Source organism: Apteryx mantelli, chromosome 5 (assembly GCF_036417845.1).
Source record: "Apteryx mantelli isolate bAptMan1 chromosome 5, bAptMan1.hap1, whole genome shotgun sequence".
NCBI lineage: Eukaryota > Metazoa > Chordata > Aves > Apterygiformes > Apterygidae > Apteryx > Apteryx mantelli.
Window position 1 is genome coordinate 52,490,166 of NC_089982.1, and position 72,089 is coordinate 52,562,254.

The window sequence follows — 72,089 nt, forward strand, 5'->3', positions numbered from 1 at the left end:
TGATCTTTCAGTACTCTTGCAGTTTGCACAAGCTCCTACATGCCACAACTGAATAACATGATCATTTTTATTGGATCCTCACTGAAGATAATCTGACCACAGTTATATAAAGCAAAGTCCACATATGTACTGCTCCTGCTCCAGAGAGCTCATAATCTTGGCTTTTCATATTGTAAAAAGGGGACTATATAGTCAAACCATGTATGGAGAAACAGAGAGCAGAAATGACTAGTAATAAAAATAGATATATTTGAATGAGGTATGAAATCCATACTGTAGTTTTTAATTAATTAGAATATGTTGCACAATTGCTGTATAGCACTTACCTCTTACTTGGCTTCCTTCATTTGATTACTAAGAGTAATTTTTTGGCCCTGCTTATGTCAAATTTTACTGTGCTAATTCCAGATTCCCTCTCTAGTTTATTGAGATTTTGTGGCATTGTTAACCTGTTTTCCAGAGTTATTCCACCACGCTTATTGTTACCTAAAAATTTTATGAGGAAGCTCACTTCTTTATCTTTGAAGCTGCTAATGAGACAAAAAATAGAGCCCTACATGAAACTACTGACAATGTCTTTAGCTGCGATTATAAACCAAATGCTAGCTTTTCTTTGAATATGTTTGTTCATAGATTAGTGGTTTGTTCAAGCCTCATTTGCCTAGGTTTTGGGGTTTCCTTTTTCTTTCTATTTTTTTTAAGGAATGTTTTCTGAGGCCACATCTAATATCTCACTACTGTGAAGATAAAATGCCAAATGTTTTTCTCTTTCCACAAAGCCAGTTATTCCGTGAAAGCTTGACATGTTTTTCGGTGAATTCATGTGACCTATTTATCACCTGATCTCCTAAATAATTATAGCTTCCTTTTTTAAAAAAAAAAAATTTTTTAGCTTCAAAGTCATGCTGACTAGTCTATAATTCCCCAGATTCTGCTTTTTAAAAATAGGTAGAGTGTGTGCTCTTTTTTCGGTCTGTTAGGATTTCACCTCTCATTGAGTTATCAAAGATAATCACTAACATCTGGAATTGCTTTGACCGGTTTCTTAAGTTCTGCAGGGAAATTTAATACACCCTGTTGACTTGACTTTCAACTTATCTAAATCACTTTTCTCCTTTCTCCATGCGACATCCCTAGTCCTTGCACTATACCCTAATTCTTGTACATAACTTAATTGTCCACTTATGTTTGGATTTTTTTTTGAAAATTGATGCAAAAATATTGCAGTATTTTTTGCATCATTCATATTTTATTTTAAAGAACAAATATGTGGGAAATTGTCAACTAATGTGTGTAGTCATCCACCTATTTGAAGAAAGAAATATTTTCAAACTCTGAAAGTTTCATGTAATGTCAACATTTCAAATTTTGAGAAAAAATATCTTTTTTAGATAAATTTCCTTTAGTCTATTCAATTACACTTATTGCCAAGGTTAGAAGAAGGTAAAATGTAAGATGAAAGGTTTGAAGATAAAAAGAATGTAAAGAGGGCTTGAACATCGCTCTCCCAAGTTGACCGAAAAGAACACCTCCTAGAATCACCATTAAGACTGTTCTCATTTGGGGACTGCTGATTACAAGCGGTGGGATGAAACAAGCAAGCAGGGTCTGTGGCTCTGACAAGCTAATTCTGCTATGGAAGCTGCAGCTGAAGCGTGTAAATCTCATACTGCACTCTAGGTCTACATAGGGCTAACTCTACTCAAAACTCTTGTAGCCATTTCCCAGTGGCATAATTAGCCTAGCTCTGTTTGCTAAAATAAATTGATAAACCCATGTAATCATTGCCATCAATGAACTGGCTTCAGAGTTCTGCCTCTCTTCAGCTTTCTAAGGAATGTCTCCAATGGCCTTTTTCCCCCCAAAATTGTTTACTTGCAGCATATAGGATTGAGAAGTTTTGCTATCCCTTGCATAGAATTCTCATCATATATGTTAGTATTGACTTTTGAGTTCACTACAAATAACCCAGTTTTGTAAGCTGAATTTGTTTGAAATTCAAGCCCACAGAATTTTAATGGAGTTCAACAGCTCCAATGGAGGCCCATTAATAGATATAAAGCTATTTCCTTCAGCCCAAAGTAAGGTGCTAGTCATCAGCACTGAGTTAAAATTGTAATTTAATTTATGAAGTATCACCCTACCCATTCTAGGAATTCAGCTATTGTAATTTAGTACATTTTAATACATCATCTAATTTCAAGGTGTTCTAGTGATTCAAATGTAGTAATTTACTTCATTTGATGTATCTATTTGATCAAGAAAGCATTTTAGAAACCTCAAACATCTTTCCTGTGTGTAATTAGTGACTTTATCTCTGTCTTATTGTGAAATACGGTTCAACCTCTTGTTGAGAGATGTTTTAAGATGATTACCTTCTCATTGGTACTTTTGTTTTAGTTATAACATTCTATAAGGAGGAATTAACTGCTTAGTGTACTAAAGTACTTTTGCACGTTTTTTATGTATAGGATGCCTTTATATGACCATAAGCTCTGAAATGGAAGTCTGAATGTCCTCCTAAATTTGAAGCACATGTTCATTTCTTAAAAAGTGTAGAGTTGTTAAATAAAACTGATAATTACTAAGGAACCAGGTTTTTTTTTTGTTGTTGTTTTTTGCTTCTAGTGATATATATTCAGTGCCAAGATCACAATGAAACAATTTTATGCTTTTGTTCCCATTTGTCTAGACAAAAAATACCATGAATAAATATGTATATTTTATTAGTCTCAGTAAGTTCTCAAATGTGTCCCAAGAGTACAATAATAGTGGTATGGCAGGTCAGTCTAAAGATGGAACCAAATAAAAGAGTTCTCATGGCATTGGACTGAACTGTAGCTCAGATCAGTATTTCATTTTCATTAACATGAAACCCTTCCCATATATGAAGCAGCAAGAAAAACAAGTTACAGACTTTGTTATGAATAGCATAACATTAGTTATATACTGAACCATTAAAAATGTATCATGCTTATTACATATTACATGCATTTTTGTGCTCAGCTTAGTGAAATATGAGTTTATAATCCTTTACCACATAGCTGAGCATAGTTTAGGTGCATTTTTGGTTAACTTTTATTGTCCTCTAAGTTAAGATACTTTTTAGATTGCAGATGTGCTGTACATGCTGAGATGTCTTAGGAGCACGCAAACACCACCTAATGTGGAGAATATAGCATAAAGACCCACTCTAGGAATAGCTTGTGACTGGTGGTCAGGCTAGGAAAGAAAAGAAAAGGGCAAGTGATACATCCCCCGAATAATCTTTTAGCCTCCTGGAATTGGCAGGTGAAGGACTTCCTGTGGGATCTCTGTATTTGAGACTCCTTGATGGATTATTTTCTCATATCCTTCTCTTTTCAGTCCTCTCCATCCCCTGACTTGGTTCCCAGTTTTTTGACTCATACTAATTTTAGGTGTATTATTCACAAAAATGTATTGAACGATGATTCAGTTTTCAAAAGGCTGTTCAGTTTTCAAAGTCAATCTCAGAATTTTGGATATATCAAAACCACTATTGCACATGCAGCCTTCTTTTCATCCCTTTGCTTGGAACGGCTTGCTGTCATTGGAACAGCTCTGACTGGGATATGCTGGGTTGTGCTCTGTGCATGCTCCAATGATATCTCCTTGTGAGCAAGACTAAGAAATGCTTAATATAGACAGAATCTTTGTCTAGTTTGGATAATTATCTCTGATATGTTTCTACTGAAGATTTTGAACAGTATGTTTTTCAAGGATGTAAATGGGCACTAGTTTGACAAATCGTCATGGGAATAAATTAAAGCATAGCACTGACAGTGAGCTGACTGCCATGTCAGATGTGAAATCATCTCCACCACTGAGTCACTTTAGCTTCTTATTAGCATAGTTCTAGTTTTAAGATTATTTTCTTCTCAGTTTGGCAAAATATTTTGTTTTTCTCTTCTTTGAAATCCCACATTGGGAATTTAATGTAGGGTGCTACAAAAGGAAGGTTCAAGCATCCAGACATATATAACCTGTTCTGTTAAAATTAGCTACTTTGTGTGGAATATTACTGTTATAATCACTTGTGCTCATTTTTATATTGACATTTCTAAACTTTATGTATTAGATGATTTAACTGTCTTTTGTTGTGTGCATAAGAATATGAAGTTTTATGGGAAGAGATTTTTGGCTCATTTTCTCAGTGTCAAAATCAAAAAATATCACAATTTGGTTAAGTTCCAGTTCAGAGAAAGTGATGTTTACATATGGAAAATAACTGTTTGTTATCTTAGGAAAAATGTCTGCTGTAAGAGATGGTTGATGTTCAAGGTGAAAAGTTGTATGCAAGTAGAAGCGAAAACTTTCAAACGGTTTCCAAGTAAAAGGAATAAAAAAAATCCTTAACATATAGCTATATTTCAGTCATTGTACTAGGAAGCCTGTTGTTATAATTGGCTATGCCTTTAGGCAGCAGGAATAGAAGTTGAACCAGAATGGCAGGAAACAAATCTGCTAGAGAACACCACTAACAACATCTGCACTTGTCCCAAGTTCATAATCTAACTAGATTATTGATTTTAATATTTAAATAGTAGATGCGTCTACTCAGTTCATTTACATCAGGTTAGCTACTGCTATTGCTTAGCAACTAAATAGCTAAGATGCTGAATATTTAAAACATGCAATCAGAATCCTGGATTCTGATTTTTTCTGCCTATGTGTATGCTGCTTTCACAGGCTTACTATCCCACTTATATTATAATTCTGCATTTCCTATAGTACAGGTTATAAGGATGTCTAAGAGAAAAACATACCTAGTCCAAGCTTGCCACCTCATAAGTGGAAGTAATGTAGAAACACAACATAAGAACGGGAGTAGTGGGTTACAATAACAGTCCAGTCCATTTGTTGTCTAGAGGTATTAAGAATAACGTCTTCCACAATAGTTCTTTCTCCCCAGCTTCTAAGACATCATGTGTACTCGCTTGGCCTTGGATACAGATTATCTGCACAGCCCATCACACTAGCCTAATCATAAGTCAGCTTGCCTTCTGGCTTCAGAAAGCCTACCAGTGATATGAATAAGCAAAAGAACACAAAACATTAACAAATTACTATGAAAGGACTGTAGAATTTTTTCTTTATAAAAAGTCCTCCTTGGGTTATGGTCTTGTTAATCTTTCAGTCAAATACCTCTTAATAGTCCCAAAGTACTAGTCCAGGAGATGAAGAAACTACTAAGATGTTCAGATGGTCCTTCTCTGATACAGGTGTTGTATAGCTGAGCTGATTGTATGTTTATACTATAATGCAGAAGTGGCCTCAGGGTCATGTCCAAGACTAGATGTGATGCCTTTACACACCATTCACTTGCTTCAGCATCTTCTTGCTCTGGGTTGACCCACTACATATACTCAAGGGGAAAGTCTCAGGTGGCTCAATGTTCAGGCAACACACAGAGTAATCTGGATGCCCAGGTTTGTCTGGATGTCCAGGTTTGGATAACCTTTTGATTCGTCTTGTGTCTTCATGTGTCAGAAAAGAAGGTTGCCTGTGGCATTCCCTGAAAGAACTGAGTTCAGACTGCCTATGAGAGAAATATGAACTGATGAACCCAGACCTACAGCGTGCTCTGACTGCTACTGAACTCTCATCCTCAGATACCCTCAGTTTTGCGATTAAGGCCATGACAGTTTGAACTGAATTCACTGGTCTGAGCTCAGTTCTTTTATCACAGCCCATAAGGGACTACTTAACATGAGCCTGAAATGGAGATTTAGAGGACTTTCATACTTGCTTCCAGTTGTGCATTCTACCTCTAAAATGGTAGCCACAGCAAGCTCCGCATACTAAAAAAGCAGTCAGTTGGAATGATATGTTGTATGAAATAAGTGTTCTTTTCTCACTGTCAGGAAAAAAAAGATGGAGCAGTACAATTTGTTTCATGTACTACTCTTTATGTTTCAAATAGTAGCAATGATCAAAATTTTTTTCTGACAAAACAAAGTTTAATTTAAAAATGCCAGTTTCATTGAACCTCAGGTGTTCTGTATGAAACTATTTGGGTTTGACAAACTTTGTCTGGACTGGGGGAGGTCTGTTGAACACCCTAGGGAGCACTGGATCTCTTTGGCCAAGATAATCAGAAAAGCTGCTGTGTCAGGCCTCTTTAACCTTGATTCTTTATGAATACTTGTCTTCAACAAAGGTAAATTTATACATGTTTTGAAATAGACCTCCTTTCAGCATTATTTAACATAGAGCAATTACCTGAGATCATTTATTTAATAGAGAATTCTCATAAGTTAGTCACATTATTAGAAACATTTTATTCTATTGGAGGATAAAATCCATTCTTAAAAATTCTTCTTTTTAATCAAAATACTTCATTCTAAAACAATCTTTAGCTGAAACACTGACCACTGTTTCTTCTCCCAGTTCTATTCTAAGATGTAATCTGGCAATATAATTAAATTTATTTCTCCTGTGATATGGGAGGAAGTAACTAGATCTGAAAGAAAGTCATCTTGAACTCTCCAGAATACTTTTATATCTTTGACAGTCCAGTGAGCTAAATCACTCATTCTAGCAATGCTAAAACATCAACATTTCTAAAAATTATCATTCAATTACAGCAGTACATTACTCCTTGGACAAGTACACTTAATAAATGGAAACACACCCACTTTCTTTCTAGATATCTAGAAGCCAAATTCTTTTTATTTTTATATATATTATCAAGACTACTGCACTATTTGATGAGAGAAATCTCTTTTCCATTTTCCATTGGCTACAATCTTCTTCTGGCTCAACTGTAAGAGTTGTGGCATCGTGCCAAGGAAACTGTCAGGTTCAGTGTGATCCCTGTGTTCCGTATAAAAACTACGCTTTCCATTTCACAAAAGAAGGTTTCTGATTTTTTTTTCCCCTAGAAGTGATTCAGTCCAAGAACAGGGAACAAACCAAAGTTCTACAGTGCAGAGAAACTTCACTTTAGGGCTGCCAAATAACAGCTAAAATATTACGACTTGTTCCACTATATATACTTTTAGCATTAAGGCAAGTAACTTGCAGTAGAGATATAAAAATATGTACCTTAATACTAGTCAAAATAAACCCTTTTTCTCTTATAATGTTTATCACTGGCACTTAAAGTAGTGAGTTTCATGTGCTTCATTTCCAGAGTGCTGGAAGTGTTCCTTCTGAATATGCATCTGCTAAAACGTTTTCTATCAAGAAGAAAGGAAAAGGTCTGTTCCAGCCAATTATTTCACCATCCCTCTTATTTTGATCATCTCCAGCATCATATGGAAACCATCACTGTTATAAAGTTAAAATCATATTTATACCAGACAAGCTGACTCCGAATATGGATTTTATTTTGGACATCACTACATTTGACATGCTCATTATAATAACCCATTTCTTATATTTAAATTGCAAACATTTCAGTGATATTTAGAATACAACATAATCCTAATCAGATATCTGCCTGACTTTGGTAGTTGTCAGGATAATGATTGTCCAAAAGGCTTGAGTGAAGTGTCAAAAAGTCAGAGGGTGAAGGGTTTTTTTATTTTAGTGTATTTGAAAGCTTTATTCAGCTAAAGCACAGAGCAACATACAGTCTCGTAACAACAACATATAACTCATTTAAACACCTGGTGTGGTAATATACACACAATGTTGTGGTAACATATGCAGCATCAACAGGAATGAAGAAGGATGTTAATATTGGTCTTTTTAGAAAAGACTAAAGCCTCTTCCAAATCTTCTACTGGCAAATGCATGAAACAATGGAAATGAAAGCTTTTAAGAGACTACTTGTTTAACATCTCTTTAGAGTAAGTATATGAATAGTATAAAGTTTGGATAATTTTGCGTTTATATCTATGAATGTTTGATTTTTCCCAAGCTTGTGGAGTTGAGTTTACTGCAATCCCAGCATGGTAATAACATCTCATAGTTCACTTTTGTTCCATGGGTATTCCAAGATTTTCTTCTTCTACAGGAAACAATAGAAACCTATGAGCTAGCTAGTCACTAAGACTATTTTGGGTTTAATTCAGGATCCATCACTGACTCATTGTCTGAGTTTAGTGAATGTGAAGTTAATATTTCAAACAGTTCAAATAGTAACAAAATAAAAAGCAGGGTCAATCAATTAAAACAAAAAAAAATCAGCTGGACTCAACGAGCTCTAACTTGCATCTATAAATAGCAGCAAAATTATTAGAACTTTCTAAAATAAGACTTCGGGATGAGAGAGAATATTTTTGACAGAATTACTAAAGCCAATGATTTATAAATAAAGCAACAACAAAAATATGGTAATTGTGTCTTAAGTGTTTGAAAAATAATTTTTCTTCACTTAAAACTGAATTACATGACTGATATGGAAATGTTATGGTTAAACACTGCATGATTTTGACAAAAGTAGAAACTGAGTACAGACTACAATAAAAATGCTGCTTCTGTTGACCAAAAGGCATTTAAGATAGTTTGAAGGTTTGGGAGCAGTTAGGAAAATATATGAGAAATGAAAGAGCTAAGTGAGATCTAAAGAGGCAAAAGGCACTTTGAGAAGGCTACAGTAAAATATCTTAATATAATTTACTCCTGGAGAAACTAGAGGTATGAAACAAATTGTTCAGTCTTCAGTTGTTAGACGAAAATATATGAGTAGCATACATAAATGCTGCTAAATAGTATTATAAATGGTATGATATTGTAAATTTTATTATATTGCAATTAGTAACATGCTATTGAATGAAATTTAATCCAAAATGGTGAAGTAGATGAAATGATTGTTCATGTATTTTCCTGTTTTGGAATTGTATTATGTGAAAGGAAAAAAGGGGACTGGGTAAGTGAAGGAAAAGCCTGCAAGCAAAACAACCCTTCATTGTGAATAATTTTAACAGTGCTTTGTAGGGAGTAATTAAAAATGGGCCTAATTACTGCACTTTTTAACTAAGTTAGGGTAAGGCTAATACACTGCTTGATTAGCATTAGCAAGGCCAAATTTTTGGCCATGTTTATAATAGTTTTCTGAACATGAAGGGAACGCAAGCGGTAAAGTCTAGCATTTCTCCTAAACAGCTGGATGGGAAGTAAGGGACGGGGAAGTGAATATAGGAAATGAATTAGGTTGGTGGGCTCTCAGGGGATAATCTCTTTACAGTGCATGAGGTATTTTGTGGCCTGGTAGTGTTTTCCATCTGTTTGTTCATTGTACCTACATTTGGGTAGTGAAGCTTTTTAAGATTTTTTTTGCAGATATATATATGTATGTAATTGGAAGGGAGATTAATTTTGCAGATGGTTTACAGAAGATCTTAAGTGTAGTTTAACTATGCTAATAACCAGGTTTATTCCTTTTGTGAATCCAGTCTCCAGATAATAAAAACCAATAAACCTTGGAGCCTTGTTAGGATCTTGGAGGAAAAAAGTCTTGCCTACCTTTTCCCATTTCTTACAACTAATTCAGGGCTATGGCCTGGCTCACAGTTTCTTACATATAGGAGGGGCAAAGTGTCCATAACGAACAGGCCAAATTATTACTTATTATCATTCAGTAGAAACCTCTAGTGGCTTCTGTTTCAGAAGGTGATGCTTTAGTTCTTTAACTGACTCCAGGGCTCCAACTAGAAAGTGAAAACGATGATAGTGTTACTTCTAGTTGCTGAAACTATATTAACTACCTCTTTAAAATATGATATTTTGAACCATAGCTACATTTTGCAAATGGACTTGTTGAAAATTTTAGATTTGTATTCATTTCACACAGAATAAAATTTAAAGGCAAAAACTAGACTAAGCCGATGGGGGGGGGGTAGGGAGGAATCAGTCTAAACAAGAAATATTCATTACAACATACTTCAGAAACATTAGCTAATTCTTTTGTATCCTGACACCAGATTATAGGTTAAAGGTTTCCTTCCCACTTCACAAAACAACAATGAGGCATAGAAAAGGATCGTTTTACCTAAGAATACATAAAGCTGAAAAGACAATTCAGAAAATATAATTCAGAATCACATGCTACAACCACGGTATGGAAAGGGGAAGCCATGCAAACATTTACACAGAGAAGAGTTTCAAACAAATTTTACTGGGAACAAGAATACAAACAAAATTAGAAACAGAAATATTATGCATTCACGTGACTGCATGGGACACATTATTCACTCTTGAGACCTTACAGCCTTTGCTTTTAGAGCACATTTGCAATAGGCTTTTCTTAAATTTGGGTATCCATGAGAGCTGGAATAATTTTGAAAGAACCCACAAACATAAATCAAAGTACTTTCTACATTATTATCTTTTCATGTTTTCTGTCTCTCAATTCAGTTCAAATTAAGTTTTATTGCAGCTTTTGTTAGTGCTCAGAAGTACCAGCCAAATTATGCCAAATGTTTTCCAAAGATAATTTTGCTCCCTTCTTATATGGTGAACTACATGATCTTAATTGTAACTACTGCAGGGCCCAAGTATTACTTTGATCTCAAATTGTTGAGGATTATGTGATCCTGAAGTGCAAAAACCCCTGTGATGACTGCTAATTGCAACTTCTAATTTCATCTAGACCAAGAATGAAAACAACAGGTTTGCCATAATATATTGAATTAATAAGCTTATTTTACCCATTTGTATATTCCACTGATTTAAACTGCTAAAATATGTTCTCAGTAATCTAATTAATTTCAAATGCATAGATAGCATTGTTGTCAAACCATGCTGACTTAATTTGCAGCTTGCTTTTAAAAGACAGAAGTACATGAAACCCAAGCTGAAAACTATTATTTTTCAAGAACTCTGCATAATGACATATTTCTTTCAGTAAAGATATGGACATTTTCTGTTTTATGTATGTGACAAATAGATCTGCATCCAACTCATGTATGGCTTTGTTTAAAAGAAGGAGAGATTTTGTAGAACAGAAAAGTGTAAATAGAATTAGTCCTCCTGGATATTATCAAAATAAAAATAAACGTGGTTGAAAAATGAATTTAAATGTCAGTTTCAAATTTTCCATTCCATTCAAAAAAAGAAAATCACAACTGAGAATTTCATGCACATACAGCACATTTTAATTATTTTGCTTTACAAAACGTGACATTTAATTTCATTTTACCCATTGATCTATTTATAGAAAAATTTCCAGGACAGAAATCTGTTCTGGCAGGCTAGCATTAAAAAGTATTCTAGCAATATTTTTGGAATGACATCTTTACATCAGATGGTCAAGTACATATTATACATGTCCATAACTAATTAAAATAGCCTGGAAAATATAGATTCTCATCAAATAAATGCAGCTGTGTGCCAAAGTTTCAAGTATCTGTCACATCCTCAAGTAGATAGAAACATTTAGAGCAGTAAATATCGTTTCATATTTGTAGCTGTATAACCAGTCCTTTAGAATAGTACTAAACTTCATTTAAGCAGACACCCTTAAATTCTGTAGGACAGATTCAAATCTCAATTATAGCACTACAAATACAACATAACTCCATTGTCTTCTGTTGGATTTCTTCCAAAGAAACTGAGATCAGAGTCTGTCTGGCTGGTTTTGTATGATAGTCCTGGCAGTGTTAACCTCCCCTGATGTTTACTGCTGGCTCCTCCAGAGTTTCAGAAATTCTTACTGTGTCTTAAAGAGCATGGTAAATAAAAAAGACCAGCACTGAAGTTTTGTAGAGAGTGGGTACACTATGGAAAACTGGGTTTCTGGTATCTTCTAGCCCCTAGATATGATTGTATTTCTCAAATAAGTACTGCACTTTGGTCAAGCACCATTGAAGAATAATACATAAGCGACATTTGGAGTTATCCATCCCAGATGATGGTGTGCTGGTAAAAGCATTCTCTCGGAAGATGAGCTAGAAACTCTTCAGACTGAAGAAGTTAAAGAAAGTAGGCTTCTTACTCCAAAGTAGTCTAACCAGTGGTTTTTTTAAAATTTCTGTTTAAAGACAATTAGTGTGCCCTAACATAGGAGAGAACAGAATGCAAAACCACTGTAGAAAGTATAAAGTCTTAAAAGGAGAAAGAAAAACGCACACATTCCAACACAAGCAAGCAAACAAAATTGGGTTAAGTAGTAAGTGACCACTTAAAATTTAATCTTATTTTGACTGTAAAATGAAAACTGCTGTGGCAATACAAAATGATCTCAGGTTTTTTTTTTCAAAAGATCAGATGACTCATTAGTTACAAAAGTTGAGAAGCACTGTTTTGACAACTAAACTACTATATAGAGAGGAAGAAGGTCCTCCTCATCTTATTAGCATATGAACAGTATTGCACTAATGTAGTTAAATAAATCAGAGTCATTTGGCTTCTAACATATGTTTATTGAACAGGCAGTTGTCTGTATCTATCCAGGTGGACGTACTCAGCAGGGAGTGAGGTATCCTGGATTCTGTATTCAGGAAATAACTTTGAATTAATTTTGCTATGTTCCTGATCTTGTCAGAATGCGTTAAGCATCTTTGGAGTATGCTGACTGCATTAGACCTCACAGGGGACTTATGTGCCTATTTTTCTAATCTGTATCACACTTCAGGTTGAGACTGTTCTGGACATACACAAATACTGTGCTTGAGCAGCTTGCTGTATTGCCAGCACTGAGGAGTTTGGTGGTCAGTGAGGGAATTACCTAATCAGTTTAGGCATGCCCTGGAGGAGACGGTATGTTTGGTTAAAACTCAAGAAAGAAATAGGAAGTCTGTCCAAGTCCCTCTCTTGGATTTTTCTCAGGGTTTTGGTTTCTATGACCATGGGACCCTGTTTGAAGATCAACAACTGATGGCAAGAGATGGGATCCGCCTCACTAAGCGGGGCACACGTGTCTTTGCCAACAGGTTGGCCAACCTGGTAAGGAGGGCTTTAAACTAGGAAAGATGGGGGAAGGGGAGAGGTATAGTGCCAGGGTAGTTGGCAAAAGACAGCTCAAGTCAGGACGCCTCCAGCAGGTGAATGCAGCCAGGGAAGTGCGCATGGGATGTGGCTATGGAGGATCCTCTTGTATCCCTCCTGGGAAACCTGCATGCTCGATCACCTCGCTGAAATGCCTGTACACCAATGCACACAGCATGGGGAACAAACAGGAAGAACTAGAGATGTGTGTGCGGTCGCAGGGCCGTGATCTCATTGCCATTACAGAGACATGGTGGGATAGCTCGCATGACTGGAGTGCTGTCATGGATGGCTACATGCTTTTTAGGAAAGACAGGCCAGGAAAGAGAGGTGGGGGAATCGCCCTTTATGTGAGAGAGCAGCTGGAATGTATTGAATTCTGCCTAGGGGTGGATGATGAGCAGGTCGAGGGCATATGGGTAAGGATTAAGGGACAGGCTGACATGGGTGACACTGTTGTGGGTGTTTACTACAGGCCACCTGATCAGGAAGAGGAAGTTGATGAGGCCTTCTACAGACAACTGGAAGTAGCCTCACGATCCCAGGCCCTGGTTCTCATGGGGAACTTCAACCACCCTGATATCTGCTGGAAAGACAACACAGCTAGGCACAAGCAGTCCCGGAGGTTCCTGCAGAGCACTGATGATAACTTTTTGACACAGGTGGTGGAGGAGCCAACAAGGAGAGGTGTGCTGCTGGACCTCGTACTAACAAACAAAGAAGGACTGGTTGCAGACGTGAAGGCTGGGAGCAACCTTGGCTGCAGTGACCATGAGATGGTGGAGTTCAGGATCCTGTGAGGAGGAGGCAGGGCACTAAGTAGGATTGCAACCCTGGAGTTTAGGAGAGCAAACTTTGGTCTCTTCAGGGACCTACTTGGAGGAATCCCATGGGTTAGGGCCCTAGAAGGAAGGGGTGTTCAAGAGAGCTGGTTAATATTCAAACATCACTTCCTCCAGGCTCAAGAGCGGTGCATCCCTATGAGCAGGAAGTCAAGCAAAGGAGGTAGGAGACCTGCATGGATGAGCAAAGAGCTCCTGGCAAAACTCAGCCAGAAGAAGGAAGTATACAGAAAGTGGAAAGGGGGACAGGCCACTTGGGAGGAATATAGGAACATTGTCAGAGTATGCAGGGATGGGACGAGGAAGGCCAAGGCCCGTCTGGAATTAAATCTGGCGAGAGATGTCAAGGACAGCAAGAAGGGCTTCTTCAAATACATCAGTAGCAAGAGGAAGACTAGGGAAAATGTGGGCCCTTTGCTGAATGGGGTGGGTGCCCTGGTGACGAGGGATGCAGAGAAGGCAGAGTTACTGAATGCCGCCTTTGCTTCAGTCTTTACTGCTCAGGCCAGCCCTCAGGAACCCCAGACCCTGGAGGCAAGACAGAAAGTCTGGAGAAAGGAAGACTTTTCCTTGGTCAAGGAGGATGGGGTTAGAGATCATTTAAGCAAACCTGACACCCACAAATCCATGGGCCCTGATGGGATGCACCCACGAGTGCTGAGGGAGCTGGCAGACGTTATTGCTAAGCCACTCTCCATCATCTTTGAAAGGTCATGGAGAACAGGAGAGGTGCCTGAAGACTGGAAGAAAGCCAATGTCACCCCAGTCTTCAAAAAGGGCAAGAAGGAGGACCCAGGGAACTAACGGCCAGTCAGCCTCACCTGCATCCCTGCAAAGGTGATGGAGCAGCTTGTCCTGGAGGCCATCTCCAAGCATGTGGAGGAAAAGGTGGTGATCAGGAGTAGTCAGCATGGCTTCACCAAGGGGAAATCATGCTTAACCAATCTGATAGCCTTCTATGATGGAATGACTGGCTGGGTAGATGAGGGGAGAGCAGTGGATGTTGTCTCCCTTGACTTCAGCAAGGCTTTTGACACTGTCTCCCATAACATCCTCATAGACAAGCTCAGGAAGTGTGGGCTGGATGAGTGGACAGTGAGGTGGATTGAGAACTGGCTGAATGGCAGAGCTCAGAGAGTTGTGATCAGCGGCACAGAGTCTAGTTGGAGGCCTGTAGCTAGCAGTGTCCCCCAGGGGTCAGTACTGGGTCCAGTCTTGTTCAACTTCTTCATCAATGACCTGGATGAAGGGACAGAGTGCACCCTCTGCAAGTTTGCCGACAATACAAAACTGGGAGGAGTGGCCGATACCCCAGAGGGCTGTGCTGCCATTCAGAGAGACCTGGACAGGCTGGAGAGGTGGGTGGAGAGGAACCTCATGAAGTTCAACAAAGGCAAGTGCAGGGTCCTGCACCTGGGGAGGAATAACCCCATGCACCAGTACAGGTTGGGGGTTGACCTGCTGGAAAGCAGCTCTGTGCAGAAGGACCTGGGAGTGCTGGTGGACACCAAGTTAAGCATGAGGCAGCAATGTGCCCTTGTGGCCAAGAAGGCCAATGGTATCCTGGGGTGCATCAGGAAGAGTGTTGCCAGCAGGTCGAGGGAGGTGATTCTCCCCCTCTACTCAGCCCTGGGGAGGCCACATCTGGAGTACTGCGTCCAGTTCTGGGCTCCCCAGTACAAGAGGGATGTGGCACTACTGGAACAAGTCCAGTGAAGGGCTACAAAGGTGATTAGGGGACTGGAGCATCTCTCTTATGAGGAAAGGCTGAGAGAGCTGGGCCTGTTTAGCCTGGAGAAGAGAAGGCTGAGAGGAGATCTTATCAACATGTACAAGTATCTGAAGGGAGGGTGTCGAGAGGATGGAGCCAGACTCTTTTCAGTGGTGCCCAGCGACAGGACGCAAGGCAACGGGCACAATCTGAAACACAGACAATTCCATCTGAACATGAGGAAATACTTTTTCACTGTGAGTGTGACAGAGCCCTGGAACAGGTTGCCCAGAGAGGTTGTGGAGTCTCCTTCTCTGGAGATATTCAAAAGCCGCCTGGACGTGATTCTGTGCAAGGTGCTCTAGGTGACCCTGCTTGAGCAGGGGGGTTGGACTAAATGATCTCCAGAGGTCCCTTCCAACCTCAGCGATTCTGTGATTCTGTGATCCAGATGCTGTCCTAACATCTCAATGAGATATTTGTTATTTCTGCAGGTGGACCTGAAACAGCATGCTAGATCTCAGAATCCTATTTTTTACATAGTTGGAATATAGATGTTGTTGCCAATCCATGTCTCTCCTTTTTTCTTTTCCCAGTTCTCTGCAGCTTCAAAGAAGAAAGCATGTTAGAGGTCTATCCAAAAGCTTGTAATTCTGTCTGCTTGCACCTAAATGTATCTTCTAATATTCTTTTAAAAGGAGATATCTTTTTACTTAGGGATGATTCTGAATTTTTTGCTAGTGCAATCAGTATTCTTATTTATAGATGTATTTTTCAAAAAAAAATTTGAAAAGAAAACAGATTTACCTAAACAATCTTTTTATGTTCATAAGATCAATTTTATTGCCACATTTGACTTGTTTACATCCCTAGCGTTCTTTTCAGTTCTGCTCTGCTCGTGTGATTGCGTAGGAGTTGTGAGTGGTTTTGACCCAGCCATTTTGATTTCTCTGGTAAATAATATGTTTAAAGAGCAACCGTCTGTAGCAAGCGGTTATGCATTACATAAATACACACCTCCCCAGCTCTTTTGGAGGATTTAGATCAGCTGGTAGCACTGTCATTTTGGGACAGTCTGTAGTTAGAAAAAAATAAAAGATACACATATATCTGCCATTTAAGTAGAGGTGGCATATATTTTACTTGAGTTTTTATATTATGCTTTGTGTAAGAATGGAAGGACAAAGTGTTAGACGTAAATTTGAATTTCTTAGCCTTTTTCATTTCATGCCACAACCCTACAGCTTTTCCAGCTTAATTGTCTTTCTTGACAGTAATTTGTTCCATGTGGTTTTAACAAGTGTGTGTACTGGAGATAGGGGAGTTTATTGATAATAATAAAGCTTTGTTACAGATTTCATCTCATTTTCCTTCAAGCCTTTTTATTTTTTACAGTATTTCTTTAATCAGAGTCTTCCAAGCACCATGACTAACTAACTAACTGCACAGAAGGACTTTGAAAAACTGCAGTGCAATTTATCGTGAGAGATAAGATGCTGAGACACAATGAGGAAGATAGGAAATCATATTTAAATTAATGGATTTTGAGGGCCTTTGGACTGAGGGGTTCCTCTTACTTGTTTTATGTTAATGCAGCTTGTGCTTCAGCAGAAGTACAAGTTTGGTTTCCACAACAATAATATGACAAAGGTCACGCAGTGACTGTGGAATGTAAACAGTCTTGTAAAATGTAAAAACATTGCTGATTTGAGAAGATTATTATTTCAACTATTTCCAAATGTACTAACTGAATTAAGTTTATAAAAGGAAGAAAAGAATTCACAACTGAAAACCCTGGTCTTTGCTACTAGAAATGCTAGAAGTAATGCTTCTAATGTGATAAATCAGAATTCAAATTCTTTTCTTTTAAAACCTCACTGTAATATCTTGGAGTTCTCTTGCTTCTGTCTAGTGATGTGAGTATAAAGTATCCATTGCACTTACTGAAAAAAAATTCCATCTAAACTTGCTGTTCTGACCTAATATGAAATCCCAAAATATAACAGCATGTTATGCAATGCTTTTAGTAATTACTTTTGTGTGTCACTAAATGGATTCTCTGCAACAAAATGCCTTTTATTATATGTTAATCCTCAAGTTCTGGAGGGGATCCTTTGAGAAGACTGCAATGTACCAAAAGACATAATGTTGCCCCCAAGATAGTAAAACTTTGGATTAAAAATATATATTGACTGTGTTTTTCACCTTTCATGAGACATCAAATGTTCAATCACAACAGAACTATATTTCTAGAATAGCATTTTATTGTTGTCATCTTTTCACTTGGAAGCAGAAATTAGTCATATATATAATTATATTGAAACTGCTTTGTTAATGTTACCTAGAGGGAAAAACATTTGAATCAAGTCATACTCTTTAGTTTAAATCTTCAGATAGAAGCTAAATAGAAGAACATACATATACATATATGTATATAAAAATTTGTATATAGATACGTATAAATTTTCTGCAAATGCTACTAATTTGTAAATTGTTATGTAAAAGTATACACAAATTATTACATCTTATTTAATCACTTTATTTTTGGCCTGCTGATAAAATCTTCTTCCTTCCTGCTCAGCTTTATCTTGCAGAAGTCAGTTGATGAGGCCTCTAGCACAGTCCTTTGGAAGTTATTATACAGTCTTTCAAGCTTATTTTCAAATACTCAGGTAGATCCCAGTACCATAAGGACTTCTGCAGTTCCTTAACTTTATATAATGTGGGACTTATTTTCACTTACTACAAAAAGCCTGAAGTCAGCTAAACTGTTCCTAGAGATAAGAATATATCTAAATTTATGTCAGAGTAGAGCCTTACTTGGTCAGTCTTACTGTAAGTTAAATGACTGCCAGTTTGTTGAAATATTCTTTACTGAGGTATTCAAAATTGATTGTAATGGATATAGTCAGTTCTGAGTATATTAAGCAGAATTACCTCCCGTGGAGTGAAATATTCTGTGTTGTCTCCAACCCTGCAGTTTCCTGCACAATTTTCTGTTTTTCATGTCTTCTCAGTGTAATGCTGTGTTTGTTTCTTTCCAGGGTATATTCTGTTTCTTCAATGATTACTTTTATTTGTCACCCCTGAATATCTGGAACAATACTGGAAATTCATTTTGTTTTCTTCCCTTTGCACATTTTGAGTCTCCTATTCTTTCACAATGTATCTATGCGCTCATTAAATGCTTTTGTAACAACTTGCAGTGTGTCTCGGATGGTATAACATGTTCACATGATTTTGGATCCGTCTTGTAGATCATTTATGAAGATCTTGCATATGTTTTCCACAGAAGCATGCCGAATTATGTCTCGTTATTTACTTTGTCTGGAAAGATCCTGAATCTTTTCTTAAGGAAAGATACTTAAGAGTCTCTCCAAAATCTACTTTCACCCTAAACTGATCAATACTGACATCCATCTTCATGCTAATATAACCTAAATAAACTTGCGGGGAGGTAGTATGAATGGTAATAGCTGCACTAAAGTCAAAAGGAGCTGAGATTTGTGCTCCCTTCTATTAAAGCAAGGAGCACACAGTGTGAAGGTAACTCAAGACACCTTATTTTCACCCCATTACCTATTGTGTTGTCCCTTTGTATCAAGTGAAATGTTCTTTAAACTGGAGTTTAAGTTTTTATTAGCTATTTTGGTAACTGTAATCAGCTTTAATCTTGCTCCATAGCACAAATGACATATTTATGTTGATTGCTCCAGACATTTAAATACACCAGAGTCTCTAATACTGAGGAAACTTTACTAGTATGAGAACTTAGCCAGTGATAAAAAGATTATTTCGTTTAAGCATTTTATTGGAAAAAAAATCACAAAATGTGTTGAGTAAGTCTTTTAATGAATATTATTCAAACAGCTCTAATTGTCAGAAACAGAATGCCACCAAGGTAATTTGCCTTTGATGTTCTCCCCCAAGAACAATGTCTTGCAGACTTTTTTTTTTTATAATAAATTCTCTGAAAGCTGCATCTATTAGTCATAGTAATAACTGTCTCTTTGGCTGACAGCTTGAAAGAAACAATGCTTTATGGCACTGAAAGAGCATTTGTAAAATACCTGCAGCAGTAGTTAATATCAATCCATTTTTTTAAAGGATTTACTTTTAATATAATTCCAAAACTGAGCTTGGGTAGCAGACAGGAAGTTAGAAGAATCGCTGCCAAGATAGGAAAAATATTTTAAAGAAAAATTAAAAATCAGAACAACAGTTGAAATAAAATTATAAGCTAGGCCAGAGGTTTTATATGCCTCATGTAACTCCCAGGGAAATCAGCAGAAAGATAATTCTGCACTTCAAAGAGAGATGCATCTTACCAACTACACAGTGGGCAGAGGTAGGGATGTGTATCCTTTTCTGTAGAGTACAGTGAGATTTAAACATGACTTTCTCCTTCTTCATGGATATTATGCTAGTTTACTGGAATAAGTCATCAAAGTAAGCTCATCAGATGGCCACGCAAAAGAACATATTATTGCATAGCTTTTTTAGTGTGGCAAGATAACAAGCAATCTGAATTCAGCTACAGCTTAAAGGGCTCTGAACATGAAACAAAAGTTACAGATTTCACTTTTCTCTAAATTCATGCATTGCCAATAGAACTTTGCAAGTTTTTGGCAAATAAGATGCAAAGAGTTATTTTCCCAACAAAGCTCTTTTTCTCCCCTAATAAAAATTAAACGTATGTCACAGTGAAGGGTAGGAGCTCAAGGTCAAATGCTCTGTTTGCTTACCACAACTCAGTTTTACATACGCAGCCATCAGCATTCAGGCATGGAAAGCTTTGCACTTTTGCAAGCCCAGATGAAAACTTTAGAAGAAAATCCATTTCACCATTTGTTTTTACCATTGTTTCCTGTAGTGTAATCTCAGGGAAAATAAATACAGATTACTATTCATCCTTTTTATGTGCAAAAAAAATGTGACATTTGGCTCCCTTCTTTTTTGTTTTGATATACAGGTCGTCATAAGCCTTTTGTTTTTGAGGAGAACAGTAACACGGTAAGCAGAGATGAATCAAGCTATTGTACATAAATATAAATAGTAGCAGATTATAAAGGATTGAACGATCATATTGTTAGCCATATAGCCTACTACAATAATTTCTTGTTTCTGGCCAGCAATTCATAATTAACTTATGCATACCTCTCTCACTAGTTATGTCTATGGCTGTTGCAACCACACCTTATATAACAGTTGTGGCTGAAAGGCCAAACTGTGAGATAGGACAGTTCAACTTATGTTGAAACATAAGTGTGCCTGTATGCTGGCTTCAGTGATCACCAATTTTAGATATACCGGCACTCCTCATTTAACAATGATATTAGTGTCTCATAACACAGTGACTGGCATCCACTATGACACCATTTTTAACAGGATTTATTTCTCAATCTATTTTGTTGAGTATATAGTAATATCAAATGTTAAATGTTAGCCAGTTAGTTTTCCTGTTTCTTCATAATATCAAGTGAGTTAATTAAACTCTCATTAGCAGACAAGGTAGTCATAATATACCAACTTATTTTAAAAGCTATTTATGTAATACAGTATTCAGATTACACTAACAATCCTAGTTCATTACATTTGAAGAGTCCCCACTATATCTTCATGCAGTTTTATCTGGTCAAGTTTAGTTGTAGCAGCATAAAAAGGCTTTAATTTCTGGAGAGTTAGAAGACATTAACCCGTAGCTTAATCTGAATTTGTTTGATGCTCAAAGAAGATAACTGGAGTTTAGAATTTTAGCTATCTTTATCCTTATAGAGTGCATTATGTTTAACCATTTAATCTGAAAAAAGACTCAAGTAACTACCTAATAATGATTTACTATTTTCTATATTGTTAAATAATTATACTGAATTAGATTGTATGATTTTATTTTACTTTAACTTGACAAAGAATATTACAAAGAGAGTTGTTCTGAACAGATTTTTGTGGTTGTATGCCTTAATATAGTGTTTAATTTAGTGTTATAACCAAACATGAGGTGATATATTCTTGGGTTTATCTGACATTTACTACTCATTGATGAAATGTTCTCAGTGTCCTTCCTGAGATTGTAATTGCCAAGAAAAATGAAATAACAGTATTACTTTTGACATGATGCACATCTCAAAGCATTTTACAAATTTTATGTAGGAATCATTTTGTCTTGATTTGAGTTAAACACATAAGGACATAAGAATAGTCACACTGGGCCAGACCAAGTGTCCATCAAGCCAAATGTTGTGTCTCTACAAATGTTATGTCCCAATGTCCCAATGTCACAGGTCCTTCAGCTAAGGGGTGTCCTGAACCTTATGTAATTTCTATATATTTAGTAATCCACAATGGATTTCTCTTCCATGAACTTTTCCAACCTCCCCTTTTATCTATACAACTTTTAAGTCTGCAGCATTGTTTAAAAAGGAAATACGGAGATATGATAACGAACCTCTGTGAAGACTCACCTGGTTTTGTGTGTTTAGAATCCTACAGCTTGCTTTAATGTCTTAATATCAGCGCTGGAAGAGACAATAATGATTGTCCTTATGATTCTCACCATGCCACTCACATTTTTGTCAACCTGTGCCACACCTCCCCCAAGTTCATTCTTCTCCAGTCTGAAGGATCCTAGCTGATTTCTGACTTTCTTTGTATAAAAACTATACCACATCCCTGACAGTTCTTGTTGCTCTTTTATGACCCTCTTCCAGGATTACTATATTCTTTTAGAGATGAGTGGACCAGATCTATATACAATATTCAAGATACAGATGAACCATGAATTTATATAATGTTCTCTGCTGTCTATTCCCTTTCTAATTATTCCTAACAGCTGACTTGCTTTCATAAACATTACTGAGCAATAAGTTGAGGTTTTCGTGGAACTATATTATTGTCTCTACTAATTTACCTGGAATAAATATCAGGCTTGCAGGCCTATAGTTTTCTGGATCTCTTCTGGAACCTTTTTAGAAACTGCAGGCATAATTTCCTCCGTCCAGTCCTGAGTACCATGGTAACAGCAAACCTTTTCTTCATACAAACAAACCATAAATAGTTATTTCAGCTATTTAATCCTGAAGTTCTCTCACACTTTTGGGTGCACACCATTTGGTCCTAGTTATTCTCATTGCTCATTTTCTCAGCTTGTTCCATAATGTTTCTAGTCATTTCACTTCATTCAGGTCTTTCAACAAGGATCTCACAATAAAGAGTCCTAGTCTGGGAATTTCCCCAGTTTTCTTTTCAACAATGAACAGTAAAGTAAAGCGTCCACTTCTTTTGTCTGTAATGGCTTTCTCTTTTCTTTTTGTTTGCAGATACTTTTTTCAAAGGATTTCTGATCATCATTTGGCCTAAAGACTGTCTAGGAGGCTTCTTGCTCCTAATGTACATGTAGAAGGATTTATTATCAATTTTGATTTCTTTTTCCAGTTATTCCTCAAATATTTATGAAATAATATTCCTCAGCTTGACATAATAAGTGAAAAAATTGTATTATAACAAGATGATCATTAGGAAGGTAAAATGGAGCATATTCATTAATAGAACTTTTCTCAAGAAGGATTCTGCTTCACAGAGGGGGTTAAAAGCACAGTTTAATATTGCGTCTCACTCAATGGCTGTCATGTAAAATGTTCAGCTATTTTTTTGTTTACTTATCTACTTATTTCCATTCTTAGTATTTCTGAACTACATGCTATCCATGCATACTAACCTGAATAAAATGTTCCAGGTGCAGTTGAAAGAGAAACTTAAAGAAAGTACTGCCTCTTTATTTATTTTATATGATGATGGTGTTCATTTTGCTGCCAATTCATGTGGCAAACTTATATCTGATGAGATGCTACATGTAGATCTCTTCCAGAATTTCCAGATTTCTTTTTTCCATTGCATATATACACACATATATACATACTTATATATATATATAAATATTTTTCCCTATCTACATTATTTTCTCCCTTAAAATTATTCTGTACCATACGGAGTCACCGATTAGTCAGTGCTGTTATGTCATGTCTGAAAGTGCTGCCTTCTGGAGAAACTAGGAAGCAGCCATATAGTAGCAAAAAAGTTTCAGAATCCATCTACTGATCTATCATTTTGCTGCCTCTTTTTATTGGGCTTATCACAGGCACACCATGCAGGGCTGGTCTACAAGATGACTTCAGGTTTCTGAAAATATGGAATGACTCTAATCTCTTCTAAACAATCCTCTCTAAGATTATTCTACTTGGAGTATTATGTGGTGAAGGCATCTGAGACTATGTTTATTTATTTGCTTCTCTTGCTGCAGGCTGACTGCTTGCAGATATATTTTTTCAAAGAATGGTTTTACATATACATTTAAGTATAAATGACCTTCACTACAAGAAAGGGAAAGAAACCCCACCCTTAAAAATAAACTGGGAAAAATGTTAATAAACCTGCTCTTGGAGAAATGCTCACCAAAATGGACATACTAACTTTTCCACTGTCTCTGTATATTCTCAGAGTGTCAATTTTAGAAACCGTAATCGGCAATTTACTACAGCTACAGCCACCAATCACCAGCATGTGGAAAAAAAACATGGCAGAACTGACAAACTTATTCTTATGGCATGTCAGATTTCTAAACAAAACACCCATAAACATATGCTCTCTCTTATGAGTCTCAAAATAGCATTTCTCAGCAACACAGAAAAAAAGAAAAAATACTAATTTTGGTGGACCAAAAATATGTGACACATCTTGTTTTGCTCTTTGCACACATCTGTCAACTTGTGCCACATTCAAAGGCTGCCATTAATAACAGGAAATTATGTACACAACCCTTAGTTCTTTTTTCAGACTTACTCTTAGATTTATCATCAGTGGTGGAAGCTTGAGGGGGTGGAAAGAATTCAGTATTTGTTGTTTTAGAGGCTTGTTTATTAGAAGAAAGTGCCAACACAGATCTTCTGCCTCCTCTGTGTGTCTGTGTGTATTTCTGTGTATGTGTATGCAGGCCCACATATATGTATGTGTATTTGAAACAGCGGGGAGCAGAGCCCTTCAGAGCCCGCTCTCCTAAACTATAAATTCGCATATAGGTAGCAGGCTAGATGAGCCGTAGGGCGGGCTAGGCCATATGTGGAGTTGAAAGACTGGCCTCTCACTCTGACAGTGGTAGTTGGACAAGGGTGATCATTTGGGAATTATTAGATGTAGAGTGCCAGGTACAGGATTATGGATGGGAGCTGAGCTCAAGGGCTCTATGAAAGAGCACCCCACTATCACAGGAAGATCCCTGACTGCCAGCCAGAGTGAAGGAAGGACAAAAAGGAGAGAAGAGGGTGCAGGGGATGAAATACCTGGATTATGGTATAGACCATGTGGCAATCAGGAAACGTGCACTTGGAGTGTGGGTTAAAATATGTGGTTATCCAGAGCTGGTAATTATATAGCATTTAAATATACTTAATTACAAATAATTGTGTCAGGGCATATGGTAATTTAAAAAGAGCTTTCCCCCTCAAGGGAATTACTCTGAAATAATCAGCTCTATTTGGCCGTGCAGGGGATGCTATATTTGAATAGTATTATTCTACAGTGTTATTTAAAGTCCTGTAAAAGCCATTTTCCATCCCCTGTACTCCTTTTTTTGCTTCCTCTTCATCTTTTTCTTGCCTTTTAATTTCCTGCTTTTATATTGAGAGCCTCAAATAGCCCCTTGGCCCTCCTCAGCTAAAAGAGCAATGAACTGCTTCCTTGGGAGTCAGCAACCAATGCTTTGTGATGTTTTCATTTTCAGGAATATCAAAGCTGTTGGCCTCCCTCAGGAACATAAAGTGCAATATGCCACATGCTCATCCTCTCCCTTGACCCAGGCCTGGGAATTTGAGTCAATTTTTAAGCTGGGTTTTGCACAGGTAAAAAGAAAGCTTTAGACGACATTAATAGGTTGGTTAGTAAAGCTCGTTTCCATTGATAGCACTAGAACTTACTTTTCTTCACCCTAAATTTCACTTTTGACCATCTGCTGTTTTTAGAATGCATAAACATTTTCCCTAACCCAGAACAAGCCCATGGATTTATCAGGATATAAGACACTCTTGTAAAGATCTGTAATGTACATATAGAGGTAATGATAGCTGCTCTTATTGCTAATCTATTTGAAAAGTTTAATTCTGAGAAAAGTCATTTTGCACCATTAAAAGCAAACTGTACATTGTGTCCTCAGACATAAGATATTCAGCAAAAGGTATTCCTAAGAAAATATTCCTAAGAGCCCATGCTCTGTCAGAAGAACATTTTACCTTACATTTCATCACTGCATTGCTACTGAAATGAAGACAATGTCCCTTGAACACTTCGTTTTCTTTTGTAACTCTTCTCTGTAGAATTTGGGAAGGGGAAGAAATTTTGTCAAACTGTAACCTCCAGTCGATCCATAGATTTATATGTGTGCAGTATCTTTTAGCAGGTCTTATCTCCTGATATACAACCCAGGGAAGCTTCAGTAGTGGGGGACAGTGCATAGTGATATAACTCTACAAATGTCTCTCATATTTCTTTAGAGGGAGCTAATAGCCCCTTTTTGACAGGCCAGGGGGTTATTAGATCTTTGGGAGGTTCAGTCAAGTTATGTGGCATAAATACGTTTTGGTCTTTGTACATCATTAGACATAGCATGAAAAGCTTTTAGCAACTTTACAGCTGTTCTACAACATTTGATATCTAGCAATGAAATACATCTGGGAGCCACTTGAAAGTTCTTAACTGTGTTGATTAATATCTAAGAAGTGTGGGAAATGAACTGGAATAAAGGTATCATTATACCAATTCATAATGTTTACAAAATAATTATTAAGCTTTTCCCCCAAAATACTGGGATTGATTTTTCCCCCCTTCATTTTTATAGCAGTGTTCACTACAAATAAGTTGCAGGAAAATTACTTCTTCACTGTTTCATAATGCTTCTCTTATCTAGCAGGCACAGCTGTCATATACCCAAATGCTTTTATTTATGTTTTCTATGGCTGGAAATATTAGTGCTTAGGTCTTTTTGCACTTCTAAGCAAACCCAGAGTATTGCAAAGCATAAGGAAAAAGTGTCTAGAATTGTGTCTGGTAAAAACTAATGTTTAAAGCTTTTAAGCAAACAAAAAATCATTTTTCAGTAAAATAAAAATGGAAACTTTGCACATAAATGTGCTGGCAAATTTGTTGTTCTTATCCAGTTTGTATTTAAGTGAATGGAGTCAGTAAAATGAGTTTTTTTAGTTTCACCTTCTAGGACTCATATGCTTTTGATTGTATAATGCTATAAATGGGTTTCTAGTCTTACAATATAACATTTAGGAACTTACTGAATTTGTAATTGCTACAAAATCCACTTAAAATTTTCTGAATGCTTTTAATCCTCTTGTTTGTGCCCAAAGTGTGGTATATCTTTATTCTTTTCATCAGTTCTCTTCAACTCTATCTGAAATTGATACTGAAATTGTTTTTTAGAATGAAAAATCATCTCTAATTATAAGTTGGAAATCTTATGTGGGAAACACTTTAATCAATTAGTTTTTATGGATATACTGGAACTATTTCAATGGTGATGGAGGATCAAATAGAGAATACCAATCTTGAGTGGTTGTGCAGGAGGGGACCTCAACATGCTGGAGAAGTGGGCAGAGGAACCTCATGAACCTCTGCAAAGGGAAGTGCAAAATCCTGCACATGGGAGTAATAACCCCAGGCATCAGGACAGCCTGGCCAACAGGCTGGCAAGCAGCTTTGCAAAGAAGGATCTGCGGGTCCTGGTGGACAAGTTGATCATGAGCCAGCAATGTGCCCTTGGGGCAAAGAAGGCCAATGGTATCTTGGGCTGCTTTAGGAAGACCATTGCCAGCATGTGGAGGCAGGTGATCCTTCCTGTCTACTCAGCCCTGGTGAGGCCACATCTGGAGTACTGTGTCCGGTTCTGGGATCTTCAGTACAAAGAGACATAGAGCTTCTGGACTGAGTCCAGCAAAGGGCCACTAGAATGGTTAAGGGACTGGAGCATCTCTCATACGAGAAAAGTCTGAGAGAACTAGGCCTGCTCAGCCTGGAGAGGAAAAAGCTCAGGGAGAATCTTATCAATGTGTATAACTATATGAAGGGAGGGTGTAAAGAGGACAGGGCCAATCTCTTCCCAGTGCTGCTCAGTGAAAGGGCAAGAAGCAATGGGCACAAACTGAAACACAGCAAATTCCATCTGAATATAAGGAAAAACTTTACTGTGAGGGTGACTGAGCACTGGAATAGACTGCCCAGAGAAGTTGTGGAGTCTCCTTCCTTGGAAATATTCAAAACCTGACTGGACACTGCCATGAGCACCCTGCTGCAGGTGACCCTGCTTGAGCAGGGAGGTTGGACTAGATGGTCTGTAAAGGTCCCTTCCAACCTCAGCCATTCTGTGATTTTGTGAAAGCTGTAGGGAAATGAATTTTTATTATTGTGAATTTCAAGATTACATTCAGTTCTCATTAACAAGTTCCCCAATGTCACCACAGAAAAGAACAATAAAACATGGCAATATTTTAAAATATGCAAAACTCCATGCAAAATTATTAGGAGTTATGTATCATTAGGGATGAATCAAAACTATTGTTCTGGGGTTACACATCTGGAAGTAAGGAATTCTTTTGTGAAAATACTGTGTGATATGTCCTTTAACTATTTTTTTCTCAATTCCCTGGAAAAAACATCCCTATCTTGTAGATAACTGCTTCATTCAAAAAAGAGCTCTTGTGGGTTAACTAATATACAGTATCTAGCTTCTAGCAGTTTCAGAGCTGGCTTTTTTCAAACAGAGTAGGGTATACTCCATGTAATATTCTACCTAAATCAATGTCTAGAAGATTCCAAGTGAAAGTAATAAAACTGCTTCATTTATGAAGAGAACTCATGCTAAGAAGTCTGTCAATAAAGATCAGTACTATATAGATTTGTATACTTACTTCATCATTAGAATAGCTGCACATTTTCCAGAAGTGCATTAAGCCATATAGCCAACACATATAGAGTATATTTGGTTCATTTTCTGCATCACAGAAGAGTGAAATTTATCATTGTTTTGGTAAGATTTAATTATTTACATACCTTTTGTTGTAATCTGCTAAGTGTTCATGTTAAAGAAATTACAGAGGTGGTTCCTTGCCCTTGGAGCCAGAGGTCTGTGATGATCCTTAGTTCCCATGGGAGTTCTTTTCACACTCTCGCACTGGTCACTGTGGAAGTTCTTTATGAAAAGAATTTGCCTTTATGATAAAGAGATACAGTGTGTTTAATAAGTACAATGTCCTGTGATCCTCTGCCCTGAAGTCTAAATTGTCTTATGTTACGAGTCCTAGTGATTGCTTTACTAGTCTATCATGAGATCACTGTCAATTGGAACAAATGAAAGAAATTATGACCAACAGTGTGTGTGTGGTAAGGGTTGGAAATTTTTTCCATTATATGTTTTTCAAACTAGAGACATAATATGTAATAAGATAATTAAAATACTATATTGTGAGAAGGCAGAATTAAGATTTATGTTTTTTTGAGCTAAAGCTCAATTGTATTGAAAAGACACCTCCATTTTGTCAGAAGGAGCGGCAACAGCTGTTGTAAAAAAACTAGCAAGGAACAACATGAAGATGCTTGCTTTGTACTTCACAGTCTGTCTGTTGCTGCATTACATGAGTATTTCTTAAATGAAAAGTCTTTTGAGAAAGAGGATTGCTGATAAAATTATGCATGTTACAGGCCCACATGATAATTTGTAAGGTGGGTCAAACCTTCAAACTTTTCTAAAAATGCAAAACAATGACACACTATTGGACCTTTTTTATAGCTAAAATGCTTGTTTCCAAAATGTGTACTAAAAGGGAAATTCTCCCACGCTTTTGTTGAAATTGTTGCCTTATAACTTGTAAACATAAAGTTAACAAAAGTAATCAGATAGCTTTATTCACAGCTTTGCAATATTCTAAATAATCCTTTATAATCCTTGAATGTACAAAATTCAGGTCATGACATACTGTGTACAGACTCATGTGCAACAGATCATTTTACCTTCTTTCCATATATCAAAAGAATAGATTTTGAGTAGGATAGGTAAATATTGTCACATATACATTAATCCCAGAGCTTTAGAAGAAAAAGAAAATTGAACTGATGTCATCCTGCTTCTGTCAAATTCCCATATATTCTTTGCACATTTGGGAGGTCATTAAGTAGGGAACAATGTCAATATATTTCTGAAATTCAAGAACTCAAACCTCTGAGCTGTGGTGAGAGATGGGAAGGTTCTGTCTGTTCCTTCAGTCCAGCCTACACCCCATGAACATTTTTCTTAGGGACATATTTTCTACTCATTCATACAGTCTAGTTTATAAAGGCAAACCTTGTCTTGGGAAACCGTATAACAGCTCTTTGTCAACATGTTTTTATTTTTAGCATATTATTAGATATGTTTACCCTGATTATAGATTATTAGCTGTCACCTGGGGAAAAAATAATGCCTTTTGTTCTGATAGGATTTTGTTTGACTCAAAATCATCTACTAACCTTTTTTTAAAATTAATTTTTGCTTTTAAAGACAAGGCAATTAATAAACCACACTCTCTCTTGGATGAGGCAACAGTGTAGACAGGGAAAGATTTCTCACCACTTCAGTGTTTAGGTTACAGCTGCCTTCAAAATGTGTTTGGGATTTTTTTAAAAGTCACTATCATGTAATTTTTCATCATTGGATATTCATCAATAAAACCGTTCCTGGTGTTGGTCCAGCTTTCCCAGCATCCACAAAATCAATTCCTTTCAGCCATTTTGTATTCATGCAATGCAAATGCACAATTTGCATTTGTAAATTAAGTAAATTAAACTCATTCCTTTCACTAAGGATTTAAGCAGGCTCACAGTAAGACTACCTATAGCATGGAGTTGCATGCTTTAGACTAAGCTAAAGTCTTATGTGTTCAGCTGTGTTATGTTCAGAAAGCAATCACTGATGTAAAACTTCTCTGTCAGTTAAACTACTATCATTTTGCCCAAGACTTTTTGCCAATTCTCTCTTTAGTTATTTTTTCTATTTTTGTTGGACTATTTTTAGGGTTTAATGCCCAATTTTTTATTTCAGTATTATTGAAGCTGAATGAAAAATACAAATCCATCAGGGGAGGGAAGAAAAGCTCATTTGACTTTTGTTTCTATCACAGGTTCCAGAAAAAAATATTCTTAACTGCACCACTTTTTAAACCTTCCTAGGGATCTGTTTCTTTCAAGAGAAAGAAATGAGAGCTTTGGCTTTTTGTATGTCTATTTGAAATGGTCTTTTAAACTTTATCTTTCTGTAGGCAAAAAGAATAATTGAAAAGAATTATCCAGAGAGCGAGACATCATTCTGATTTTCACAAAAAAGAAAAAAAAATAAAGCTTTACATCTAAATCAAACTTTTCTGTCTACAAATTCTAGTTCTCTGAAGACACACAAGAAGATGAGGTTGGCTGCTATCCCATGCCAACCAGTCATAGACTTGTAGAATAATTTAGGCTGGGAGGGACATCTTAAAGCCACCTCCTGGTTCTTTCTGCAGAGCTGCTCCCAGCCTGCACTCTTGCATTGGTTGTTTGATCCCAGGTGCAAGACTGTGCAGGTGTCTTTGCTGAACCTTTTTGATGTTCCTGATAGCTAATAACTTCGGCTTAATGAGGCCCCTCTGGGAGGCAGCCTTTACCCTCACCAGTAGAGTGGGAGTAGTCCATCTCACATCCAGGTCATCAAGAAAAATGTTCAACGCTACCAGCCCCATTATGACTGCTGAGGAACACCACTTGTTACTGGTTTCCAGTGAGACATTAGCTAAAGGGTGCTGTGGGAGACCATGTTGCAAGCCTTGGTAAGGGCAAGATAAACAACATCCACTGTTCTTTTGTCTCTAGAACTATTCATTTCATCACAGAAGGCAGTCAGGCTGGCCAAGCACCCTTTACCCTTGGTAAGACCATGTCGGCTGTTCCCAGTCAGCTTTCCTTTCTGCATGTGCCCAGAAATGGCTTTCAAGAGGACTTGCTTCATAATTTTTCTGGAGACTGATGTTAGGCTGACCAGCCTGTAGTTCCCTGGATCCTCCTCCTTTCTTATTTGAAGATGGGTAAAGGTAATATTTGCCATTTTTCAGTCATTGGGAACATCCCCTGGTTGCATAACATTTCAAAGATGTTAGTGAGCAGCATCCCAACAGCATCAGCCAGCTCCTTCAGCGCTTTCGGAGGCATTCCTGCTGGCTGCATGGACTTATGTCCAGGTACTTAAGTAATCCCTAGCTCAGTTCTCCTCTGCTGTGGGTTATACTTCCCAAGACTCTGCCCCTAAGGCACAGAGACCTGTCATGTCTGAGAGCAGACCCTGCCACACCGAGGCAAAGGAGGCAGAAAATTCCTCAGCCATTTCCAGGTGACTCAGTCCTTTGACACTGCCCTACATTTCCCCAAAGAAGCCAAAGTGCACTCTCCTGGAGTCTAGGGACTTCATTCTGCTATTGATTTTCCTCACTCCCCTCAGGATCTTACACAGTGCTGCTTCATGGTCAATGCAGCCAGAGCTGGCAATGACTATCACATCTTTGACTGGGTCTTCCTTATTTACGTGTAACAGCAGAGTACCCCTTTTAGTTGGCCTGTGCAGCATCTGTATTAAAAAATTGTCCCTACTGCACTCCAGAAATCTGTGGGATAGCTTGCACTCCACCGTGTTACCTATCCAGCAGAAGGAATTAAAGTTCCTTCTTGAATCTGCTAAAGGAAGAGAAAAAAGAGCCAAGCTACCAATATTCATCTTAGCATTAGCATAAAATTCAAAACAAAAACCCAGGCAAATTTTACATGAATGCACACTTTCGACATTCTTATCAATGAAAATCCCAATATATTTAAATCATAGCAGGTGAAACTTCCTCATTTATATACCTTCACATTTTCTGCTTTAATACAACTGTTAGTAACAGCAGTAATAAAAACTCAGAAACTTGACATCAGTAATTAAACTTTTGTGTGACAGTGCCATGCAGAGTACTCTGAGGTCTTGGTCCCCCAAGCCCAGAGAGATGACCTTTTGAAGTATGCAGGGTCTGTTTTCTTGCCTGCATTCCAGTTTTCTTCATTGAAAATACTCTTTGGGAGGGATGGCAACCTGACCTGCCTCACATTATTGCAATTAGGAGGTTACTGGGACAGATACACAGAAGTGGGTTCTGGCAGCTTCTCCTGTGTAGATTTAGTGTTCTTGGCAGTGTTCTTGGCAGAGTAGCACAGGATACTATAAATGTATGAAAGAAGTGGTCATCCATGAAAATTACTGTGAATTACAAGGGGAAAAAATCCATGCACAGAAAAAAAAGAAAAAAAAAAGGAGAAAGGAGTTTGAATTCCCACTTTGCAGATACAGAACTGTGAAAAATCTCTCATTCTGTGTTGCACTGCCTATGTTAGATGCAAAAGCTAAACACAAAAATAAAGGTCTTCCTGTTCAAGGTTCTTTCTTATAGAAGTTGTTTGGCTATGACTCCAGTAAACCAAAATAAGCACTTGCCAATCCTTTTAATGAAAACTACGAGATTACATGAAGACGAATAAATTACACTCTTATTTTCAGTATTGATAAAAATACTTGATATATGAAAGAATAACTTTATATTTAGCCTTTTGCTAGAATAACTCACAAAACTTTAGCAAGAGGTTTTTTCTCCTCAAGAGATCTTTCAGTGCATCTACACCAGTAAAGCTGATTCAAGAAAATAAGACTTTCTCTTTGATATTTGTAATCAGAATAAGTTCTTCACAGTTTTTAATTGTATTGTCATAATTTCCTTTTAAATGTTTCCGTTTAAATGTTTCTCAAATCTCCCATTGGCATATTTCTAACTCTTCTTTTTTCATTGCTTCTTTGCTTCCGAACAACTTTTTTTTTCCAGTAACTTAATTCTTTCCAAAAGCAATGAAACAAATTTTAAAAGAAAGAAGAGAAATCTTTCCAACAGGAGAAAATAATCAGTAGAAATTCCATGCAGGTAGCTGCCAAGATACAAAGTTCAGTCTCCATATGGATGTAAAATTACCATATATTCATACTTTTCCTTTGGAATATAAGATATTTTCTTTTAATGGAAATTCTTTACTGAAAAAGATTAATAGTTATGCCATTCTTTGAAAAAAAAAAAAGTTAATTTTCCTTTTCTGAGCACCACTTTAGTTAAATAACATAAGTGCCAGGGAATTAACATGCATGAAAATGCATTTGATAAAGGCCATTGTCCGTGTGCTTGACCTTACTTATATCTTGAAACTAATAAAACAGCCCTACTGATCTTATCATGTACTGAATCTGATCTGATATACCTCTGAGTAACAAAAATTAACAATTCACTACCAAATAAGTCATGAAGAAAAGAAATATTCTTGGTTTTAGCACATTTTCCAAACAAAATCTACAACAAAAAAGTGGTATTAAATCATTGCAAAGATTTAATGTAGGAACACTGCTAGTGATGCTTATTATTCTTATTTATGTACATTCTCAAGACACCTTTATCTGGTATTACATTTATACAGATCTCTAATACATTAACATGTGGAAATTCCAACTTAGAACACTCAAAGAACTGCATTACCCCCCAGTGATATGCTATAGCAGTATTCTTCCAGTTAAAATGAAGTCAAATAAGTGTCTGTGGTCCAGATCACATGGACTGGATTTTAAAGAAACATTTTTCCATATATTTCTTTCTATAACATGATCCCAGAAGTGATAGAGTTCAGTTTGGCTCAAAAGACAAAATTATTTTGTCCAAGAGGAAAACTGAGTTAGAAGTTGCACCATCTTGAGACCATGCTTAAAGAATTGTGGTGATCAAACAGCTAACAAATGAGTTTTTCTTTTGTTCAGTATTCCAGCTGCAGCATTTTTCTGCAGTTATTTTCTATCTTGGAAGCAAAGACTTTTCAGTCACACCTGTGTCTCTTGGCAGAGCTTGGCAAAGTAATTTTCCCTAACTGTGAAGATGCATGTGCTTTAATTTCCCTAATTTTGTATTAGAAAGCTAGTCAGAAGAGGAAGTTCTGATAGAAGCTTTAAATGACAAGAATGAGAGAGAAGGATTATTTTAGTAATTGACATTTTTCTTGGTTTGCTATTAGATGCAAACAGTTCTGTTTTTAACATGACCAACACTATATTATGCAGAGAGAAATCTGTACTTATGAACACCAGTTAACTGCAGTTTCTATCTAAAAATTCATTACATTCTCAATTTCTCTAAGAATTCCTATCTTCTCCATTGAATATTTGTGACCAGCAGTGTAACATGCTGCTAACCCAGCCTGCAAAATAGCAAGCTGGCTCACAAAACCAGAAATAAAAAAGTCCTATTCACTTTCTGAATTTTGAATCCTTTAGTTAAATTGAGCCAATGCTTTCAGTCATTTCTCTGTGACTGAAATATGTAGGTGCTATGACTTCCTTACTTATGGAAAACAACCAGTATAGATACCTTTCCAGTGCTAGCTGCTATTTTATGATAACAGGCCTTGTTGCCCCTCACATGCCACCCATCTACAGTGCTTTTGCACTGTTAGGTTAATCCACTTTGATTAATGTGAAGTGCACAGAGGCATTATCATTGTGGAATAATGCCCATGTACATGGCCAACATGAAATCAGAGAGCAGGATCTGCAGGAAGAGGTAATAATAGATTAGAATAGCAAGTACAATTAGAAAAAAAACAGTGAAGGAAAAAAAAAAACATGACTTCGCCCCCCGCCACAAGCATCTTTCAGGTTTTCCCAGAAGCATTCTTTTTTTTTAACAAAAACTGTTGGTCTCAACAGATACCACCCTTCTTCACAGTTCCAGTCCCCTTAACTCCTTCACCCATGACAGCCAACAATACCGTAACATGGTATATTTTCATATAACGGCATTATATAACACAGACTAATTATTGTGTTTAAAATCTGCATCTTAGTTATTTTGCAGTAGATTCTCTTTGACTTCACCATATAGACATACCTTTACCTCTGTAAGAAATGAAGGCGAGCTCCTCAGTTAATGAAAACACCAGATATATCAAGGCTCCTAATAAAAACAAATGGATGAAGAAAGGTTTAGCAATAATCATTCACAAGGATTCATGCCCTTTCCTAGCATGCATGTGTACTGCATAGAAAGCATGGGTGAATTGCCAGACAGTAAATGTGAGGTAATGTCAGCGTGAAAGGGGCTTCAGTTCCTTGAAGTTACATTTCATTTTGCTCAGGCTTAGAGTATATACATGGATAGATACAATAGATTGCCTAAGGAATTACCATACATTTGTGTTTCTAAGCCCTGCAAAAATGAGAAACCTTGTTATAAGCAGTCTTCCAGATGACTGTTCAATTTCACAATACAGCATTAAACACAAGTTTTCAAAATAGCAAAACACAAAAATGGTTCTATATAATTTCGTTGTAATCATCTTGTTTGCTTATTTTTATGACTTCTTTCAATGTCCTAAGTAGCTCTTTTAATAATTTCTTAGTTCAGATCACAAAGCTTTTTGATAAACCTCTTCCCTCTTTGTAGAGACTTGTATTTTTCATTGCAGTAACCGTCTGACCATTTCTTTATGACAGCCTAGTATCCCTACAGCAAAAGTTAAGAATGCTTACATGGAAAAATAATAACAGAAATGTATCTAAAGTGTCTTTAGCTGCTGGCCACTACCGTTTAGCAGCTGGAAAAAAGCAATAGACTCAGTCACGTTCAGTGTGAGCCAAAGCCATTGAGCCAATATAAAGATTCTCATTAACTTTAGTTCGTTTTCCAGGTCTGTGCTCCATATGTATGCCAGTTTGAAAACTGAAAAAATTCTGTCAACATATCTGTTATATTTGCTTTGATTAACTTACATTAAAAATTAATATATAGTTTCTGAACTTTCCTATATAAATGTAGGAAATATATGTTTTCATTGAAGGCTGAATTAGAAAATTATAAATAAGATTCACGGTAACAGTAATGGAGTTTTCAACTAAGAAATAAGCTTTAGCATATAAAGGCTATAACAGAATATAATAGATGACAACTTAAAAAGACTAGATATTAATGAAACAGATACTGCATAGGCTAGGTTCAGATGTAAAATAGATCTGGTATATATTTCCTTAACATTTGTTGTTGTACTGCAATCGTAAATCTTAATAGTTTATTATAATCCTTATATGCAATTAAAATTGCCAATCAAACCAATTAATTATATACCTATAAAACATTTAATAATAATTGTTTTATACAACTTCTGTGTCTTGAGTGTGGGTGACTTGAAATACCAAAAATATCTAGGAGGGACTTAGATGATATTACCAAGACAATTCTCATTAGAAATCTAAGCAAAAACTTTATCTCCAGTCTCCAGAGATACGGTAGAAAATAAATGAGAATGAGGAAAGTGGTTATTAATCGAGCAAGCCACCTAGTCCTCTAGATAAGTATATATAGAAGCAGGGAAAAAAAACCCAACCTTCCTATTGTCAATATAAATCAGACTTTTAAAGCTGATTGAGCAGAGTTATTTCTCTCTATTCCATCTTTCTATTTCTACATACAGTGCTCTTATCTTGAAAAAGCAAGATTGAACAGAAGGATGGGAACGACTCTTCTAAATCAACATTAAAGGTTTAATTTAAGTCAACTACGGCAAGGATTTTTTTTCTGTATATCTTGCAGCACTGGAATAATGACATAGGTTGACTGTTAAAAGTAGTGTAGCAACATACAAGATTTGTCAAATCACACCACATCCTGAAATCTCTCAATCACAGCATAAAAACAGATTAAAGTGCTATAAAACTATTCTTGAAACTTTAGTTCTGAATAACTGATTTATATTTGAGTTTCAATAAGACCTTAAAATTTGAGAGTGTGTGTATATGTATATAGATTTAATATTAATCATAATTATATCTAAAATATGCTATAGGGAAAATAATATATACTCACATTAATTACATTAATATTTTAGTGCATGTTTTTAGCATTTTATTTCCTTTTAAAATTTAAATAACAACTTTCCCGTTGTTGGCCTTTGCATTAGTTGGCAATGACAATAAGAAAATATGCAAGTAAAGGAAGAGGAGAGAAAAGAAGATCCCTTCAGGGGGTTTTAGTTCTGTTGCATGATGAGGCTGTCACCTCATTATCTAGGAATTTTGCTTTTAGGCTTGGTGTGTTAATTTTTGTAGGGCTGATGATTTACATAGCCTGCTTGAATAGAGAATAGCTGCTAGTGATTATGGAGAAGCTCATATTCTCGGTGTAGTTGAGTCTGCAGATTTATCTGGCACCTTGTTTCATGACCAAAACAGAAGTTTTAGTCCAAGAATTTCACCCAGTCTTTAGCTGTATTTAATTGTCCCTGTTCAGGTATGGAAGAAACTTAGTGGTGACAAATATTCACAGGAAAACTTTACAGCTGTGTGGTATCATCAAGACATTTGTATCATTTTGGAGGAACTGCATATCTGACTTTCCAGCTGGTAGAGCTATACCATCTTGAGTACAAGGTACAGAAATAGAAACAGCAAGAGATGTAGCTTCTGTTGGGTAAGGTGAGAAATGGGACTCACTGAAAAGAAGAAAAGAGCATGGGCAAACCCATGTACTAGAACAGATAATTGGAAGGGACCATCTCAGTCAGGAATTCAAGTCACCTAATAATAAAATGATTTCAGCTTTATAACCTAATCAACTTTCAGTGCTATAACCGGCTGGTTTCCACTCTCTGGACTGGAAGCTAAATAATCTTCTTACTTTATGGCAAGAGCACCAGAAAATTGTCTGTCATAGAGTAACTTCATGGTGAGTAGTCTTTCCCGCACAGTTAATCAAAGTGATTGGCACCTGAGTTTGAGCCCCCAGGTTCATCCAGCTCCCTAAGCTACTGTGTTATCAATCTTTCTTCACACTCTTGTATAGTTATTGTATTTTTAATAGAAGTGCAGCAGTTACAACCTCTAGAATTTAAAGGTAAAGCACAATGTGGTTATTTCTACATTAGCAATGGTAAATATTCCTTCCACATTTGCGTCCAAGTAACAAAGGTAGCTTTAGGCATAAGCAAAGTAAGTAGTTCCCTAGGGCAGCATATTGATGAGAATGGCAAAATCATAGCTTTATGTGAATGAAAAAGAAGAATCCTCCAGGTCTCACAGCAGCAGCACTTGCTCTGTGCATGGCTTGTGCTGGTTTAATCAATTGGCAGAGCAGCTTTTCCACACACTAGTCTTGGGGTGATGAGGCTCAGCAAGCTCCTCAGCATCAGGAATATAACTGTGGCTGTGCTGTTGGCACCCACTTCCATTCTGTACCTGCCTCTGCTCTGGGCCTCCTTCTGCTGGAGGTCCAATGCGGGCAGTGAACTGCACATGTATGGAAAGGGGTTACGGTGGTGTGGAAAGTGTTTTGAGGCTGACAAGTCTTCCTCTTTTTCATAAACCTCAGCAGAAAGATTTGGTAGGGAGGGAATATGTTTTCCAATACTTGCAAGGTGTGTCAATGAGAGAGATTGCAGAACTCTATTAAATATGCAGTCAGGAAGGCCATGGCCACGGCATCTCAAGAAAATCGATATTTGTTCTGTGTTTTTCCAGCTCTGGCACAAAATGTGTTCCTGGTCCATGATGAGACCCCTAGTCACAACTGTACATTGTTGACAAAACAACCAGATATTACTCTCCATGTGCTTTTTTAAGTTTGAAAGGCCTGATTCTTTTTCAGGTGGATTAATGAATTACCTTATAAACTGTCTCTTCAATTTCAGCATGCCCAAACATAAAATCTGGCAAGCCCTTCAGGAAAATAAAGAAAAGTTCTTGTTCTCTTTATTGGTGTGTTATATGTGTTGCAAATGTACCCATAACAAGTCATTTGCTTTGTTAATTTTGCCTTTTTATGTTTCGGTGTTAACTTCAAACTGTAAACTCATGTGGATATTTCCTCATCACCATCCAACTCTTACAGACGTTTCTGCATCAAAACACTTTTCTTTGTCCATTAAACGGTATTGGTTTCCTTAATGAGAAAAGAAAATGTTCTGATTTATGTTGCTTTCCACTGACATGCTGATAAATTTGCTTTCTTTGTTAGACTTCCTTCTTAAAATGAATATGAACTGGAATAAATTTTATTGAGGAAACAAATTATCCTAGTTTCCTTGGTGAATTAGTATTATCAATTACATGTATTTATTCTCTATGTATTAATTGCCATTTACTTACCATGTTTTAAAACTATGTTCAAAACTAGAATGCAAGTTTGTCACTCTTTATGCAAGAACCACAGAAATATAATCCTCTGAGCTCTCTAAACCAGAAGTCACCACAGCAGTCTTTAAAGAAGGAGAAAAGAAAAAAGAAAGCAGACAAAATAGTCTAAGGATGAGAATATTTGGTACTACATGCAGTAGATAGTAGGAATACCCCAAACTGCTGCTTAGAATCACACTTTCTGGTTTAGAAAAAAAAAGACCTCTTGTTAAGATGCTTTGAAACAACCTTTTCACTCCCTTTATTACATAAGGAAATCACTTTCTTCCTTTCTTCACTTCTTTCCCTTCTTTCAGGACACAGTCTTAATGAAAAACAAGAGGCTGTCCTAAACCTGTAGGACTGCTTTGCATCTTTTCTTCCTATCAGTATAAATTTTGTATTTAATTTCATTTACACATAGACAGTGTTGCCATTTTAGATTATGAAAATATTTTTCAGTAGTATCAGGCATAACTGAGTCCCACAGAAATAAGTGTGACAGGCCTTTGGTGAACTAATTGTCATTTCAACTATTTGCATTAGCTGTTCCAAAGTGCTTGCTTTTTCTAGGAACACAGAGAAATTTTCCGGTAAGCAAGTAATATGTGTAAATTAATCAAAGAAAGGAAAACATACTAAAACACAATTCAGATACCAGAGACGAAGTTTCAGTGGGGAATGTTGCACTGCTCACAGCTGAAGTGTAACAAGATGATCTTCAAACTGATGATTTCATTTAAAGCTACCTGTAACTGAGCTCCTCTGAAATCATATATCAATTACACTAGAACTGAAGCTTTCTTACTTACCTCTTCAATTCAACTCTGCCAGCTTTCTGTGTGATCATTTGAAGAGTACTAACTTTCCTGATATGCTGAAGAAACTTAGAGAGAACAGGTATGTAGCTCTGAACGCTGAGTTCAACTCATGCTAAATGCCTATAGGTAGATATTTCCTTCATCTATCTGGAATGAAAATATAAGTGCATAAGGAAAAAGTATTTTCCATAGTATTTGGAGATAAGCATCTTCTTATAGTTTGACTTTTTTTTCTTTTTCCAAATAGCAAGGAAAGTGCTTACGTTCAAAGGAAAAAAAAGAAAAAAAAAGGAAAATCTCTTGTCATGTAGTTGTTAAAATGAATGGCCAGCTCTGCAAGACTGAAAAATCTTGTATTTCTCCTTTACTTTGAATTAAAGACATGATTTCTTTGGTAGCATTGCAGACTGTGATGAAGTGTAATAAACATTGTTCAGCATGCCTTGAAAATGAAAAGCTTGCAATCTACAGAAAAACTCTCTGTCATCTATTTTACTTATTAGACCATTCAACTATCCATTTTTCTTCAAAATGTGACCTTCCTTTTACCCCGGCTCTCTGCAACTGTTTGGAAAATCAATGGCAAGTTTACAATAACCAGCATGAGGGTTTGCGTGCTGTGGAGAAGAAAACATTTTGATAAGCAAATGGATTTCAATGTCAGCCTTCTAAGCAGTTGTTACAGACAAATGATTTGAAAGATTATTGAAAATACACTAACTGTCTTTTTAAAAAGACACTTTGCCCTCCATGCAATGCACAGGAAATTGAATCAGCCGCAGTCCTGAACTGACTTTGCTCTCACTGCAATGTGTCCCTGTAGTAAAATAAAATCAGTGTCCAACTGTCCAATGTGTCTAGACCTTGCTGAACTTTTCAACCAAAACAATTATATTTCTCCTTTTCTATTTTATTCTTTATTTTCCAGCATAAAACTTTGTGACCCTTTTTCTGTCAGAGCAATCCATTGAAAACAGCAGCATGAAAATGCTCAGCCAATACAGAACCTTCAGACCAAAACTGTGATAAATCTTGTTCTTTTCTTCTTGTTTCCTAAGTCAAATCTCTGTGTTATTAGTTTTAGTCTAGTGAAACAAAAATTAAATCAAAGATCACGAGCTCAGCAACTAAAGAAATGTCAGGATAAGGTAAATATCATTTAATTATTTTTGCTGTATGAACTTAACAATTTTGGATTCTGTGAGAGTGCTATATGGCACTTTGAAAACTGTGATTGTGTGTCATGGTTACAGTATTTTAGATCACTTTCAGTGGCAGAGGACATGTCAGATTGAAACAGCTACAGTAATTAACTATCCATCTCTTAAAATAAAAGACTTTATCTGTACTAATTCCAATGGCTGTTAGTATTGCTGAGGTGTGTTTCATAAGAAACAGTGAATATAACAGCCAAAATCAGTTTGACAAATTGTTGTAATCTAACTCTGTACCTAACTATACAGACATCAGTCTGGTAGGACTGGAGACGGCAATGGATTAAGATGCAATACGGACAGGTTACTTTTGCGTCCTTCCTCATGGGAGAAAGAGGGCCAAAAGCCCTCATGAAGTCCTTGTAGCCATTTGGTAAATCTGCAGGATAACAGTCCAAATGACAAGGGCCCTTTTATTCTAAGACAGCTGGGTTTGATGAAATTCAGCTGTTATTTTTGGTATTGATAGGTTATATTCCCAGGCTCTGTCTTCTCTAATGTTCTTCCTTGAGATTTGAGTTTCACTACCAACCTTCTCTAGACCCCCAAATTGGCTGAATATATGAGTTCCCTCTGGCTCTTGGCAGTCTGGGATTTTCTGAAGTAATGTTCTCATCTCAGGAGAATGTGGCAGGAAAGAAAAGAACGGAGGCTTGGCCAAGAAATATATTACTCACAGAGACCTCCTTCATGAGAGAGTGCAGATTTCTGAAAAGCCCTCTGTGAGCTGAAGTCATCATTGTTTCAGGTTAGACAACATCTCCCTTCCACCTTCTCTGTCGTAGGTGAATTGTCTATTTCAAAAGTAGTAGGCTAATGTCTGTTTTCCCCTCCACAAAACGCACAAGAGTCTTAAACAGTGTCTGAGCCAAGCAGTCAGGTGGAGAAGCTTATGTCCCCACTTTGTTATCTTCTGATTTCTGCCGCTGAAGAAGACTCTTTGATTGTTGTCAGAGAGGTTCTCATATTCTTCATGTTTACATTTAGAATATGATGTTGTAATTGTCTAATTTGCATACAGTGCTAATAGTGCATGTGGCGTAAATGGAGGAGGCCAGGAGCTATCAGTCTGACAAATATGTTGCATAGAAGTTTGATGGCAGCCTTGCTTTTCTGCACCTTGTTTTTCTTCTTATTAAGAACATGAACATCACAAACAAGAAAATGAAAAGTTAAGCCAAAATCAATATGGCTGCAAGGCAAATTTCACAGAACCTCTTTCATCTGAGCTGGAAAACACTGAAATTCAGATATGAGCAGGGATTATCAGTTGTACCAAATAACACATTATTTAAAACCCAGATGAGTTTCTAAATAATTCCTAGTTTTAGTATATCTTAAGTGTCTTCACCATGTGGTAAAAGTTGCCCAGCTAATTTGTTGCCATTGCATGGGAATTCTTTTAATAATGGAAATGCTATTTTCTTTAACAGAAACAGTTATTTGGTTGATGAAATATAAGGTGACTTTCAGAAAACTGCAAATAATTAAATTTAATTAGTAAATTTAAAAAAGTAGCTTGTGTGATCCTCAGTCAGAAACACAATGTGAATATTCAGGGTATTACATGTAAGTACCAAAGAGTATCGTAGTGTTTATATATCTACACAGGATTTGTGCTCATGCTGATAAACCACCTTTACCAGGAATAGGAGAAAATAAAGTTTTAACAGATCAGAATGGATGAAACTATAGAAGTATTTCCCTTGAGAATATGTTTTACAAAATTCTTTTTTACAGTTTGAACTTTATAGAGATGATTCTGAATCTACACAAAACTGTTTTTTTGTGTCAGAATTTATAACCATTTTCAAAGAGGCTCTTCCAAATGGACATCCCACAGTGACTGAGCGAATATTTTCAGTGGCTACTTCAATGAATGTCTAGGAGAAACCATATCAACAGTGTATGAATTTTGACTTCATTTTACTCACCTCTAGAAAATATATTGTTTTGTATATTGTTTTTTTCCACTAAATAATGAAAATGTAAGAACACTGAAAAGGTTGAACAATTAGTGAATTATAAGACTCCAAATAAATTAACTTGTAGCTTTATTTGCATTGGTTATTTAAGACATTTTGAATATTTTGCATGTTTATAGATTGTATTGAGAGTTGGGTCAAGTGTCATCTGATTTTAAATTGAATCACTTTCTTTAAATTCATTTGAAGTTAGCATCAACAGAGCAATACCAGTTTCTTCCAAATGAGGTTCTATTTCAAAATTGAATTCTCTGGAATCTAGGTTCTGCGAAATGATCCATATAGAATGAAACATGTATGGATCTACATATAGCAATACAATAACTTTGTGCCACTTTTGATGCCTGTTTCTATTGCAATAGCAATATTGCATTTAGTTTTACTGGGGGTCATTAGTGAAATCCACAAGCCAAAACCCTATGAATTGCAGCGTAGCACCCATTGCTAGAAGTGTAATTCATAAGCTAGATGTCTAGGAGGCATGTACACTTCATGAGCAGAGCTAGGTATAAGATTCACAACAGCTCAGGCTAAAGAGGCAACAGAAAACTTTGAAGAGAGATACTTAAGAAATTTTCTCTCTCTTTTGGACTTAGGCATCTACACCAAAGTCTGAATGAGGTGCTTTGTGAAACTGGTATGCATAACCCATAACTGTTTTTGAAGCAGACTAGAAAGAAAGAAAATCCTGTTTGTCTAATACTTGTAGACCTGGGGGTTATAAACACTCCCTGCTGATGGTTTCACATATGCCCAGGAAAGTTAAACAGTTTATATCCACTGGAGACATAGGTCTTCAAAACTGGTAAACTCTACAAGGAGAGAAAGAGAGACTATTGGAACACAATCCTTTGCTGAGGGCCTGGAGCAATGAACTGGCAAGTTTCATTAGTGAAAACATATACGGTTTCCAAAACTTATAGTGCTGGAGGTCTTTATTCTGCTCATTTTTTTATTCTTAAAGATCCAAAATAGGAAAATTGAACAACAAAAGGAAAATTAAATAAGTAACAAGCAAAAAGCCTCAAACTATCAACAGTACAAGTCAATAGAAAATTTAAATTGCTGGTTCTCAAAATGTTGATGTCTAAAATAGGAAGTTGTTCATTTTTATTTTTGTGACATTGCAGAAAATCTGTAGTAACTTACAATCATGTTTTCTTGTTTAATTATCTTTAGTGATTTTATTCTTTGTCTATTTCTGGCTTGCCACACATATACGAAAATTTTCCATGGGTTTTATTTATAACATTTGGACACAACCTAGATGTAACCAAGATGCAGAGCATTTAGAAGAGAAAAACACAAATAATAAGATGGTAGGCCAATGAGGATTACAATATTTCGCAAAGCAAAACAGGAATAAATTCATTTTGTCTCTTGCAGAACATGCAACAACGATTATTTTTGGATGAATAGCTACTTGGAACTAACCCTTCTTATCTAAAATCCCTGTTTTCTTTTTACTGTCTGAAAAGTAGCACTTAGAAAGCTAGAAACTGATCTGTGACTGACGAAAGACCTTGAGGCCTAACTTTCTCTCAGTTGAGAGTTATGAGACCTGATAAAAAAAGAAGAGGCATTGTTATCCAGTCTGGTTCAAATTTTTGGTTTTGTAAATTATATGATATTTATATCTTATGTTTATTGATACATATAGTATAAATATGTATTTATAAATATGCATAAATATATCTTAAAAGTAGAAATACAATCTCACTATAAACAGCATATAATTAATATAGTAATATATGTGAACATATATTCAGTGCATATTATATTACATTATGTCAACGCAAGAACCTCCAATTTCAAATATTCTTGACTGAACTGTTAGTGATACGATCAATCTGCATTTGAGCATATCTTTTTGTTTCTTTCTTAATGGCAAGCAAAATCTATGTGAAACATATGCAGCTTTTTGTTATTAATGGATATAGTGTGTTATAATAATGACCTTTTTTGTTTAGATATTTTCTCCACTGAAACGTCAACATTTGTACCTTTAGAAAATCACCAGGACAGGTGATAATCACTGCTCTGAAATAGCTCAGAGAAACTGTTTGGAAGATTCTCAAGAAGAATTGAAGACAGACATCACGTGGTGGCCAAATGAGAGTTTTGACATCAGCTATTGGCTCACTTTGGAAACAGCTGAGAAGAAGCCAAAGACTCGGCTACATTGTGCTATTTCCAGTATGAGCTGAAGGATGATGCAAAGCAAATGTAGAGCTTCCTTTGAAAAATCAATTGTGATCTTTTAAAGGAAAACACATTTTCCTACACAACTTAATATAGTAGTTTATTGGTGAATATTTTTGTTCTGTAAAATATGTTTTTGAAAGACTGGTACATACAGTACAATAACATAAAACACTTATACTAAGGACCAATAAGAGACTTCAGGGAGAGAAACTTGAAAGACTTCCAGTATGAACTGGAGTTTACATTTGCATGATCAAGTCCTAAGACTGTCAATTCTGTGTTGAAAGTATAGCTGCTTTCTTTAGTGCAGTATTGACCATGCTTTCAGTGGTCAATAATTCATAATACAGTGCTTGACTTAAGGACTTCAGACCATTCTAAGCATTCTCCTTTGTAATCAACGTGCATTGCAATATTAAAATAAAACACCAACCCCTGAAAGGTTGTCAAGTTAAAACAGGAAAGGGCAGACAAAGAAGTGGATTAAAGATTGAAGGCCCTAGTTCAAAGCATAAAACTTTAGATTTTCAAATGTCTGGTTTTAATGCTTTTAAGAATAAGTAAGAAGACAATAAAAGTTTTTGTTTTAAAGAAAAATGATGATCTTGAGGAAAAATCGACTGTAATTTTTTCTTGTTTACATATGTTCTCTTGAACACCTAAAACACATGGTAGCGTTTCAGTTCTCATTTGGCTGAATACACTTTTTAAAGTTGATGCTGCAAATATTCCAAAAGACTATTCTAAATGTCCCTCCTACTGTGGTCCAAGAATGTCCATGTTAGACTTAATTTCTAGTGAGACATAATTTTAAAGCTGTTTATCACTTGAATATTCCTAGGGGGTAAATTTATAGGGAAAAACTAGCAAATAGGAAGTTATAGTCATGTTCCAAACATGAAAAATGTTTTATGGTATTCACCCATCTTTAATGTAGAGAAATACAGCATTTAAATTCTTCATCTTGAAAGGAAATCTGTAAAAAATACGAATATCTTTATTTCTGAAAATCACCCTTTAACCTCTGAACTGTCAGTTTCTTTGGGAAATAGTGTATTTTTAAAACTCATATAGGAATTTTTGAAAGTACGTCGGAGAAAATACTAAGACAAAATTCATTTTTTGTAAAGTGACAGGGCTAAAATAATTAATGGAATTTTAAAGGAAAACTGGGTTTATAGAGTTCTTCCCTATGGAGCTTTGCTTTCGTATTTACGTAGATGACTGCACTCAGAGCAACAATACAGCCAGTTTGTGGTTTTATCCTGATATGTTGCCTTGCAACAGTAACACGCCTGAACAGAATTCCTCAGACCCTAACATCTGGTTTTCAAGATGTGCATTGATTATTTATAGACCTAAGCTGTGAAATCAATGGCGAGGGAAAGGAAGCAAACCAAACCATTTCACAAAATGTCTTTCTAATATGGCCGAAAGCTTTGCATGCATGATTGCACCAAAAGTGTTTATAGCAAAGAGCTGTAGGCAAGATTAAAGACAAGATTCCCATATATTGGGAGATTTAAAAGTTAATCACAGGATCACCCTTATTACCTTCTGCGATGAAGACAATTTCACCTTGCTGGTTATTTTTCCAGTGCTTTTTATGAGGGAATTTAGTTTAGAGTCAGTTGAATCCTGTAAGATAGCTTTCATAAAAAAACCCTTTTAAATTGAAAGACAAATCCATAACATATTTTGCATCTCCAATTTTTTGTCTCTGGTTTCCTCCTCTTCTGGTCTGTCAGTGAAATTTATTTGCTTTTCACAGCACTTGAGTCAGAAACTTTCCTGAGTAAGAGCTGAATAGAAAGAAGAAATTAACTATTATAAAAGCCGATAGAAATTGCAGCAGCTAAAGATCAAATTGATCTCAGTGAGATAAGAAAATACAGATCTTTCTGAATTTAAACAATGATCTTTTATCTTCCGCAAGGGGGTTCAAACTCTTCTCCTTGACTTAGAGGTGGAAGATATATGGAGGAATACAGTGCTCCATACTCCAAGGTTAAGATACTTAACCGTGAGCTCACTAGGAGGATAATCAGGTACTTCTGCTGAGGCTGGCAAGGCTGACACCTGGGCTGTGCTAAGCAGAAGAAAGCTAAGAGAACTTAATCTCAGAAATGGTTATAATGCAACAAAATAAATGGGTCTTAAAGTGAGATGTTAAAATAATGTTGTCACAGAAAATGTTTTTAGGTAGAATGAGGAGGCACTTAAACAGTCAGTGGCTTGTGAAGAGGTCATTACCAGGAAACAAAACAAAGCAAAGAAAGATGTATTTATTATCAGGGAAGAGAAGGTGACAGACATTCCCAGTATGTGAGGCAGGCAATTAATCTGAGGTTCCCGTTAGGCACCACCATTCCTGGCAGGCTGTGAAGCACAAAGGGAGAGGGGCAGAGCTCCCCTTGAGAAGGAGACCTGCGTGGGTTTAATCACATTGATAGCAGCAGAGCCCAGCCTGTTTGCAGCAGCATAACAGGTGGAGAAATGGGTGAATTAGTAATTGCAAAAAATGTTTGCTGTGAATTTGGCCCTTTCCCCTTTTTTTGAACTGTTCTTTCACTTCTCTGTGTGTATTTGTTATTTGGACTGTTTGCTGGATAGTGCATACAGAAAAGGTCAGAATTCCTCTTAAGAAAATTTCTGTGTGACATAAATAGGAGATTCTTTTCCTCCAGGCTAGAAGATTCAGCCTTTAAAAAATACAGAATGACAAGCATCAGGGAATAAACAACATCATCCCCAGAAACAGAGCTGTGTTTATCATCAACTATTCCTCATACCCAGTTAGGAGAACTGATAGTTCTGGGGTCTGGAGTCTCCTTTTTGATCTGTGAGATGTAAAAATATTGGCATACTTCTCTCTCTTGATGTTCCACCTTTCAGTGAGGTTATTCCCCACAGAGCAGGACAGAATGTGTGAATGGTTCTGATTCATTTTAGTGCAAACTCAGCCATATTACCTTAAACCAACAGTCTGCATTAACATGACTGACTTTGCACCAAAGCTGATTAAGGAAAACTCACATGTTTCACTGCACCAGCTGAGTTCTGGGGACAGCAGTCTCTAAAAGTGGCTAGTGATGAGTTTCTGGGGGTCATAACATTTTCAGCCACTCCAGCTAGATTTGAAAGAGGGTATCTCTCCACAGGCCTAGCTATATGCACCAGGAAGCTTAGCCCTCAGAGAAAATCTGGAAAAATTGTCTTTATAAAATTTTTTAAACTCTTTGAAATCCTGATGAATAGTGCAATCAGTAAGTTAGTCCATCGTTATTCTTTGTGATCCCTTGTACATTGTACTCAGGCCAAGACCTACATTACCGCCGGTCACATGGTTCCATATGCGCAGCAAATATAGAATTTGCTGAATCGGTTCATAGTGTGGCAAACTGATCAGCACTGCATATCTAAAGGAGAACTTGGTGCTTATTTTCTATATCTGCAGCACATTTGTCATAAAGTAGAAGAAAATTGGAAGTTTTTGTTGAGCATTGTTGTTCAATGTCTCATTAAATGTATAGTTTTCCGCTAAATTGAGTAATCAGCTTGAATACTGAAAGCCTATTCATCACATTAGAAGTTACACTACCTTTGGGGGAAACAAACTATTCCATTTAGAAGTAAGCTTTCCCATTCAAGGAATAAATCAATTTCAGATTTTTAGCATCTGAGAAGGTAAACTTTTGCAAGCATGCTGAACTGCAGTAATCATCCAGACTACAAAAATAAGCATTACATTCACTTCTGCTTTAGAAATTTTTTTTTGTCATTATTAAAATGTGCAAATTTATTCATAGGAAACAAAGCACTCATTTAAAGACCAAATAATTACTCATACTTATTTGGAACATGTTTCCTTTAGTAGAATAGCTAAAAATTAGATGGTGTCAGGTGAATAATACCTGATTTAAAGAGACATTGCCTATATATATATATATATATATCTGTGTGTGTGTGTGTGTGTGTGTGTGTGTATGTATTCTGGTATGCTTAGATGCTCTAAAAATGAGCGGAAAGACCATTTAACTAATACCTACACCTCTTCATTAAATGTATATTTTTATAAATATTTATCCCTCATGTCATTTTCTTTCTTTCTGTTAAAATTAGTATACAAGTCTTTTAGCAGAATCACAGAATCAGTCGATATTTAATTCAGTCCTAGATCTGTGCTGAATTGAGTGATACAACCCTATTAGTATTTTTGATATTTTTAAAAAAAGAAAAAGCCAGACAGGCTTTTGTCATGGAAAATAAGAAAGAGGATATAATTACTTGCTACAAGTTATTGTCAGTGTTCTATAAGGCAGTTTTTAGCCACAACAAACAATTTTTAATGGGTACAGAATAAGCATGTGAAAATAGAGTACTTCATGTAATTTAAGGTAATAAACTTAGTATCAGAAACTAAAACTGCACATTATAAAGAATAAGAAAAGAACCTTTGTACATGAGTAAAAATTATTACCAGTTAATCAGATTCTGAACACAGTGGAAAAGTGCTGTAGTCCCGAGAAAATGGATCTCTACACAAGGACCAGTTTGGCACAAACACTTAGTGACATTCCACTGATATTAATAGATTTGTACAGAATACATTGTAAAACCAGAAACGTATTGTAATGAAATGAATAACAGTGAATCTGCAAGTATTAGCTTAGTTTTAAAATGAGATGTTCTCCATGTCTGTGCCCCTTTTATGATTACTTTCTGCCAACATTCCAGTAACAGACTTGCTTCCATAAGAATAATCACAGAAAATGAATCAGCTTTTATATAGCCCCCTTCATGAGAAAATCTCACAGCTCTCTTCATAACTCTTTGGGGAGCTAGAGCAGCATTTTATCTGTGCTTTACAGTAGAGAAAATGGAAACTTGGGGATCAAATGACTTATCTAGGGTTACTTAACAAGTTTGTGGTTACTCCTGGAACTGAAGCCAGATCTTATTTTTCAGCTCCATAGCAAAAAAGGGCTAACTTCCTTTCCCTCTGTCATACAAAACAAACGAGATTTGAACTGACTTATAAATAAATAATTAGAAAAAAAATCTTTGGCTGAAAAGAAGCAGAATATTCGCTGAATGAAAAAGTTCTGACTAGCATTTTGGGGCAACAGCAAAAACAAACAGACAAATCCACAGTTGTCTTTCCCTTTACCTAATGTTTAAGGCTCTCATGAAACATGCAGACTTACATTCAATACCTATCGCTGTTTGAAGGGATTCATATATCCTCTTTCCACATAGTAAGATGGTGCCTTAGACCCCTGCCTGGACTGTAGGTCATTCTGGATGAGAAACTTGCACCATTTTCCTCTGACACTGTTGCACTTGCTGTAGATAACTAAGCCTTTTACTGGAGAGGGATAAGAACTTCATTGTCAACATTAACAATCAAGATTCATTCAAGTGTTTATGAACTGATCTACAAAAAGGACAATAACTCCAGTAAATGAAGAGAATCAGATGGATTTAGGGTTAGGAACCTTACAGAATGGTGGACAGATCCAATTCCAAATAGATTCTGTCCTGTCCAGTTGTGAGATTAGGTATTAAAACTAAGTAGACTAATTTTTTTCTTATTCTTGGAGGGAGGGAGAATATAAAGAAACTGTATTTCAGCACAGATCAAAAGCAAATTTGGAAACTGCCATTATTATTTTTCAAATTAGAATCGCAATGTACAGGCAGCACTCGGTATACATATGATGCTACCTTATTAAAGCAAACTAGGCTTCACACAGAGTTTGGGATACTTTCTAGACCATTACTGCTTTCTTTGAAGTAAGGCTAGTACTGAAACTTTATCATCTCAGTCAAATTCTACTCAGTGGTGAGCTCAATGAATTCTGTGTGAGCAGTTCTCAACCCACTCAGCAGGACAAAGTTTCTTGTGCTTGATACACAGCAGTGGTCAGAAGAGAGATTTCAATCCCAGGCATGCTCCCTGTGCAAAGGCTATGACTGTCTGCCTTGACCTGGATGAGGACATATTCTTTTCTGTATGTTGGAGAAAGACACACATGCAAATGAAGTTGCAGAAGACAAGAAATCAGTCTCTAGTTCTGACTCTTCTGTGTGACTTACAGCGTATCCATTTCCATTAGCTGTTGCAGAGCACACGTTTCTCTGGACTGCATCGCCAGTTACTAAATTTATGGCCAACTGATGAAATCTAGTCATGAGATAAAATGTCTGTTGGGCCTAGATCTCAAAATCTGTCTTTGTGTTGATCCTTTGGTCCAGTATGAAGTTGTCCAACATACTGCAAGTGACAATTTATAAACTCCAATATCATATAGTTAACCATTTAATTTATGTTAGGCAATTTTTAGTAATTTCATTGTTAAGTATACTCTAATATTAGACACTAATAATATGTAAAAATATTAAGAACTTGAGAATAAGGAAAAATAAGCATGAGATAAAATATTCAGTCTTAGGAGTGTTTAGTATTCATCCTAGTGGCAGTCTTATGAAAGAGAATTCTGCTTTAATACAAATAGTATTAAATTAGTTGATGTCCTTATCCTCTTCAGTTCAGTGGTTCTAGTGTTTGCATACAAAACTATTGGCGTAATTATGCTGTAATATAGGAGTACAGTGGGTTTAAAGAGGAATATAGAAATGGCGACTATGGAAGGGAATATATATTCTCTGAAATTTTTTTGTACCCTAATACAATCTTATAAAATTTTGTATAGAAATGAATAGTAGAACAGTAGCTGAGAAAAGAAAACAAGGATTTGGATAAAGTATATTTTGTTCTGAACCCCAGTAACTCATGCAAATTGTAGCATGTTGATGGCATCAGGCTGTGATTTAACTAGCACAACATCATTCTTTTATGTTCTCTTTCTCACATATCAGTCTTCTGGTTTATTTTTTTCACAAAATTTTAGATGCTGTGAGTCATACAAGTTTCTTGACTGTAAATAATATAATGAAAAGTCATGTCTCTCTGAAACACATCTGAAGAGACACACAGATAATTTTCTGTCTATCCTGAGGCTTCTGTACAGTACTCAAAGACATACACATATTCAGCTCTCCTAAAAACAGGTTGAAAACTAGAATTATAAAGAAGACTATAACTGAATAACAACAGGGAAATCAGGATGCTTTGTGAACTTGGAAAGGGCATTTATTCTTCTTTAGAATGATGCAAAAATGAAAAACCCTGGATTCTCCCTAAAAGGCATTCTTTCAAATTCCTAACCCGAATAGATGTATTATAGTGACTTATTACAAGGCATTATGCTCTTAATTATCAAAAACTGAGAACCAATTACAGCTCAGTGTGTAAACTGATTTTTTTTTTTTTTTTTTTAACTTTTTACAAATGAATGAGCAACTGGCAATGTTGAGGGCTGCGGTTGAGGGCTTGCCTCCACAGAAAGGCCGCAGCCCTGAGCCCTGCTGTAACCTCTTGGCTGTGGGTTCGTCCCAGTAGCGTAGAGGTGATCAGTAAAACAGTGTTTTTTGCTGCATGGAGCCCTGCAGCTATGGGCCATGCAATAAAACATGGGGTGAGCAAAACAGCCTGGTGGCAGCAATCAGGAAGATATTTAGAAAGGCACAGTAAATAAGAGTGAAACAGCAGGCCTGAGCTTAGAAAGAAGGGCTTGTTTGGTTCACATGTCAATACCTACTAAGTCATTGACTTACCCTGTGCTTTATGTTGTGGACAAGATATGCCATTAACACGGCTGTCCCACATTGTTTCTCCTCCGCACCATGCCTTGTTTCTTGGGCCAAACTCACTCATCAACTGAGGTATGTTGTAGATCTTCTTTCCAGTTTACTAGCTATGATACTGGTTTGTAAGACAGACATTCTCTTACACTATTTCATATTTGGGAAATACATAATGATGGATGTGATTTAATATAGATCTAATCACAGACATGGTCATACAACTTACCTGAATGTGATTGTGACTGTGGAGCATGATGACGTCAACTGATGAAAAAAAAAAGTGAAGATTTTCTGAAAGAAAAGAAAACAGAAAAAATCAAAAAGCCAAGAACAAATGAACTTTAGAAAAGGAGAAACTCCTTTTCTCTTAAACAAAAAGAAAGGATATGAAATGTGTTTTCATTTCAATTCATTTAATTTTGAATAATGCTCTTAATTCTCTCAAAACTTTGACTAATATACTCTAATATATGTGTAATATGAAAAAAAATTTATTCAAAAAATTGATGCATATTTTTTAGCTTTACAGCCATGTGTTTGTGAGTGCTGCTTGAGATGCTTTCTGTACTATTTGTATTCATAAAATTTCTCTAGATGACATTACCAAGCGAGTTTGTCAGCAGACCAGGGAGTAGGACTCTCCTTTCTAGTTTCAGTGTTAGAAACACCTTTCTTCTCTTCCATCTGTCTAAATGGCTATTTAAGGTTTTAGTATATGTACAGCTTTTTTTCTACTTCTCCTTGACAGCTCAACCATGCAGAAGCCCACTCTTTCCTATTGCCACTTCTGCCAGCATGAATGTATAGCTGGCAATATATAGAGACCTTCATTGCTTCCAACAGACTTTCTAAATGCTAGTTCAGTATTTCTATGTCCAGTATTTTCCATTTGGTAAGGGCGCACTTGTTTGTAATCAGTTAAGGGTCTCAAGCTTCATATAACAAAACAGACGTTATGTTGGGCATTAGACTTCTGAAAATATACCCCTGTAGACTTGAATGTTTAATCTAAGTTATGTGTTAAGCTCCTTTAAAATTAGGTTTCCTGCATCAGCCCAAAGTCATTATCAGTATTCTTATCCAAGGACCTGTATGATTGCATTAACGAACAGGACCAAGAAGAAACCTTAGGATTCCTTCCCTGCATACTGTATAACATAAATATAGCATAAACAGGACAGGTGAGGCCTGTGACTAATTCTGTGATCCCAGTGTGAGAATAGCAACATTTACTTGTGCCCAGAATGCAGCCTGAAGTTCGGACACATCTGCTGTTAAACCTGCTGGTGCTATTGTCTCTTTAGCGGCTGCTGCAATAGTTGGGCCACAATCTAGACAATTTTCAAGGACTTCTCTCACTATCCAGTTAGTCTCCAGTCTTCAATTCCCTTTTGTTCAGAAAGCATAAGGTCGACAGTTTTAGAGATGGAATTGAGTTTTTCCTGTTTTGAGGTTATTTTCATTGCCAAGAAACCACAGCAACCATTCCTTGACTGCATTTCTTTCCAAGCATAGCTGCTCCTAAATTTTTTTTACTACTTTTCTTCATATTTATTCATTAATTTTCTCTTTGGACCAGACATAGTTTGGGTCAGAACCAGCTTGGGTTTTTTTGTCCAGGGACAGTAATTCGATGCAGCTGACCACTTTAACACCGAATATTACATCAGGCTCAAGGAACCTGTTACTATTCGCTACCTGTACAGTGTTTTACAAAACTAATTTAAAGACAACTTTTCCATCCCTAAAATCAAGCAGACAAAGATAGAACTTGAAAACCTACTTACATGTTTCTTGATCCTCAAGTCCTGTTAAAATTATTCACATGTAAGGAAGATCACAATGCAAGAGAACCTAAAGTTTGCAAGACTAACTATAATTGGACACACTATGCAAACTCACAGAGTAAGGACACCATCAGCAAATATTAATTTGCATATGTGGAATGAACTTGGAATTTTGACCAATTTCTGAAATGAAGTGCTACTCAATGAGAGGAAGCATTTCAGACTCCATTCCTTAGTGTTTGTGAAAAGAGTGACATTCATTGCCCTGTAGTCTAAAGGGCTGTCTGTCTTCATTCACGTAGGCCTGTACTGTCACCTCAAAGTAAGCAATTAGGAATGGAGTTGGAAGCATGCAGACTTTTTCTCCTCTGAGGCTTGCTAGAGCATCTGGACAGACACGCAAAACAAGCTAGCCATTCCACAAAAAAAGGTTCAAAGTAAATTATACCTCCAATGGGGGAAAGGACTGTGACACTCTGACTCATTCTCTTCAGTGATGTGCCACTCCTTACCCCAGGCAGATCACAAATTCACCATTATCTCATACAAATACATCATGAGAAACATCACTGCAAAATACTTCAAGCTATTGTGTATGGTCTTCTTTCTAAGGGAATCAAACTCTGCAAAAAATGGTTCAGTTTGTCATGATAAATCTGTCTTTGGTTTACCTGCTGAGATTGCCAACATTATTAACAGCTGTGTTTCAGCATTTATTATATAGCCATTTCTTAACAAGGCTTCAACTAATATTAAGAGCTTCACACAAGATTAATAGTAGATAAAAGATAATACATTTCATATCCTACAGAATATATTTGTATTTAAATATATTGATTCAAGAGAGTTTGGTGCTTACCCACTGTCTGTACTTTTTGAAAACATACCAGGCACTTTGAAAATGTGTCCTTTATTTGTAAAGAATTTTCCTGAATAAGTTTAGGTTCTCTCAATTTTTTTTCCAAGCAAATTTCTGCTATGAAAAGAATTTTTTTTTTGTTACATATGCTTGAAATATGTCCTTCTGAATCAAATGTGTACTGACAAAGACATAGTATTGCACCAGAAGAAAAAAAGTTTAGCTTTCTAGGAATTTATATCAACCTCTTTGTCTTAACTGTTCTACAGTAGTCTCTGGTTATGAAGAATGTACATTAATGTTACAGTCATCTGGTACAAGAGCTGAGTGAATATTAGGGGAAAAAATATTAGGGATATCCAAAAGCATACAGAATGCTTATTAGACATTTAGATTTTAATAATGATACAAGACAAGGGCCACAGTTGCATTGTTACCGAAAAGGGTTAATTTAAATGAAATCATATAATTATTTTAGCGTAAATGTATGGAAAAATTAATTGACATTTTAAATTAAAAGTACATTTTATCTGCTTGGAAGCATCTGGAATATTATTTCTCTTATTCAAACTTTTAAATTATATTATTACACTGGATATTTTGTAATTACCTTGCACAATGTGCTAGTGTGTATATCTTTATTTTCCCTGTATTTTTTTCTTTTGGAAGTGCAGTGGAATACTATATTAGGAATGCAAATATTTTTAATTTGCTTTTTTTTGCTTCCTCTTTACTTTTTCTACTGTGCATATCAGGTACTCAGGTAGAAACCACCAGTCTTCAAACCAGTTTTCACAGAACACTCACTGCTGTGCCTGGAAATATTTGTGAAAACATTCATTTCTTTGGGCTAAACTCCAGATCTGTAATGGTCAGTTGAGCAGTTTTGTAAAGGTTTTCATATTTTGATATTCATATCCACAAACAAGGGCTGACTTTAAGTATACAAATAGATAATATATGCAAATTAAGGAGACCCTGTAAAAATCTGGCCTAAGATATTTAATGAAATAATTTTGAAAATTAATTCAGCGAGAGTGAGGTTATTTAATGCAAATCCTCTCTTTCTTTAAAGAGGGAAACATAAAATATGGTTATGCATGTAACAAGCATTTAATATGGAGAACTTACAAGAAAACTGTATTAGGCAGCAGATACTTCATTATAGCTACTTTTAAACAAAAATGATAGGCATTATGCAGATCAGAGTAGGGGTCATGCTACAAAATTAGAAAACATAATCTAACATTAGATTTTGAACATTTTAAAATGCACCAAGGTTCATTTCTGAAGTTACCATTTCTGAAGTTAGCAGACTGAAAGTCTTTATGTTCAACACTAAATTAGTTGCACAACAGTTTTGGGCCAATCTTGAGACAGCAAAATCTCATTGTTCATTTTCTCATATTCTGCCTTTGTACTTTTTAATGTAAATACATTTTTCCTATAATCTCCTTTAGCGTCTTATTTGAAAGAAAACACATCTAAAATTCAGTTATACTTTATTTTATGAGTTTCATGATTAATACTTTGTATTCTTGATTATTTAGTTGTCTGGATTCAGCTCAAACTAAGAATGAACTAATAATTCACTTTGAATATGTCTCATTTTCATGTAATTTCAAAGGAAAGTTTCTGCTTAGTTATGCTTTTAAAATAGTTTCTGAATGTTATATGTGACATATAGCATTCATGAGAAGTAAGGAAGTACTATCATCAATCTTTATTTCATTTATTACTGATAGATATTGAAATACAAATTCTTATAAACAAAATCTGGGACTGGATAAACTAAATTATGGATTCTTCATTTAGGCTCCATCTAGGACATTCAGCATTGAACATTCAGCATTGACATTCAGCATTCTTCTCTCTCTAGATTTTCTTTTATGTCTAAATCTGTATTTAATTTACTAAACTACTGTGTTGACTATGGTCAGGACAGATAACCATGTAAGGAGGGAATAAAATCAAAAGTGGGCATACCATTTCAAGAAAGGGGTGTAATTCTTCAATGATTTTCAGACTCCTATGCTTCTTCTCTGAAAAGTGCTTGATCTTATTACCGGAATAAAAAAATACACAATAGTCTGAGAGCTTTGTGGTAATGGTAAAAATGCAGGTTAATGAATAAATAAAGAATATTTACCCTTAATGAGTTGCCTCATGAAGAAACATGTATTAATTGTCATTTCAAATGCTGAGTTTGTTTTGTCTTCATATTTTTGTAGTCTTTTGCAATTATGGCAGTGGATGAAATTTGCCTTTCTGCATACTGGAAGGATATAATCCCTGCCCTAAGATTACAGTAGATGAATGAGATTACCATATGGCAACGGTAGCCTTCTAGATTTACCCACCCGCTTCAAACCATTCTGCCCAATGCAGCCACATGGTGGCAAGTATCTAGATTGCATTTGCACCTTTTACGTTTTTGGTTCGCTAAAGAAGGCCCTCATAAACCTCTGGTCATAGAACAGGAGAGACTCTGGTTTCCTTGCTTGGTCTTACCATGTTTCAGTGCCTCCAAGTAATAGATTTATACTTCTTTCTTGCTTTTGGATTATATTGCCAATGAGAAGGAAATGAAGCAGAATTTAGACTCTGAATTTGAATATCTCATCCTATTTCAACCTTTTCCAGTGACAATAAGGGAGCCATTCATATTTTCCCAAACGCATTTTAATTACTCTTATTTTAAATTGCATACATGGAGTAAGTATATATTTTTTCCTCTGTACTCATGAGATTTAAGTATAGTATATAATGATCCTTTTATTCCACTAATGAATACTCACACCTATATCTTGGCCTGTAAAATGGAGATTGGATTTTCACTCGCTGCAGAGGGAGAGTTCAACTATACCAATAAAACTGAATTCATGGCTCAGTTTTTTAATGGTAACATATATAAAACCTGTTCATGTAGCCAGGCTGTCTTGAAGCAGCTTTTTCTTCCTGCTTGAAGAACTCAATTCAGTCTATGACTGTGGAAATAATCTGCTGTTGAGCAACCTATTTTAGGTGCTGCACTTTCTTCTCTCCACTGTTTGAAATCTCTTGATTACAGGGAGTCTCATTATTATTTCGGATGTTATCCTGAAAATAAGCCTGTATTAAGCATCCAAGCAGACAATCAGCGCGTGGCCTTCAGGGCCCTGGAAAGGTCTGTTTCATCACTGTCTGAGTTTTCGCTGTTCGGTGGTGTACGCATGAGCTGTTGTACAGCACAGTAACCAGTTCCAATGAGATACAGCTGTGAGGTACAGCTCATTTCATTATCCCTGCCTTAATTAAAGAGGCATTTGATACTGGTGTTTAATTTCCCATGTCTTGCATGGTATTATTTTTTATTTCTTTCATGCCAGTACTGAGCTCTCAATGGCCTGTTGTTAGGTACAAGCATATAACAAAAGATACTCACCTTCCTTCAAGGATCTTCTAATCTAATTGTAAAGGAAGATACAGCAAGTGGATAAAATGCAGAACATAGGGATCAAAGAGTAAAAATAATCTGATTGTGATGAAAGCATGCAAAGTGATACACACTTTGAAACAAATGTGTCACTTTTGTACCGTGCATGATTTTTGTTTCACACATAAAACATTGTGGAGTGCTGACTTTAAAGTAGATAGATAAACAGATAGATAGATGGATAGATAGATACATAGATAATTGCAGTGAATTTGTGATTTCAGACCATAATGATCAAATACCATGACAAGGTGAAGCGTAACATGAGTTTTGAAAAAACAGTGGCTCAGAAAAATCAAGAAGATCCACACTGGTTTCATCTAATGGATCTATCTGAAATTTAAATGCATAATATGTTAAATGGATCTACTGTGCCTGGTCATGCTGATCTGCTATTCATTCAGTACATCTGCACTGCTAGAAAGCAAAAATGGTAGACAATCAAAGACTGCATATTGATGGACTTCAATAAGAAGTGTGGGGTTAATTCAGCAATTGAAGATACTCTCCTGATACATGTGAAAATACACAAACAACCAATGTTATTGTACTGTGTATACCAGGTGTATATATAGGGGATAGGCTAAGACGTACAGGGATTTAGATACATTAAGCTGATATATTGTTAAGGCTATTCAAGAACTCCATCTGGCATTTACAGGTAGACAGAATATGAGTTGCCCCTCATGTCAGTAACATCTGGTTCACACTCACTGCTCCTGTGTCAGCACTTCTGTTATGAACCGTCATTTCAGGGGCTTATAAATCAGCCTCATATTTTCATTCCAGCTCTACACTGGACCTGCACAATATCATTTGATCAGTTAATGTTCTCCTTAATAATTGTGAAAAAAAGCATCCTCCCAGAAGTCTTTTCTTTTTCTGATTTCTGTTTCTGAACAAATAGGGATATGTCCCTTTTGATCCCCTGGATATAAAAAGCACTTATTGAATCTGTTTCAAAATGTATTCACCTAAAATAATGAAACAATTTAGAAAGGCACCACTCTCCTTTTTTCTTGGGATAAGAAATTACACCACAGTCACTGAGGTGTATTCAATTCATGTAGACTTATCTGAACTATTTAAAACTCCCTAGGCTAGTTTTTTCCTTGCAGCAAATTCATGTCAGCACTGAACTTAATATAGGCTGCAAACTTCACAAAAACCTAAATGTTTTTTTTCTGTGCTGAATTCTGTTCCCTTGTGCTTAAAACCCCAGCGGTACCTGATCTGGGAATGTGGAAACTCCTCAGCTATACCTACAGGCACAGAGATATTCCCTGTATGACACATATTCAGATATCTCACGCTCAGGCCTGAAGCTCTAGGGTAGCTTTAAGGGAGTTATTTCCTTCATTAAGGGTTAAAATAAAGGAGAAAAAGCAGCAATAACATGGGGAAGTAATATCAAAATACACCTGCACAGTATGGCTAAATGAAGTCAAGGCTACTGCTACTTTGTTAACGCACATTTCTTTTCTCTAGGGAAAATGAAGGTATGAGATGAAAATTATATGACCTGTTTTGTGGTTTGACACTGTTGGGCTCTGGATTGGACTTGAGTCCATTGACCACTTTTTTTTTTCTTATTGAACAAACTATTCAAAAATTATAGAAAAATAACAAAACCTATGTATGTGGGGGCGGTCAGGACAAAAACACAATAAAAACAAATAAAAGCAGTTATGCTGAATAGGGGTGAGTGAAACAATGTAGTATACAAGTATTTGACTATTCAAGTACAAGTGAATGAAAGAATTTTTTGTACAAGTAGAGTTTAACTAGCCTTATTGAAAATTTGCTATACTGATGGCAGTGTAATACATATTTGTTCTTAAAAATTAGCTTAAACTTGTTAATTTTCAAGCTAAAGAGGTGGGTTTTTTTTTTTTTTTTTTTTTTTTTTTTTTTTGGTAACCATGAGCCACTGCAGATGTAATCTGGAAGCTAAACTTTAAGGTAAACCACAAATTTTTTGAAATCAGAACCAGCTGCATGGATTCTGTAGAGAGAGCTTAACTCTTAGAATGATGAATAAGCCATGAAGGATTTTGGCTTACTTTGTGCAAAAGTTGCCATTGCAACTTTTAGTAGTAGCGTAGTAGTAGCAGCAAAAAGTAATATTTTGGTGGTGTTTATGGAAGATCTCTATCTTTTGAATAAAAAAGGATCATTTTGGCCACTTTTCCAGTGATTATTAAGAGCACTACATCACAGTTTTCTTTATTGGAAAAATGTATTGCTACATGTGTAAGCTTGAGTACTGGAAGTAAACTAGCAATATGGAACTCAGCATGATCTAGTTTGTCTCACAAAAAAGGTGAAAAGACATTAAAATCAGTCTGTAGGAGTTTCAGCATGACACAAATAGTATGCTTTTGGATCCTAAGCAAACATGCTTAATGTAAATCTGGGTAGATTTGCAATGCAGAAGGGCTGTGTGGCTATACTCTAAAATCTAACTTTATTTCAGTTCTGTTTTCTTTAAAATGTTATTCATTTTTAAATGGTTTTGTTCATATAAGTTGGATACAAATGTTCCTACTTCACTGATTTCAGATTCACACTTGGGCTAAATTGTAGCAGTGAGGACTATTTCTTGAAGTCCCAAAATACTTTAATGCTCCAAACAATGCTGCTGTACCTTGTATGAATTCTAGTTAGTTGTCCTATTTGCATTTCCTGGTTCAAAGAATAGCAGATTGACAGCTTAATTTTGACACAGTTTCTATTCATTAGCTGAAAAGTAAGCCAGCTCTTCTTTGAACTGTGGTACTTTAATTAAATGTGGTAACAAAACCATGTGCGAGACAGTGGCTCCTCCTTACTGACAGTAAACATATAGAGGCAACTACTGTAATTATTTTCCTGATACAGTGCTAATAGACATGCAGGTATCAGGTTCATGACAGAGATACATGGATTTAGGTGCCTTTATGTTAAGTCATCAGAGAAAAATTCTGTGGCTGTGTTTCAGTTAGAGCTGTATTTTTAGCCTGTCACATCCATGTTCTGGCTGCTTGATATCTTTCATAGTAGGCAGCATTCAAATGCTTGGACTTGCATGTGTCAGATAGTCTGGTATTGCATTGTTCCCTGGTGATGCAGCAATATGAGAGCAAATGAGATTCTAATAGTTATGGGACACTGCTGATATCAGGGTCAGAAATATTGCCTTTTTCTCCCCTATTAACAATAGCATGCAGGTGCAGGATTTGCAATTAATCATTATGCTGATTTGTGTTGACATTAGCTTGGTATGCTGAAACAAATGATCACACAACTCCAAAGGGAATGCATACACTTTACATAATTATAGGTATGAGTATCTTATGATATAATCAAAATAGGAAAAAAAGATGAAAGAATTGTTATAAAAGTACTACGTGATAAACCTATCATTATCATTAGTGATAAACCTATCATTCACAGTTCTACATATGGAGCTCTGAAAGGCTGCAAGATAAAATCAGCAACTAATTAGATACCATAATTAGATTCTTAGCAGAGGAGTAGTGGTTCTCCCAGCCGGTATGATGAGAGATCATAACTTTCTGTTTTGCGCTGTCAGAATGTTACCTTGTCTCCTTCTACGCCTCTGCCATGGTATAGAAGCAAATAGAAAATACGTGGTGACAGGCATATTTTTGCACTCACTGGCAGTCACACTCCGCCTTAACCTAAAAAGCCTGAGTAGACAGTGATGTGACATCCAAATCACTGCATGGTGGAAACTGGATTACACTCAAAGCTGGTCTGGGAGCGTAGACGGGGAGGAAGAAACCTTTCAAATTGTTACCCCTCTCCTCACAAGAAATAAATGGTATATACTTCAAAATACCTGTCTTTGCTCTTTTGTTTTTGAGAGCAAAAGACTGTCTCCATCCTAATCTGTCTGGAACTTGGAGAAGGGGAAGCAATGGGCACATATTTGAGACCAAATGACTGGATAAACATATAACCTTAGTTGACCAGATATTAATGGCACTCAGCCATTATCTCTTGATTTTTCCCCACAAATGGGAAATATGTTTTTTAAAATGAAGGCCTTAAAGTTTTAAAGAAAAATGTAGTATGTCCTATGCCATCCTTCAACCCTAGAGTCTTCTGTTTGTGAACTGCCCTCTGAGAGCAGTGCTTTTTGCTTCTTGTCATGTATCTCACTTGCAAAAACAACTCTTTGGGAAGGAAACATGTCTGCTTCTGAACATCTGTGGTTTCATATCCAAAAATCAGTATTAGTATTTATACTTAAAAATTGGTATTACAGATTATATTTTGTCTGTGTTACTGTACATAGAACTGGCAGGAAAATGGGTAAATGTAGGCAAACAAGAACAGCATGAGTGTAGTTTCAAAATGTCTCAGTCGGAAATACATACATTTCGGTGTTTTTAAAAGGAAAAAGGTGGAGCCATATCAGCTGGACAAAATAATTTAAACTGAAAAAAAAAAAGACAGGGAGTGGAATTTAAGAATATTTTACTAGATTTTAAATTACGCAATAATTCCATCTAAAATGAAATTTTAAGAGGTTTAAATATAAGCTAACCTAGGGGGAATTAAAAGTATCTTACATGATTTAAAACGTGATATTAGTATCATATGAAATCCAGAAAATTTGGACATTTTTAATTGGTAAGTTTATGCAGATAACTTAAATTTAGCTAAGCAAGGACTTAAATAGACCACTAATGTTGATTTTTGATTAGTCTTGAAAGACTGTAGAACTGGAGTAATGTTAATGTTTTGAGAGTATTAAAAAATCTGATTCTATCATTCACATCCTCTATAGATTCTCATCTGCATTTGTTACCCTTCTAATTAAGCAAAGTAACTAAGATCTGTCATATATTCTTTATTCCTTCACCTTCTTCCCATTGAGAAAAGCAAACAGCTTGGAATATCTTGCTTTAGCTGGCTTACTTGAAGAAATTTCTGAGTTTTTAGATTTGTTTTATAAATGTAAGTGTGGGAGAGGGTGATCTTTAGAAAATTCCCACATCTTAGATCCTGGCCATGTCTTGCTACCAAGAAAGTTCTGGTTTCTGGAGGAATTCTGGGAAGTGTTTCTATTATCATAGTTTGTATATCTGTTGGTCTGATATCCACTTTAAGCTGTGTAATAGACTGTTGAGAATAGACTTCAGGCAACAGAATCAAAGCCAATTGGCATGGGCTTATGGAAAATTGAACTTTTAAAAATCAACTTGAAATTACAGGTTTGACTGATAAAGGTAATAGTGCTCTTTTAATGTACCTGATTTTTTGTACAGCACAACTTCATGTTTCATACATTTTAATTAAGAAGCTAAGTACATATTAAAGAGATTAAAAATTGTAAGATAGAACTGAGACTATAAATGGGAGGTCATCATCAAATAAGCAATTTGTGTGCTTCTAGTATGGCTCCAAGATCAGATCTTGGCTATGAGCTATTCAACATTTCCATCAAAAAGTAGTCTGATGAAGCAAAACAAAACAAAATAAAAACACAAAAACATTACTGAATCTGTCTGCAGATGAAAAAAAGGGAAAGTAGAAATTAAGAAAGCAGATGGTCATTGATAAAGAATAAACAAAATTTGGGGGATACAAGAAGGTAGTCTATATTTTCTTAAGGCAAATATGAAGCCACGTGCAGAGAAACAAAGAATCGTAACTGAAGGGAAGGTACTGTGTTTTGGAAAGCAGTGACATTGGGAAAAACTTAATGACTAATCAGCTATTCATAATTTTTTGTTTTGATACTATGATGAATTAATTGATGAATACACATGATACTATCATATCGGAGATGGTATGTATTTGGCACTGGTTGCTATTTCTGGATCATTGTGTTCAGTTTCCACAGTTAAGAAGGATAGTGAAATCATGTTGGAATGCAAAGAAGAGCCATGAGAATGATCAGAGGATTGCAGACTATGCCTAATTAAGCATGCCTGTTAGTGAACAACTCAGGGAACTCAATTTCTTTTTCTTTCAGAAAAAAGTGGAGGGCGGGTAATTTTGTTACAGATTGAGAATAGTGGCAGAGGAACAGAAATGGGGGTCTTGTCAGTGTAACAAATTTTCAAGGTTCACAAGCTTGAAAGTAATCTATCTTTAAATAAGGCCTTTTTTTTAAAAAAAAGGGGAATAATTCCTCTCTGGAATAATTTAAAAAGGGGTTCCAAAGCTTCTGCAAATGTCTCTCTCAAAGCAGGATGTTTTTCTGAAAATTATGTTTTAGTTCTGACTGGATTTGTTTCAGAAAATTCTCTGACATGTTATATACAAGTTCAAGCTAAATGGTTAATGGTGGTCACTTCTTGTCTGTGAATTTATGAATACAAGGACTGATCTAACTCTCACAGCCTGCTGCTATAGTAATTTAAATGGAATTTCCTTCAGACCACTTTTTTCAGTCTCATCTCATGTAAAAGGTTAAGCTGTGGATGAAATAAATCAAGGAATTAACAGCCAAGTGCTAGCCTCTTCTTCTTTATGAATGGCCTACTAAATTAACCTTGGTTATACCTGTGTGAGATAAGCTGTACTTAATTATTATTGCAGTAGAATCTAGAAGCGCCAGTGAAGGTGGCAATCGGAAGAGTCAAGCACGAAGCAAGAAATTAGCAAGAGATGGCTTCATCTCTAAAGATTTTACTGTCCTGGGTTTGAAGGAAATGAGGTAAAAGAAAGTGAAATGACTTGCCTAGTATCACATAGCTGGTCTGCAACACAGCAAAAAAAAAAAAGAATGGTCAGTCTTCAGATCCTCAGAACAATACTTTGAATATTGGGCCACACTTCATTTTCTATCTAGATTCTATTTCAAAAATTGAAGCTACTTCAGCTCGAATACAAGAGGACACTTTCATATGTTAATGAAAAAGAACATTTTCACAGTTCTTTAGTGAACACCTTCTACCAGCATTTCCACTTTCTGAGTGCTCAGCTGTCATCTCCTTGAGGCATCTCACTTTGTTCAAATAAGTGGAGAAGAAGGAATGAAGAAAATTTGACAACAGGAATATTTCTTCATAATCTCTAGAAAGATTCTCTCAGACCCCAGGGTTTGTTGATCCCAACGTAAAATAACAAATACATGGTCATTATATTCCATTCCATCTCACTGTTCAGTTTTCCTTAATGGCAAATAAATTTTGACTATACAAATTTATCAGTATTGTAGGACTGTGATAATGATCTCAAAGCTGTATTCATGAAATTTACATGAAACTTCTGAATCAAAAATACTTATATTAATGCAATATTACTTAAAAAGAGTAAAGGAAGACTAAAGACTATATTATAAGGCTAAATTTTAATAAATATAGTAGAATTCTTTTAATTTCCTTTCTGTTTTTCTTCCTTTATAACCCATAGGATCAAGCTCTCCTCCATAAGTGCAAGTTTTGAATTTTGCTCTCAGAAAGGAGAAAAGTTAGATTCTAATATAATAGCATGATTCCAAACATTTGGCCTTCAAAGTAAGCACCAAATGTCACAATATTCTGTGACTAAAGAATATTGGCTGCAGACAAGATTAAGTCCCCCTCTCACTTTATAAGAAGAATTCCATGCCCAGAAACACCCCCCCACCCCCAACATTAAAATAGACAAATTAGAAAACAGTATCGGAAAGAAACATTTAATTATCTGGATTTATATTCCTGAGAAAGAATTCATCACATATTAACCCTGACTACTGGTGTAATCAGGACCTGTGATTTACATGTTCAAGCCGTCTGTGAAGCTACATGATTTTTCTGTACGTCAGTGTCCTGTGAACTGCAATAGATGTCATTAAGGGATTAATTGCAGTGAAGCGCAAAATTACAAATTCAACTTCACTCTTAAAATTATCCTTTGAAAAAGATACATCCTTCTGAATCTTTTTTGCTTTTTCAATTTTGTTTCCAGTTGTTTAATTTAATGTTGCAGCTTTTTTATAATGATCTAAAATATTCAAATTTTCTGACTATATACATTCCCTGTTTCATCATTCATAGTGAAAAATATCTAAGAAGTTGGCCAACTATGTTACTTTATAGTACTCTAGCCTGAAAAAAGAGTATGCTACATTTAAGGGTATCAAGCTAATATTGCTATTAGCAATTTACTTCATCAGTAAATCACAGGAAAAAAACATTTTTTTCCTTATCTTAAAAATCTATGTATTACTGAAACTCAGCGGCTGAAATCATGTTGATTGTTCTTGGGGGAAATAATTAGCTGCAAATACACATGCACATGCTGCTGTAATTAAGTAGTTTCTACTTTCTATGCCAGTTATTTTTTCAGTGTATGTCACTTAACTATGTGTATAAACTGTATACTTAGCTATTACACCAACTAATTTAAGCAGGTTAGATTCTGTAGTGTTACTGAACTGCTAAATAAGCATTCTATAGAAATAAAAACTGTTCTTTAGTCTCTGATTCTTAATAGTTGTTCCACAGCCCTTCTTGTCTCTAAATCATTTCATTCAAAAGAGAAGAAAGACTAAGTGAAAAATGTTCAAATAAATAGTCTTTCAAAATACCGTTGAACAGTGAAGATATTTATTCACTATGATACCACTGTTTCATGTGCAGTGTGTAACTTGTGAAATTTATATTATGAAAAGAATATGAAGAAAAAATATTACAGTTCAGCTCTGTATATGTGTAAGTGTCAGTTCAGGTGTGATCAGGAATGAGTTTTGACCCATGTGTTTTATAAGCAGACCGTGGTTCTGAACACCAAGGAAATAGCTCTGCAGTCCCTGCCAACAGGTTCAGCATATGATATTGGCATCTGTGCTAATGTGAAGTGTTTGCCTGCTTCTCCAGCAGCAAGGGTGAACATTTCAGTCTGCACCTTAAGCAGGATACAGTGCAGGAAAATAATGTTAATGAAGGACAATGGAAAGCTGGTCCTGAAAAAAGAAAATATTATTTTCCAGTTCTTCCCAGAAATTTTATTTAGTTATTTTACACCAGAGGAGCTGACAAATACACCCATTCTTTGTCAGCTTGCAATCAGTGGAGCACCTATGCTGCTTGCTTTTTGCATTTTTGCATTTCTCTGCAGTGATGGATTTGAGGGTTTTTTCCCCTTTTCTTTTGAAGCAGAGAATAGAATTGCATTCTTTTCCTTTTTATGAAAGGAAAGTTGGCAAGTGATTGCCTGTTTGGTCTTTGTTGTGAAGAACTTGACATGACTAAATGACAGAAACAAAATAGCAGATCTGAGACACATATTAAGGACTTAAAACACTTATTTTCAGTTGCAAGAAAAGCTATTAAATCAGACTGCAGCTTTTATAGATGAAGGGCTCAGAGAGTGGAAAGGATGAGAACACTTGCAAGAAAAGGATATTTTATCTACTGCTTGCAAGGCAGACACAACCCCCTACTGAGCCTTACCAATATTTGTCCTTTATACTTCATTGCACTGTCTTTGGGAATGTCATTTGTGTTATAAAATAATGTTCAGCATATGCACATTTTATATCGTATTATTAAATCCTATACTAAACATGCTCCTTCAGGTAAGAACACTTCATTTTAACCTTTTTGTTCAACACAAAAACAAGAATTAACATGAGCACCATAAGATTTTAAGGGTTTGGGTTTTTTTTTCCTGGCTGCTTTTGTCAGTTTCCTATAACTCAATAATTTAGGGAACAAATCCTTCTACATTTCTGTGGGGGTTAAGAAGACTTTTTTCCAGTCAAAGTAGACCAGATGCTGATCAAAAGTGGTTACTTCTACATCATTAGACACATTCGGAGGAGCCGAAAGCACAGAGTCCAGGGTACCTGAACACGATACCATATTCTGGGAATTCTTCCGCTGAATGTAGATAATGATGCATTCCTCACCATGGTATTAAAGTATAAAACTGTAGTGAAGTGGGTTGGAAAACTTAAGCGTGTGTTAGAACAAGACCCAGCTCCTTTAAAGGGATTTAGGTGCTTTGGCAGTATTTAAGCAGGATTGAGACCCAAATATATTCAAAATTGTGAGCTCTAAAACATCACTTGGCGCTTAGCCCACGAGATGCCTACACTCTGTAGGTACCTCATTTTTCTGTAGAGTAGAGTTCCCAACTGCGTCTAAGCAGGCTAAAAAATGCCTCACATGGGGCAGGCAGAAAAAGCAGAATGGGACCCATCTGCATCCAAAGCCCTGATGTTTGCCATCAAAATAGTGGAGAGGGAGAAAACTTTTAGTCTAGTCCCTCATTCTCAGATGCGAATCCCTAATCACTGTACTTCAATGCTACGCTCTTTCTTTTACTGGCCCTGTTGGTAAAAACGGGTATTTGCTTGCTTGCTTGCTTGCTTGCTTGCTTGTCTCCGCACGGTGGAACTTCAACAGGCAGAGCGGGGAGGCCATGCCACCTCAAACCAGATGAAAGTGAGCAATCAGAGCAGGACCCAAGGAAAAGAGAACTGCAGACTGGGGTCCCCTGATGCCTTCAGGGGAAGGAATTAAGCTTGTGTCTTCACATCCTGAGTGGGGCTTCACCGCTGAACTGTTGTGGCACTAAACAATTGTGAGAGCATTGCCACTTTAAAAGAAAAAATTAAGAGATTTTTGAAAGTGCAGGTGCCTGTTTTGATGAGAAGAGCCTCGTCTGTGATTCTTGATTATATATGAAAACATTTTCTTAGTCAGGTATTCACACTCCAGGGGAGGAGGTTAAGAAACTCTGTCATCCTCTGCATTTCCTTGCTGGATGATCTAGTTAGCGTCCATCTAAGCGGTCTGGGTCATTGGATTCCCATTCTGAAAAATCTAGCACGCTGCAATTTTCAGCACTTAACTCAGGCTTTTAATTCTGTGCTAAGAAATATATCTAATCCATTTTTTAGTCTAGCCCTTAATAGCTTTCCAAGGTCAGAGAGTAGCACCAAGAAACACATTCTCCTGCTAGTTTCAGCCTGAAAAGTTATTTTAATTTACCTCTACAAGCAGAGTTATGTAGCATTACTACAGTCATGCAGCTGAGAAATTCCACTCAAGATATGAGTGGATTTTTCTGATTTTCACAAATTCGTAGAGTTTTTCTCATTTCCATGGTCTGTGTCTCTCAGACATTTAAGCCAGCAGGAGTTAATGAGTGTCCTGCATTCAAATGCCTCGCTGGCTAAACCTGCCTGTTTATACTGCTTCCCTCTCAACAGCATCTGAAAAGTAGGATTTCCAATTACTTCTGTTTTTTGAAAAGTCAAGATCAATTAATGTGTTAAAGGGATTTTAAAATATATAGTATATATTATTGTTGTATGTTGTATGACACAGGAAAAGACAGAAGTCCTGAAAAAGGTTCAGATGTATTTTTTCAAAGGCACTGAGTGATTTTTATTGCAATCAAATGGAAATGTGCATAGAGTCAAATATAAAATAATCAGGAAGAAAATCCCAAGACGTTATCTTCTATTTCTGCTTCTAAATGCTAAACAACAACAAAAAAAGTTTCATATTATTCATTGAGAAGATTCCACTTTCATGCTTACTGAATTCCTGCTGCCCTCACAATATATATTAGGGATGTAGTTGTTACTGTGTTTTTCTCTTTTGGTTATAAGTATGTTATTTTTGTTGCAGGGTGTGTTATGTTAACTCAGCCTGATAGCTAAGCTGAATATACAAAGATGTGAGATATAATGTGTATATCAAATTCTCCATCAAGAAATATCATTAAAATATATAAACACAGAAGCTTTTTAGTTAAGAGGGTTATTGTGCAATGTAAATCTGTACAGACTTAGAAATAATATTAAGATAATTAAGTAAACTCCTTTTTTAAAGTACATAAAGTTTAGGATACAGTCAAAGCTACCACTGTGGTCAACAGAGAAGGGTAGATATGTCCAGAAAGCCATTTATGTCCTCAAGCTTTGGCACGTTAAAAGTAATACAGAACCAAGATGTAGATGACAATGTGTGTGTGCGTTAGTGCAGAAGGCAGGGGAGGAGCAGTATTGCACTCTGACGTGACGTGCAGTCAAGGTAGGAACATGGACCTGGAGTCTGGGAAGTACTCCCAAAGCTGAGTTTTGACATAGCCTATGAAATTTCTGTCCCTCATAAGTGATATATAAACATAAAGACACGAGAAAACATTACCAGGAGCTAAAAAGAACAATACCTCACAGGAATAAATGGTTCTTAACAACTGAGGCATGCAGCAGTCAGCTGCAAAAAAAACAATCTGAAGCTGCTGTTTCTGGATTCTGCCTAATTTAAATCATCTTCTCACAGTCTTCCTATTCCC